Source organism: Selaginella moellendorffii, unplaced genomic scaffold (genome assembly GCF_000143415.4).
Source record: "Selaginella moellendorffii unplaced genomic scaffold, v1.0 SELMOscaffold_82, whole genome shotgun sequence".
NCBI classification, from domain to species: Eukaryota; Viridiplantae; Streptophyta; class Lycopodiopsida; order Selaginellales; family Selaginellaceae; genus Selaginella; species Selaginella moellendorffii.
In genome coordinates this window covers 420,006-487,446 of record NW_003314343.1, presented here as the reverse complement: position 1 = coordinate 487,446, position 67,441 = coordinate 420,006, and the positions used below count along the sequence as shown (strand labels likewise).

The following is a 67,441-nucleotide window of genomic DNA, read 5'->3' as shown; positions in this document are numbered from 1 at the left end:
GCACTGTTGAGGGTTTAGGGTTTAGGTGAGTGGAACGCCTGGGTGCCGCAAAGAGTTCATGGCGTTCCAGCTGCTCTCCAGCATCCAGGACACGATCACTTGCATCAACTGGAGCCCCAGCGGCAATTGGATCATCTACGGCTGCAAGGACTTAGTGAGGGTTTTCACAGGCAAGGCGAGCTCTCTGCGCACCGCAACATTGTCAATGGCGTCTTCTTCTTCACCGAGAGCACTAAGAGCGGGTCTGCACCTAGGATGGCATGCTATGTCACTGGGGGCTCAAAAGCTTGCCATCTCCTATGTAGGTTTAGGGTTTAGGGTTTAGGATGGTGGCAATGGTGCCGATGGTCATAGTGGTCGTGGTGACGATGGTGGCGACAGTCGTGGTGGTTGTGGCAGTGGTGGCAATCGTGTCTGTTCACCCAGCATGCTCTCCTCAGCCATGAACGGCTCCTCAACCATTGGACACATCTTCTCACCTATGGCCTCCTTAACAAGCCGGCGAACCTCTGCTAGGACCAACGGTAATAGTGGCAGCACTGTTGAGTGCGGCAGGGCCGGCGACGGAGGAGGCAGCGGTGGCGGTGGCTGCTGCTGCTGCATAGGTGGCATCAGGGGCGGCAACTGCTTCAACAATTCTTACAATCGCTATTCTACCATTGCCAATCGCTGCTCAGTGAGTGCCTAACGGTGGGATATGAAATCCTCACTCTGAAATAGAGGAGGAAACTGTAGCAGGAGGAGAATAAGAAGTTCCATGATCTCTCACCGCTTTGCTAAATCCACCCCAAGAGCACTAATTAATAGGACTTTAGGGTTTAGGTTTGGGGTTTAGGGTTTAGGGGTTGGGGAGAGTACCCATGAGGCTCACATAGGGCCACAGTGTTCCAAAGTGTTGTTCTAAAGTCCAAATGGCACCACATGGTGGCACTTCTTTTGTTCAAGGCTAAGGCCAAGGGAGGTGACCATCATCAAAGCGCTGTAAGGAACCAACTCGCCAAGGTCTCATAGGCTAAAGGATCCCCGAAAGCATGACCAAAATGACAAAGAGTTCATCAGATGGGACCGAGTCCAAGATGCAGTCCAAGACCGACTTTGAGACCGAGTTCGAGATGAAGTCCGGGATCGAGTCCGAGGCCGAATCGGAGACCGAGTTCAAGACCGAGTTTGAGACAGAGTTCGAGATCCAAATTGGGTCCGAGGCCGAGTCCGAAGTTGAGTTAGAGATCGGGTCCGAGATGGAGTCCGAGATCGAGTTCGAGACTGAGTCCGAAGTCGGGTTCGAGATCGAGTGCGAGACCGAGTCTGAAGTCGGGTCCGAGATCGAGTCCGAGATCGAGTCCGAGACCGAGTCCGAAATTAGGTCCGAGATCAAGTTCAAGACCGAGTCCGAAGTCGGGTCCGAGATCGAGTCTGAGATCGAGTCTGAGACCGAGTCCGAGTACTAATACGGGTCAAGGGGTGAAAGCCCAAAGCGTGCGTCTCTCGGGGGGGGCGGGGGGGGGCTGCAGGGGGTTCCAAAAGTATAGTAGGGATAGTGAGGTCCAGGAACCAGTCTCGAAGGAACTCTCCAGTGGTGCTTCCAAACTAACTTAAGGTTGAGACTGGGGCCGAGGGGCCTTGGGTGGGAGTGAGCATGGATGTGGGTGGTGCCGGAGGGGCCACCCCAGGAAGTGCTCAAGAGCAGCTCCCACTCCCGAAAGGGAAACCGACTGCGGTGCTCTCGATTCATGTGGAGTGGTGCCCCACTTGAGTACCATGCAACTCATTGGTCCTTGCCCTTCCTAGGGGCTTGGGCCTTCTTTTGGGATGGAAGTGGGGGGGTAGAGGTGGCCGTTAGGCCATGGTGTTCTGCCCCGGCATCCCGAAGCAAGTGTTGCACCCAAGACTTGGGATTTAAAGGGTCCCATGATCAAGTCTTGTGGTACCAAGGGGTGTTAGGAACCTAGAGGCTTGGTGTGCTTGGTTGTTTGTGCCTGTGGGGAGTGTAGCCGAACCTTAGGTCTAGTTTAACCTGGGGAGGGGGATTGGGAGAGAATTGGGTATCCATGTATGGATGGTTAACACTTTATTGCTCATGCATTGAGTAGTTGAAACCAAGTAGGACCAAGTAGGAGCTGGTACCATAGGCGGGAACTTTGGTGAGGGAACTTAGCAAAAGCCAAGGCAGTGTTGCACGGGTAGACAAGGTAAGCTGGGAAATTGGAAAGGAAAAATTTGTGGCTTACAAGCGCTCACAGCATGTTTTGCCATCTCAGGGATTGTGTGGTGAGCATGGTGGAAGCTTGCTTGTATCACAATCTTGGCTTGCTCTAGTTACCAGTGCTACGAGGCTGACATTCTATCTAACTCTCGGGATTGTTCTCGATGCTTGTGCTTAGGTTGAAGCTCTAGAGCGATCCACCAGAGCCTTGTGCAATGTGGCATGACCACCTTGAACTACGCTATTGGGAGCGTTGGCTTGGCCAATGTTTTGAGCATCCACAAGAGCTTACAGTCTCAACAAAGGCACAAGAGCCACGGTGATTAGATGAAGATTCACAAAACAGAAGATTGTAGCTGGATCAAGGCTAGGGCTGCTGATCAGTGGTCGTAGACGGAGCAACCTGCACTCTAAGTTAGACAATCTCAAACACACACACACACTTGATTACATACTTTCATCTTTCGGAGTATGATAGACATTCCTACTATACTGGACATAGTAGGACCAACAATGATGATACCAATCCACTAATCATGCTGGTGATGGTCCCCATCCCTTGTGGTGGTGGTGGTGGTGAGGATGGTGGCAATGATGCCGATGGTCATGGTGGTCGTGGTGATGACGGTGGCGATAGTCGTGGTGGTTGTGGCAGTGGTGGCAATCGTGTCTCCTCACCCAGCATGCTCTCCTCAGCCATGGATGGCTCCTCAACCATTGGACACATCTTCTCGCCCATGGCCTCCTTAACAAGCGGGTGAACCTCCTCCAAGACCAGCGGCAGCAATGGCGGCACCGTTGAGAGCGGCAAGGCTAGGGACGAAGGAGGCTGCGGCAGCAGCTGCTGCTACTTCTGCTTCTATTGTAAGGGTGGCATCAGTGGCGGCATCTTCTTCAATAGCTCTTGCAATTGCTCTTCTACCATTGTCAATCGCTGCTCAATTAGCGCATAACGGTGGGATATGAAATCCTCACTCTAAAATAGAGGAGGAAATAGTAGCAGGAGGAGAATAAGAAGATTCATGATCTCTCACCGCTTTGCTAGATCCATCCCAAAAGCCTTAATTAATAGGACTTTAGCTCGATTCCCCTTTGCAATGCTTCTGCCTCTGCTCCAGCTGGTGGAACGCCCGGGTGCTGCAAGGAGTTCATGGCATTCCAGCTGCTCTCCAGCATCTAGGACACGATCACTTGCCTCGACTGGAGCCCCGGCAGCAATTGGATCATCTGCGGCTGCAAGGACTTAGTGAGGGTTTTCACAGGCCAGGTGAGCTCTCTGCGCACTGCAACGTTGTCAATGGTGTCTTCTTCTTCACCGAGAGCACTAAGAGCGGGTCTGCACCTAGGATGGCATGCTACGTCACTAAAGCTTGCTCTCTCATGTAGGTTTAGGGTTTAGGGTTTAGGATGGTGGCAATGGTGCCAGTGGTCATGGTGGTCGTGGTGATGACGGTGGCGACAGTCGTGGTGGTTGTGGCAGTGGTGGCAATCGTGTCTCCTCACCCAGCATGCTCTCCTCAGCCATGGACGGCTCCTCAACCATTGGACACATGTTCTCACCCATGGCCCCCTTAACAAGCTAGCGAACCTCCGCCAAGACCAGCGGCAGCAATGGTGGCACTGTTGAGAGCGATTAATTAGCTCGATTCCCCTTTGCAATGCTTTCACCTCTGCTCCTGCTGGTGGAATGCTTGGGTGCCACAGGAGATCATGGCGTTCCAGCTGCTCTCCAGCATCTAGGACATGATCACTTGCCTCGACTGAAGCCCTGGCAGACATTCGATCATCAGCGGCTGCAAGGACTTGGTGAGGGTTTTCACAAGCCAAGCGAGCTCTCTAGGCACTACAACGTTGTCAATGGTTTAGGGTTTAGGGTTTAGGGTGTGCTGTGTCACTGGGGGCTCAAAAGCTTCCATCTCCCATGCAGGTTTAGGGTTTACAGTTTAGGGATTAGGGTTTAGGGTTCAGGGTTTGGGGTTTAGGGTTTAAGGTTTAGGGTTTGGGGAGAGTACCCATGAGGCTCACGTATGGCTACAGTGTTCTGAAGTGTTGTTCCAAAGTCCAAATGGCACCAAGGGGCAACACTTCTTTTGTTCAAGGCTTAGGCCAAGGGAGGTGACCATCATGAAGGCACTCACAACCGTGTTCCGCCATCTCAGGGATTGTGTGGTGAGCATGGTGGAAGCTTGCTCGCATCACAATCTTGGCTTGCTCTAGTTACAAGCGCTGCGAGGTTGACAGTCTATCTCACATTCTAAAAACCGGTTCTCGACACTTGCACTCAAGTCGAAGCTCTTGAGCGATCCACCAAAGCCTTGTGCAAAGTGGCATGACCACCCTGAACTACGCTGTTGGGAGCGTTGGCCTAACCAAGGTTTTGAGCATCCACAAGAGCCACAGTGATTAGATGAAGATTTAGAAAACAGAAGATTGCAGCTAGATCAAAGCTAGGGCTGCTGATCAGTGGTCGTCGTAGTAGCAATCTGCACTCTAAGTTAGACAATCTCACACACACACACACACATACACACACACTTGATTCCATACTTTCATCTTTCGGAGTATGATATACAATCCTACTGTGTTGGACACAGTAGGAACAATAATGATGATACCAATCCATTGATCATGTTGGTGATAGTCCCCATCCCTTGCAGTGGTGGTGGTGATAAGGATGGTGGCAATGGTGCCGATGGTCATAGTGGTCGTGGTGACGACGGTGGCGATGGTTGTGGTGGTTGTGGCAATGGTGGCAATTGTGGAAACCCTAAACCCTCGCCCATGGCCTCCTTAACAAGCCAGCGAACCTCCGCCAAGACTAGCAGCAGCAGTGGCGGCACCATTGAGAGCGGATGGGCCGGAGACGGAGGAGGCAGTAGCGGCGGTGGCTGCTGCTGCTGCAAGGTGTAAGCCACAAATTTTTCCTTTCCAATTTGCCAGCTTACCTCGTCTATCCGTCCAACACTACCTTGGCTTTTGCTAAGTTCCCTTGCCAAGGTTCTCGCCTATGGTACCAGCTCCTACTTGGTTTCAGCTACTCACTGCACGAGCAACGGAGTGTTAGCCATCCTTCCACGGATTCCCAAATCACTCCCAATCCCCCTCCCCGGGTTAGACTGGACTTAAGGTTCGGCTACACTCCCCGCAAGCACAAGCAGCCAAGCACACTAAGCTTCCAGGTTCCTAACATCCCTTGGTACCACAAGACTTGATCATGGGACCCTCTAAATCCCAAGTCTTGAGTGCAACACTTGCTTCGGGACGCCGGGGCGAAACACCGTGGCCTAACGGCCCGGTATGGGTACCTCTCACCCCCCACTTCCATCCCGAAGGAAGGCCCAAGCCCCTAGGAAGGGCGAGGACCAATGAGCCGCATGGTACTCAAGTGGGGCACCACTCCACTTGAGCCGGGAGCACCGCAATCGGTTTCCCTTTCGGGAGTGGGAGCTGCTCTTGAGCACTTCCTTGAATGGCCCCTCCGGCACCAGCCAAGTCCATGCTCACTCCCACCCAAGGCCCCTCGGTTCCAGTCCCAACCTCAAGTCGGTTTGGAAGCCCAACTGGAGAGTTCCCTTCAAAACTGGTTCCTGGACCTCACTATCCCTACTATACTTTTGGAACCCCCTGCAACCCCCCCCCCCCCTGGGAGACGCACGCTTTGGGCTTTCACCCCTTGACCCGTATTAGTATTTGGACTTAGTCTCTGGCTCGATCTCGGACCCGATTTCGGATCCGACTTCGGATTCGGGTTCGGACTCGATCACGGACTCGATCTCGGACCCGATCTCGGACCCGACCTCGGACTCGACCTCGGACTCGGTCTCGGACCCGATTTCGGATCTCGGACTCCGTCTCGAACTCGGTCTCGAACTCGGACTCGAACTCGGTCCCCGAGTCGGTCTCGGACTCGATTCCGGACTCTATCTCGAACTCGGTCCTAGAGTCGGTCTTGGACTCGATCTTCAACTTGGTCCCATCCGATGAACTCTTTGTCATTTTGGTCATGCTTTCGGGGTTCCTTTAGCCTACGACCCCTCGGCGAGTTGGTTCCTTACAACTCCACCACCCATAGAAGAAGTTCGATGCCCACATCGAACGTCTCATTTTATCCTACGACTTGTTGACCATGTCTCCGGGGGCATCCCCCCACTTAGCGGTGTGCCTAAGTTAGCCTCCCCGGCAAGGAGCCCATGACAACGGAATATAGGTGTCCCTATACTCCTCACCTCACCACGCCCTAGTATAGGGTCGGGACTTGAACCCAGCCTTGCTTTACTAGGGGGTTGGGACTCGAACCCAACCTCCGTAGAATACGTCTACGGATTCGACATCCCCGCAGGGAGTCGGGCGTAGCTCCCTACGCCTGGTCGACCTAGCTAACCCATGCTAATTAGCTCACCTTCGGCGCGCCTTCGGGTCCCAACATATGCCACTTGCTCAACTTTGCAAATTGATATTTTTAATTGAACTTTGCATAAGTACATAGAGTTCTGCCTTGCAGAAATTCCTCCACTAGATCTCGCGCGTTCGCTAGGTTCTCCTCCGGTTCCCATGTTGCTTCGCAGTGTGGAAATCCTTTCCACTTCACATGGAACTCTCTCACCTCGCGTCCTTGTTGCTTGCTCTTGCGCGCATTGAGGATGGCCTCGACTTCGTATTCCTCTTCCCCTTGGATAACCTCAGGTAAAGGTCTTACTTGGTCCTTGCGAAGCGGATCCTCAAAGTACGGCTTGAGTAAGTTCACATGGAACACTGGGTGCAGGTTCCCCATCTCTCGAGGAAGTCGGAGTCGGTAAGCCACTTTACCGATTCGTGCCTCAATCTCGTAAGGCCCCGCGAACCTGCTTAAGGAACTCAAGATCAATTCATTTACAGGAATATATGCATTTTTACCTTTGGGTCAACTTTCAGCTGATCCCACTTGGTAGCCTAAGGTTCTTGGTGTTCAACCACACCTTCTCCCCAGCTTGGAACTCTACATCCCGGTGCTTTAGGTTCGCGTACTTGGTTTGCCTTTGTTGAGCCCGTTCCAAGGAATCCCTCACTAGATTCCAAATGTTGAGTCTTTCCGCCGTGAATGCCTCCCCTGCGGGTAACTCTCCATGATACTCGGCCACGCCGAGTTCCACAGGACCTTCAATAGCTCGCCCATTGATGACTTCCCATGGACTCACCCCGATACTCGAATGTGGTGAGTTGTTATAACACATTTCCGCAAGTCCCAAATGACTTACCCAATCGGTCTGGTCTCGCGAGACATAGCATCGCAAATAATCCTCCAGCTGCCTATTCACCCTTTCCGTTTGTCCGTCTGTCAAGAAGTGTTAGGACCACCAAACTTGACTTAATACCCCATACCTGTCTGTGGGTGATAGGCTGTGCTGAATTTCAACTTGGTGCGATACTGTTCTAGGAGGGTCCTCCAGAACCTACTAGTGAAGATCTTATCTCGATCTGAGATAATCTCCTTTGGCCTTCCCCGCACTCGAACCACTTGTTCGAAGAACAGTTTCGCCACACCTTCCGCATCCACCTCCGTTGTGGTGGGTATGAAATGTGCCATCTTCGAAAATCGATCCACCACCACGAATATCGCATCGAACCCCTCGCTTGGGGGTAGTCCCGTGATGAAGTCCATCGTGAGACATTTCCACGGACGATCTGGAATTGGGATGCTTTGCAACAAGCCCCCACTAGCCTTAGACACGGCTTTGACCTGCTGACATGTTGGACATGTCTTTACATAGTCTTGGACGTCCTTAGCCATATCTGGCCAATGGTACTTCCTCTTGAGTAAGCCCATCGTCTTGGGCACTCCGCCGTGTCCCGCAAGAGGTCCGTCATGACACTCTTCTAAGGCTACCTTCCTTAGTCCACCTTCTGGAACATACACCCTCGTTTGCTTGTAATAAATGAGTCCATTGCGTTCCGCATAGCCCGTTTTCTCTTCCGTTGGCGGCTCACCTCTCTGGTGAGCTTCCCGTGCCTCCAGATTCCTCAACAACACTTCTTGTGATAGACCATCGTTCTCATATGCTGTCCGCACATCGTCCCAGAAGGTTGCTGTTGCGCTGGAGATCGCCAACCTCAAGCTCGCTTTTCGACTTAGCGCATCTGCCACGATGTTGCTCTTCCCAGGCTTATACAGAATCTCGCAATCAAACTCGGCCAAGGCATTGGCCCACCGACCTTGTTTCCCTCTCAGGTCGAGTTGTGACAAGAAGTGTTTCGTTGCCACATTGTCCATGTAAACCTTGAAGTGTCTCCCAAGGTAGTGTCGCCACTCCTTGAGCGCCTTGACCACCGCAAACAATTCCTTCTCGTGGGCAGGCCACTTCCGTTGAGCCTTGTCCAGCTTCTTCGAGAAGAACGCTACTGGATGGTTGTCTTGCTTCAAAACTGCGCCTAACGCAAAGTCCGAAGCATCCGTGTCTACCTCAAAGTCCTTACCAAAGTCCGGTAATGCCAACACCGGAGCCTTCCTCAACTTCCCTTTGAGGTGGACGAATGCCGCCTCGCATTCCGCTGTCCATACCATCTTCCCTTTTCCCGTTTGATCCGTTAAGGGCAGGGCTACTCTCGAATAGTGTCTGATAAACTTTCGATAGTAGTTGCATAGCCCCAAGAACGCCCTCAACTCATGTACATTCGATGGTCGCTCCCATTCCTGGATCGCTTGGACCTTCTCCGGGTCCACCTTGAGCCTGTCCTGGCCCACCACATGCCCGAGAAACTTTACCTCTTGCTGAGCAAAGTCACATTTGCTCTCTTTAGCATACAGTTTATGTTCCCTTAGTTTCTCAAACACCTTCGCCAAGTGTTCGGCATGCTCCTCTAGCGTCTCGCTATAGATCAGGATGTCGTCAATATAGACGACCACAAAGTGATCCAGATAGGGTACAAAGATGTGGTTCATCAACGCCGAAAACATTGCCGGCGCATTGCACAGCCCAAAGGGCATCACCAAAAACTCAAAGCTCCCATACCTCGTTCGACAGGTTGTCTTCTCGACATCTTCCTCGGCTACCCTGATCTGGTAGTATCCTAACCTTAGGTCAATCCTCGAGAAGTATTTTGCCTTTCCCAACCTATCGAACAGGTCCTCAATCCTTGGCAACGGGTACTTGTTCTTCTTGGTATACTTGTTGAGCAACCGGTAATCTATGCACATGCGCATAGATCCATCTTTCTTTTTCACAAATAATACCGGCGCCCCATACGGCGACTTGCTCAACCTAACATACCCTTTGCCCACCAACTCCTCTAGTTGGCACTTGAGCTCCTTGAGTTCTTTTTCGTTCGAATGATAGGGGGGACGAACCACCGCCTCAGCGCCCTCGACAAGCTCAATCTTATGTTCTATCGGTCGTGCGGGGGGCAACCCCGCCGGTAGCTCCTCCGGCATGGTATCCTGGAATTGGTCCAACACTCGCTGGATCACTAAAGGCACTTCTTCCGTTCTTGTCTTTTTGTCACTCTTCACCGAGAGTAAGCACAAAAAGGCTGCCTTAGTTCCTTTAGTGAGTTGTCCTCTCGTGGACACCAGGTTCAAGCATGACTCTTTGGCCTTGCTTTGCCCTACCTTTAGATCCTGGGCCTCCACCCTAGATCTTCTTCCTTGGGCATTCGCCAATACCACAAGGTTCCTACCTTGTCCATGCAGGGCTACCACGAACCGATTAAACCAATCCATTCTGAAGATCACGTCAAATCCCGCCATGTCCAAGACGGTGAAATCCATGTCCACTTTCCATGTCCCCACTTCGACTCTCGCTTGTCGAAGTACCTCATCGGTGCTTTGGCTACCCTGAACAAACTCTATAGTCCTTGGTTCGCCTAGCCGCTGCACCGTTAGTCTGGCTTGCCGGACTATGTCTGCAGCCACAAAATTATCCGAAGCACCCGTGTCAATAAGGATCTTAACAAAGCTACCTCCAAGCTTCCCTCGGAGGGCTAGTAGATGTCGCGAACGACTCTCTACCAAAGTTGCTCGTGTAATGAGTAACTTTGAGTTAGGGACTGGATCACATACCTCAGTTTGGACTTCACCCGACTTGATGGCCATATTGGCTCTGGCCTTCTTCGGGTAGGGACATTCCCTCGAGAAGTGTCCCGCTTCGCCGCAGTTGTAGCATACGTTGTTTCCCACGCTGCTATACGACTTGACCTTCTTATCCGTGGGTTTGTCCTTTTTCGCTTGACTCCCCCACGTACTCGCTCGCTGGCCACCGGATTTGCCTTTCCGGAACCCCGAGGACTCATTCTTAGAGAAACTCCTTTTGAATTTCCCCTTGCTATACGTTCCCCTTGGTTTGGCCCCTTTGCTAAATGTGGATCCCGACCCCGTCGTGTTCCCCTTTCGCAGGTTATCGTTGAAATGCACCTTGATGGCCGCATCCAACGCTTCCTTGTAGTTGGTCGGGTTCCACCTCATCACCTCACCGCGAGCCCAGGTTTGCAAACCTGATATGAAGGCATGGAACGCATCCATATCCCCCATGTCCGTGACAAGTATCCTCTTTGCCATGAACCCATTCACATATTCCTGGATGGTTCCTGTCTGTTTCAGCCTACTCAGTTCATCCCTCAGATGCAGAGTGGCATTCGGAGGAACATATGTTGCGCGGATCCTCGCCTTCATCATGTCCCAAGTGACCACCGGTCCTTCGTTGGCCTCCGTTGTTCTCCACCAAGACTTGGCATTATCTGCCAAGTATGGTTTTGCACATGGGACCTTCTCCGAGCTTGGTAACCGCAGCGCTCGGAAGTAGTCCTCCATATCGTAAAACCAATCCTCCACCACCTTATAGTCATTCACTCCCTTGAAGACCGGTGGGGGCTTTGGTTTGTACTTGGGAACTGCCTGAGGGACTGATTCCACTTCGGTCTGTTCGACCTTGTCTGGTTTTGCCTCAGTCCCGGCCGAAAGATCCGCACCTTCTGCGCTGCCAGCATCTGCAGTCTTTTTCTTTTTCTTCCGCCTCTCGTCACGCTTTAGCTTGCGTACGAGAGTTTCCAGCAGGGCATTGGTCTGTGCCAACTGTCCTTCTAGCACGTCCAATCGAGCCTTGGACGACCGAACCTCGCCACCGGACTCCTGTTTGGAGGTTTCCTCACTGGAGTCCTCCTCATGCAAGGATTCCTCATCCATAGCCTCTTGTTCGACCGGAGGCTCCAGCTCTGGCGGAGGTTCCGTCTCCGCCTGGGTTCGCTTACGCCCTGCCCTTGCCATCTCCCAGCAATCCGCCTCTATCCTTCGCTAGAACTGAGGTAAAGGCTCCGATACCAAATTGTAAGCCACAAATTTTTCCTTTCCAATTTGCCAGCTTACCTCGTCTATCCGTCCAACACTGCCTTGGCTTTTGCTAAGTTCCCTTGCCAAGGTTCTCGCCTATGGTACCAGCTCCTACTTGGTTTCAGCTACTCACTGCACGAGCAACGGAGTGTTAGCCATCCTTCCACGGATTCCCAAATCACTCCCAATCCCCCTCCCCGGGTTAGACTGGACTTAAGGTTCGGCTACACTCCCCGCAAGCACAAGCAGCCAAGCACACCAAGCTTCCAGGTTCCTAACATCCCTTGGTACCACAAGACTTGATCATGGGACCCTCTAAATCCCAAGTCTTGAGTGCAACACTTGCTTCGGGACGCCGGGGCGAAACACCATGGCCTAACGGCCCGGTATGGGTACCTCTCGCCCCCCACTTCCATCCCGAAGGAAGGCCCAAGCCCCTAAGAAGGGCGAGGACCAATGAGCCGCATGGTACTCAAGTGGGGCACCACTCCACATGAGCCGGGAGCACCGCAATCGGTTTCCCTTTCGGGAGTGGGAGCTGCTCTTGAGCACTTCCTTGAATGGCCCCTCCGGCACCAGCCAAGTCCATGCTCACTCCCACCCAAGGCCCCTCGGTTCCAGTCCCAACCTCAAGTCGGTTTGGAAGCCCAACTGGAGAGTTCCCTTCAAAACTGGTTCCTGGACCTCACTATCCCTACTATACTTTTGGAACCCCCTGCAGCCCCCCCCCCCCCCCTGGGAGACGCACGCTTTGGGCTTTCACCCCTTGACCCGTATTAGTATTTGGACTTAGTCTCTGGCTCGATCTCGGACCCGATTTCGGATCCGACTTCGGATTCGGGTTCGGACTCGATCTCGGACCTGATCTCGGACCCGACCTCAGACTCGACCTCGGACTCGGTCTCGGACCCGATTTCGGATCTCGGACTCCGTCTCGAACTCGGTCTCAAACTCGGACTCGAACTCGGTCCCCGAGTCGGTCTCGGACTCGATTCCGGACTCTATCTCGAACTCGGTCCTAGAGTCGGTCTTGGACTCGATCTTCGACTTGGTCCCATCCGATGAACTCTTTGTCATTTTGGTCATGCTTTCGGGGTTCCTTTAGCCTACGACCCCTCGGCGAGTTGGTTCCTTACACAGGGGTGGCATCAGCGGCGGCAACTGCTTCAACCTGTTGGCGCCACTGTTGAGAGCGGTAGGGCCGGGGACGGAGGAGGCGGTGGTGGCGACTGTTGCTGCTGCTGTTGTAGGGGTGGCATCAGTGGCGGCAACTACCTCAACAACTCTTGCAATCGCTGTTTTACCATTGCCAATTGCTGCTCAATGAGCACTTGACGGTGGGATATGAAATCCTCACTCTGAGGTGAGGGTTTTCATAGGCCAGGCGAGCTCTTTAGGCACCGCAATGTTGTTAATGGCATCTTCTTCTTCACCGAGAGCACTAAGAGTGGGTTTGCACCTAGGATGGTGTGCTGTGTCACTAGGGGCTCAAAAGCTTCCATCTCCCATGCAGGTTTAGGGTTTAGGGTTTAGGGTTTTGGTTTAAGGTTTAGGTTTTGGGGTTTAGGGTTTCGGGTTTGGGGAGAGTACCCATGAGGCTCACGTAGGGCCACAATGTTCTCGATGGTACTATGCGTGCATGGGATCTGATGCGCTATCAAACCGTCACCAGGCCCAGTTTGTGTCATTGGCTGCAGACCAAAGTGGAGAGATCATCTGTGCTGGAACACGCATTCCAGGTATCTTGTCTCTTTCTACTCGCTCTCCTTTTCTCAATTCATTTCAAGCTTTACTGCTCTTGCTAGATATACGTTTGGTCCATGAAAGCAGCGTGTCCTCAGTGGTCACGAGGGACCGGTTCATGGTTTGGCCTCTTCTCCTACAGACGTGCGTACTCCTACGCAACAATCCTTTCCACTTTCTAACACATCTTGACAGGAGTTCTTGGCTTCCTCGTCACAGGACAAAACCGTGCGCCTGTGGATGTGTTTGAAGGCAAGGGCAGGGTTGAAAATTTCACCCATACGCATGACGTGCTCATCGTGGTTTACTGCCCGGATGGAAAGCAACTGGGCTGCTCAACACTTGATGGTCAGATCCACTTCTGGGACCAGATTGACGGAGTGCTAATGGGCACAATAGAAGGCAGGCATGAGGTTGCAGAAGGGAGATTGATGAGCGATAGAAGAACGGCCGCTAACTCGAGCTCGGGCAAATGCGTTACACGACGGCAGCCTACTGCTTGCTGGAGGAACCAGCAAGTACATTTGCATGTACGATGCCACGGACCAGGTATCACGCACAAGCTCGCTTGGCTTTCATGCTTGCGAGATATCGTCTGTGCAGGCTTTGCTACGAAGGCTTCAGATATCTCACAACTATTCATTGGATGGTATAGGACCTGCTGCCGTCATTCTCTTCGAGTTTAGGAAGTCCAGAGACAGGAGTTCTGATTGATAACTCAGTGTCGATGATCAAGTTAGAGGCAAGTTGGCACAGGACGCTGCGGGGCCAATTATGTGCACCAAGTGCGTCAGGATATCTCCAACTGGCAGCAGCGGCAACAACGGAAAGCCTACTCAATGGACAACCTTGTTTTTGATCCCAGTGGATGTCGAACCAGAGGTACGATTGGTGTTTACGAGCACACTGGATGTGAAGCTTTTCGTTGCCTTTTGTGTAGGCAATCAATGATGCGCTGGAAAGCAAGCGTTATTCACGAGCACTGATGCTGGCACTCCGGTTGAACGAACTGCTGCTGATTCAGAAATGCGTGGAGGCCGTAGACATCTCTGTGATCAGTGCTGTTGTCTGCAACATTTCACTTTCGTACCTTGGAGATGCACTTGCACAGTACCTAGAGAAGACACCTCATTTGGAGTTCTTACTGGTAGGCATCCAGTTAGAAGGAAACATGTACTAAGTTGGCTTTGTTACAGGAGCTTTGCATTGGCAGAACAATCCAGTTGAGGAACAGGGAGCTCATGCCCACTCTCAAGTCCCTATCTTGCAGCAACAACTGCCTCCAAAAATGACTACCTTCTCCCATTACCTATGCTCGGCCCCAACTAAGAGCAAGAGCGTGGAACAATAGGAACCACTGCCTCACGCGCGTCCCGGTGAACTACACTCGCCAGTAGCACCTCTTGGAACCACACCTGTCTGGCTTGCAGCACCACTCTCCTGCGAGTTGACCTGTCCAGGGTCCGTGGGGATCACTTGCATGGCCGTCTGCGTCTCCACTGCCAACTGGTATCCCCCTGAGCCGAGCACGTCACATCCAAGCCCACCCCTCGAGCGTCTTGGTGACGCTCATCCAAGTGCCGCCACCCTTGGAGTTGTATACTCCGGCCACCGCGTCCGGGACCGTCGATGGAAGTCCGCCACCTTTGACGTGTTCAGCCAGTTGACATGCCGCTTTCCACGGTCTGATGGAGCAGCAAAGGTATCCTTTTTGGCCAAAAAGGATACAAAACGTCCTTTTTGGTAAAAAGGATTGAATCAAGATAAAATATTATTCTTGTAGGGCTTTTGGGAAGGGTTTGGGTGGATCAATAGTGATGATATCATTTACCACTGAGTGGCGCTCCTTGAGCAGCAATTGGCAGTGGTGGAGCAGCGAGTGGCAGTGGTGGAGGAGCGACTCCAAGAGCTATTGAAGCAATTGCCGCTACAGCTGCCACCGCCTCCTTTGCCTCCGCTGCTGTCAACGCCACCGCCGGTGGTCCAGGAGTTCATGGCGGAGTTGGTCTCACTGGTCTGGGAGTCTATGGGTGAGGAGATGTGTCCACAATCGTCGTCCATGGGTTCCATGGATGAGGAACCATCAATGGTTGAGGAGAGCATGCTGGGTGAGGAGACACGATTGCCACCACTGCCACCATCCTCACCACGACCACCACCACTGTCACCACCACTGCCACCATCCTCACCACCACCACCACCACAGAGGATGGGGACAGGGGCAAAGAATAGCACAGGGACTTGCACCAGCACTAGGACCACCACCAGCACCATCACCAATGTTATATTGATTCTTCTTTATGTTAGCATCAGCATCATAGCTGGATTAGGATTATCAAGTCTTCTTCCTGTCATCACCATCATCATAACTGGATTGGAATCATTGACTCTTAGCTGGATCATCACCAACATAGTAGGAACGTTTATGATATGCTCAATCGGCATAGTAGGAACATTTATGATATTAAAAAAGCTAAAAGTATGTAATTACCAGATTGCTTTTGCTTTTGCAGAAATCTTCTAATTTTTGTTCTAATCACCCTAGCTCTTCTGCATTTGTCGAGACTGTTGCTCAAAACTTTAAGAACAGGGACATGACGCTGCCGGGGCTCCCAACAGCGAACTTTGCATCAAGCTTTGGTGGATCACTCCAAAGCTTCAATCCAAGCACAAGCGTTGAGAACGATCCTGACAGTGAGATTCAAGCAAGAGGTCGAGAATGTCAGCCTTGCAGTGCTGGTTGCGATGCTCCACCCGCCTTGGCATCAAGCAAGCTTCCACCATGCTCACCAGCGTGTTTACCTCACAATCCCCTGGGATGGCTCCCAGGGTTTGGAACACACCGTGAGCACCTTGATGATGGTCACTTCCCTCAGCCTCAAAGAACCTGATGCCTGGCTTGGGCATATCTGGCCATGCCAGCAATGTTAGTTTGGAAGATATGCATGAATATGCTCTAACCCAAAAAATGAGCCCTTCTATTTTGCAGCTCAATCAATCAACCAAGGGATATTCAAAACTCTCTCACTGGTGCTGATGAATTTTTGGATAGCTATGACATTGGAATGAGGAGACTCCACATTTTGGTATATTGCCTGACAACGATAATGTGGAGAGGGAGAGAGTAAGCACTGGACAAAGCTACCTTTCGGCTGTCTTGTTGTGGTGTAGGGGAGATGTTGTGTTGAGGCATGGCTTCCCTTAAACACCATCCTTAGCACTGGGCTTAGCATGCCTCCACTCTCACACCAAACATTCTCTTTCAAAGGGAATGAGTGGAGGTTATTGTGGGGATTTGTTGCCATTCTACTTTTGCAGGAAAGAAAACGACAAATATAATGAACATAAACTGAACATTATCTTTGTTATTATATATTTAAGTTTAGATCAACACTGTTGGACTAAAGCAATAACAGACAATGTAAAACCTAGAGAAGATTTTCCTTGGTAGAAGGAATGAACTTGATTTTGTAGTAATGAGCTAGCAATCTGATCATAGATGTTAAATAGGGCTGATACCCAAACCCAAGAAAATCTGATTGGTAACAAAAGCTGTGATTAACATCCATTTAAAAAACTTTTGTACTTTAGTTTATACAGACACGCTTTAAGTTTATGCCAAAAAAAAAATGTAATCACAAAATTACAACACACTAGATGTAATCTTGAAACATGAGCATATATAATATTATCAAATGTAATTTTTGCTCTTGCTTGGAGTATGCCAAATCAAATGTGGGCTAGCTAGCTTATATCTTATTGGCATAGTTTGTGACTATCTCTCCCTTTCATTGATTTGCCTAACTAGACTTTTTGAATGGTGATTTTCTTCTTATATATCTTGATATCGTCTAATTTTGACATAATTATATTTTTCCATTTATAATATATTATGGCTAAGGAAATTTATTGTGGTAATATAAATATTAATAATGTATACAAATTATTTCTTAGAATGGATGACATTGTTGACTAAAACATCATCTTGAGTACTCAATTAGCATATGAATTACGCAAATCATGAGTAGCAAACAATATAAATCATCTGCAGCCGCAAGGACCTTGCAGTGAAGATTTTCACACTCACGCGCACCGCAATGTTGTCGATGGCGTCTTCTTCACCGAGAGCACTGAGGGTGGGATCTGCCCTTATAGTGTCTCCAAGGATGGCATGCTGTGTCACTGGGTGTTCTGCGGTCGATGGTGGTGGCAATCAGGAAGATGTAGCTGCACAAGGTATTTGCTTGGATCACTTGACTCCTCGGTTTCACACACTTACCAATCAGGAAGAATCCGATGGCCAGCAAACGGAGAAGAGAAAGCTACCAGTTCTATGTCCGGATAAAGGGCAGTGGGAGGTCGTGAAGAAGCACTTGTTCCACCAGCATGGAAGGCTCTCGTCGTGCGACTCAACATCATCATGGTCACTGAATCGCTGAAACTCTCTCACAAGCTTGGGAGCGTGATGTTTACAGAGCTATAGAGTTTATCTTGAATAATTCATATCTTCTCCGCTGCCACTGTGTGGCATTTGACTACACCGTACTCTCTCTCTCTCTCTCTCTCTCTCTCTCTCTCTCAGCTCGATTCCTCGGACAGCTCCTCCTCTAACTCCACTTCCTCTTCCTCCACTTCCTCCTCTTCTTCGTAATCTCCATGGTGCTGTCCATGGTGCTGTTGCCGCTGCTGCTGTTCTTGGCGGTGGAGTTCCTCGCCTTCCTCCTCTTCCTCCTCATCATAGCTCTCCTCTTCGCCCATTATCATGCTGTTGATTTCCTCCTGTTCTTGACGATCGTAGAAGTGTTGCGGTGCTTGCTGCCCCTCCTCTTCATCCTCCTCCTCCTCCTCCTGTTGCTGGTGGTGGTGGTGCTGCTGGTGATGGTGTTGCTGATCATCTTCATAAGAGTGCTCGTCCGATCCCTGCCTCTCCCAACCCTGGCCTTCCTCGTCGTCCTCGTCCGAGCTCTCATCCATCTCACCACCCCCACCCGATGCTCCCGCTTGCGCCTGTTGACGGTGCTCGACGTTTCGTCCAGGAAAACGGAACAGCAGACGGCCTCTTCCCGGCTGCTGCTGCTCCATCTGTTGCTGCTTCTCCACTTCCTGCTGTTGATTGTCTTCTTCCTCGTGCTGTTCTTCCAGGTAGCTCGAACGGTGGTGCTGCGGAGAACGCATTCGGACATGCCCGTTTTGTACCTCCAGCGGTGAGCCGCTGTCCGGGGAGCTCGTCCCTTGGGGACTTGCCGCAAACTCATTTGCGTTGGGAGCCGCCTCGTCCGCCTGCGTGCACAGAAGAATGAAACGCTGAGAGAAAAAGAATAGATACCAAGGACTTACAGTCCCGCGGTGGAAGCCATGGTCGCTGTTCTGGTAAGTCTCCTCCAGCTGCTGTCTTTGCTCCGTGCTGAAAGCTATGGCTGCATCAAACGCACTTAGCCGCAACGCCACTGCCGCTGTTGTCTGCGGGATCCAAGGCAAGTTTTTCCTCCTTGAGTTGCTCCCCAGTGCTGTTGTGCTCAAGGCCTTTTCTGCAGTCTCAAAAGACGAAGAGATCCAGTTCTCGTCCACACAGCTCTCCAGCTCGGTGAGGGCCTGCCACAACCCACAAAGTCAGCAACACAAGTAGCACTGCACTCCGGGGCTTACCTCAAGAAGCTCGCTCGACGACGATGCAGCCTTGACATTACTACACCAGATCCTCCGGGAGTCACTCGTCCATGAATCCTTGAACGCTTCCGCTGGAACAGCCACCTAAGGGCGATACAAGCATTAGAAACGCGCAAAGAACTAGAAAGCTTCCGCATACCTCCACAGACAACAAGAGTTGTTTGAGCAGCTGTAGCCGAGATGGAAGAAGTTGATATCCAATTCCCTGCTTTGCCTCGAGCTTGCTTTCGCACTCGCGAACGTGACTAGAGAACTTGGAGCTCTCAACCATGGCGTGACAATACGGGCAGTGGTTTTCATCCGGCCAGTACAAGCCATGGCACAGCTCGCAGGTGGCCAACATCTCCACGTCTCGTTTGTTTCCCAGGCTGAGAGCCTTGAGGTTCTTCCCTCCTCTTGCCAAGCACCGGTTCCAGAGCCATCTGTCCAGGTCCTTGAAGCGATCCATGGCGTGCTGGATCTCAAGTGTGGACCTTCCAAGTTCAACTGGAATGGCGCTTGGCACCTCTGGAGAGGCGTCCGACGGTCCGAAAACTCCACTAGACGGACTTCCCTCCGCCTTGCCTTTGGATGACTCCACGTACGCTCTCGACTGAGCAAGACTCTTCATAGCTTTCCTGACGGGGCCCCCTATGTGAGTTAAGATGTTATAGAGGCTCGCCTCCCTTGCTCCGCGTGTGTCTAGGCATGCCATGAGCGCATCTAAAGCCTGCATTCAATCACGAAACGTGAGCGAAGCGAAGATGAGAGACAGGCTTTCTTCGTACCTCTTCCGTGTCTATAACTTCCCAGTGTCCATCTTCGTTACACTCGAAATAGATTCTCGCACGACCAGGATCCTCACCACCGTTTGACGCTGCAAACTGCCAGTACCTGTTGTGTCTCCGATCTAAACCAAGAGGCATGGACCTGATCACGTAGAGCTTCTCGGCTCTCAACCTGATCTCGGCTTTTATCTGAACCCGTGACTTGTCCGCATGCGCTGCTGCCGAGGTCGAGGCCCCGTTGTCGCACTCCGCAGCGGAACCAGCGGGCCTCTCATCGTCCGGCACTTCGGACTTGGCAGCCGACTTGCTTGCCTCCTCCTTGATACGACGCTTGTCCACCTGAACTTCCTCCCACAGTTGTCTCTTAAGAGCCGAGGCCGATTCATATCGTTCCTAGAAACGTTGAAAAGGTTGACACACTAGAAAAAGAGAAGAAACAAAATGTAGGTACCTCAAGCACTGATCTGATGGTGTTGCCTTCGTTCAACACATCCACGAGAGCCACCAAAGCATTCAGCCGCTCCTCAATGCTCAAGTCCGCAAACTCTCCTTCCATGAGCCCCTGCACCCACGGCTCTCCCACTTGGCTCTCGTCAATTTCCATCTCGTCGTCATTGTCAACTTTCCTGAGAGCATCAGGCGGGGGCCGCAAGTGCCTCACTGCATCGTCCTTGGAATCTGCTAGTGCTGCTACTGCTGCTACTGCTGCTGGTGTTTCCGTCTCAAAGCTCTCCGCTGTTCCAGCTGCTGCTGTTGCTGTTGCCTCACCCGCACTATCTTGAGGCTTCCCCGTTTTTAACCGCAGAATAACTTTACCCCTCCGTGGAGTCTCGTAGCTCTCGGAGGCATGCCCGCTCTCGTCGTGCTCGCGAGCATCCTCGTGCTGTTGATGCTGCTCGGCCCGTTCCACTTCCGCGTCCATATGCTCGCTTTCATGCTCCGCTTCTTCAACCTCGTGCTCTTCGCCTTCGGACTCCTCCTCGGCATCCTCCACGTCCTCGTCTGCCTTCTCCGGGTCCAGCTGCCGAGTCTGATACAAATACGTCCTCTCCAGTGCAGCTTGCAGCACATCTTCCGCATCGTCCGGGTCCCTTCGAAACGGCGAACGGACGCAGTAAGTTGACGGCGCAACACGCTCAAACAGATACGTGTCTCTGGACAAGGCAGCTGAGATCGACGCCTCCGGTGTCTTGCTCGATGACAAGTCCCGAAGGCCTGATTTCTGCAACACGAGCCCCCTCTTAGACAGCTTAACGAGCAAAGTCTACATCTATTCGAGTTACCTGTATCCTGTCTGTTAGCTCCAGAATGGTAAGGCCCTTGCTGCCTTGAATGGACAGGACGTGGAACGCAGCGTACTTGACAGTTCCCGGAGTAAGCTTGGGAGTCTGGCCCTTGCGCACCTTTAGTCGAGTGCCATGCTTGCCACGCATGAGAGCTACAGCATTCACTGCAGCAGCCCCGGAGCGCAGCGTCGCGATCGCATTCGCGTTGTGGCCATCGTGTATCTGCACGACACGGCACGTAAGAGAAAAACACGAGAAGGAATAAAAAATACCTCGATACAATCCGGCTTTGCATCGGGTGACTGCGTTTTTTTCTTCCACCTCGGTCCATAACCGGCTGCCAGTGCGAACTGTCTAAGGATCTCTGGCCACGTTAGAGGGCTCATATGCTGGCCCCATTCCTGAATGTCAAAACCCCACGTATAAGCCTGCGAGAGCACACCATGCCTGGTCAAGAAACACGCAAGACAGAAGAAGGAAAAAACCGCTAGCTTACGGCTTCAACAATCTGCGGGTGACCACCAGCCGCAACAGCAATCGCGTGCTGACTTCCAGCGGTTCCACTCGCCGCTGCTTGCGCGGCATCTTCCACATCTCTGATCAAAGTCCTCAGCAGCGCAATGTAAGTTTCGTTGAGGAGCCTGGAATCCTGCACAAACGTGGAAAAGCACGAAGCTCTAGCAGGCCAAGGACGAGCAACGCTCAAAAACTTACAAAGTCATGAAGCCCCTGGACGAGTTCGTCGACTGTAAATGGCCACAGCCCAATGGCGTCCGAGAATGTGGTCAAGAATCCCCAGACCTGTTTGGCAACACGAGTTAAGTTGGCTGGAAGCTGGAAAAAAACTAGCGCTCACCATAAGAAGATTGGAAACGTTCTGCACAGAATCCCAAGGCGAGACTCCAAGAACCTTCTTCATCCGCACTGAAGCTGGCGGGTACTTCTTAAGCTCCACTGCGCGGAAAATAGAAAACTTTAAACACAAGAACAGCAAGATAGCTCCAAACCTTTGCTTGGGTCGAAAGCCGAGCCACCCTCCATATCACCGGAGACGAGTCCTTGAACAAACGCGCCCATCTGCATGAGTTCTAGCTGCTCGTCGTCCATCAGACCCGTGGAAAGCTTGGCAAGCTTCTTTGCGGTCGCTCGCTCGTAAGCGGCCTGGAGCTTCGCAGCCTCTTTTTGCCGCCGGACCTCCTCCTTCAAGCGCAACTTCTCCAGCTGAAACCACCACCAATGTCTCGTGATCAGCTAGTCCTAAACTTTGAAAGCCATACACCCTCACCCGTTGCTGCTCCTTTTGAGCCAGTCTCTCCAAGCGATCCTGTTCTTTCTTCTGCTCGCGTTGATGTCTCTCCTCCTCGCGTTGCCTCTCGCGGTTGATCTTCTCCAGCTCCCTCTGCCTCTCTCTGTTGATCTTCTCGATCTCTTTTCTCTCCTGCTCTTCCCTCTGCCAGCCAACCGTGTCACAGACTATAAAGAACAAAGTAAGTTAGCTTACCTTGCGGCGTGCCGCTTCCTGCTTCTCAGCTTCTCTCTTGAGCTTCTTCTCTTGGGCCTCGAGCTCCCGGGCGAGCTTTGCGTCGTCACTCTGGACCTATGCACACGTAAGCCTGGCCTCAAAGCTAAGATTTTTACCTTGCGTTTCTTGCTGCTTCCGGGTTGCGGCGGCTCGGGCATTTCAGGAATCACGACGTGAGACGGCTTGAGTAGCTGCTCCTCCACGCCGGCATCAGCGTCACCATGCGGCAGGAAATTCAAGGAGAGGTTCGGAACTCTGGCATCCGTGAGCGAGCTGCTACTCTGCTGCGCCTTTCCTTTGCCGTCCCTCTCCAGCTTGCAAGGCTGGAACTGAGCTCCGGTTGGATGCTCCGGAATGAACTGGTGCTCCCGGGGAATCGTCCTGCTGCTCGTCAGCGGGGATGTCCGCCGGCTGCTACCCAACTCTGGAGCTCCTGGAGCCTGAAAAACACGAAAACACGCCTGAGAACACGACCGAGAGAACAAACTCTTCCTCGATCTTACCTTGAGCTCGGCCGCATTGAGCGAGAACGTCGACGAGTCTGCCATGCAAGCACACAAATCATCTCAAGCACTGCGTTTTCGCGAAACCACAGACATATCCAGCCATGCTTACGTACCTATAGGAGTGTCGAAGGGTCCGGGAGGGAGCGGATCAAACTCCCTTCCCAGCACGGGTCCGTCCTCTCGGATCGGCTCCCCGAGCTGCTGCTCCACCAGAGTGATCACCTCCCGCTCGCGCTTGAGCTCCTCGGCGGCCATGGCTGCCGCGCTCCGCTTCTTACCGCCACCTTCCTTTTTCGTCGTCATCGTCGTCGCCTTGGCGACTTCCTCGCCACCCGCCGGCGCTGCCACTGCTGCTACTTTGGCATCCGGGAGATCGACCGCTGCTCCAAGCATGGACGCTGGGCTTGGATTTGGAGGAAGAGGCGGAGGAGGAGGCAGCAAGAGGAGCGCCGCGCCGCCAGCACCGGTGGCAGCTTCTTTGTCCTTCTTCCTCTTTTGCTTCTTTGACGAGGTCGCGGCGGGAGCTCCAGGAGGGGCGCCGCCCTCGTCGCCCTTCCTGTCCTTGAGCCGCCGGTGGCAGAACCACATCTGGAGCTGCCTGTCCGTGAGGCTCAATTTCGTGGAGAGCTCCGCGCGGACCACCTCGGAGGGGTACTTGTCCTCTAAACAGCACGAAGAACACGAAGAACACACACAAAAAAAAAAGAGAGAAAACCAATCAATCCACCACAGGAAGAAGCACGAATCGATCGAGAGCGAGGGGAGGGGAATCACTCACCGGCGTAGACCCTCTCGAGAATTTCGAGTTGCGAGGGCGTCTTCATCTTGCGCTTGGTGTTGAGACCCTTATCCTTGTCCTCTCCCTTGCGCGGCTTGTCGTCGCCCTCCATGCCCCAGCGCGCTCAAGAACACGGCCGCACCCCAGATCCGAGCAACCCAAGTCGCCTCCGGCGCGGATCTACGCGAGCAAGCGAGAGATCGAATGGAAGGGCAACGCTACACGGATGAATCGGGTACCAAACGGAGAGAAAAAGGGGGAAAGAACAAGAGATGGGATGGGAGAGGAGGAAACAAAGAGGAGAGAAAGGAAAAAAAAAAAAAAAACTGGTGGCCTTTTCTGGGGATGATGGATGGATGGGGAGGAGAAGCACCACCACCACCGGGGACCGAGACTGCTAATCTTAATCTCACAACACGGATTTGGGTGCGTGGTATAGTCTAGTTTGAGAGAGAAGAGAGTGAGAAGGAGAGAGAGAAGAGGGCTTGTTTGTGGGATTGGGGTGTGTGATCACTCTCACTCTCGCGCGCCCTCGCCTCGCCTCGCTCGCTCGCAAAGAGTTCTAATTCTTCTCTCTTAGAACTTCCTTCTCTCTCTCTCTCTGTCTCTCTCTCTTTCTTTCTTTTCCTTTTTCTCCTTGGCCGCGGCAGCAGCAGTAGCAGCGGCAGCGGCAGCAGGAGCAAGCGGGGCGGTGGCGGCGAGGATTGGGGTGGCGGGGACGATATCGGATCGGGGGAATCGGGTGGGGTGAAGAACAAGGGAGACGACTTCGTCTTGTTGTTGGTTCCTTCTATCTTCTTCCTCATGAGCATGGTGATGGGGTTGGGTTTGGACGACGACGACTACTACTACCACCACTACTACTCCACCACACACACACAAAATTAAGGAAAAAAAAATTCCTACTGGATGGACGACTGGCTCTTTCTCACTCACTCTCTCTCTCTTTCTCACTCTCTCCGGCACGCACGACTAGCCAACAAAACCCAATGGTGGCGGTGATGGGCGATTGTGGCTCTACGATGGCGCAAAATGGTGGCCGGGCTGGGCTGGGCTGGGCTGGGCTTGGCTGGATGGCTACACTACACTACACTACACGACCAAAAGGAGCGCTTTTCTTTTGCCTCGCGTTCTTCTTTCTCTTTGTTCGTTCTTTTTTTTTTTTTTTTTGTGCTTCTCTCTCTTTCTCTCTCGCTCTTGTGTGCTTGGTCTACGGAATTTGCGAGGTGGATGGATTGGACGGAGGAGATGGCGGTGGCGGCGGAGATCGGATGGTGCGCGGAGGGATGGTTCTGTTTGGTTTTAACTTGGATGGGGGCGTGGGAGGCAAAAACAAATCACGCGACGAAGAACACAAAGAGGGAGCGATGAATGGGACCATGACCGCATATGATGGGCATGGCATGGCATGGGCATCATGCCGGGCGTCAACCGCCGTTAGCGGAATATTCCCGGTGGGTCTAGTTCTTGAGAGACCCCACCCGCGTGTCCTTGTTCTTCACGGACCAGCAGTTGTCTAGCAAAGCAGTATCGCTCGATCTCGCAATCTGGCCAAGGATCGTCTCGTCTTCATCGGGCGAGTTTCATGGCATTGTCACGCAAACAATCGCGAGTGTGTGAAATCCACACAACAAACTTTAAAGAGTGCGTCTCTCTTTTTCGCAGTGGAAGCAGACCCCACCCACGGCAATGCTCTTGCTTGTCACAACACCTTTAGATCTCACTCAATCGACCACAAGCACAAGCAAAACTATAACTTTGATTCCAGGGCCGCGAGCGCGGATCTAGACTTCTCCAGCAAGCTCGTAATGGAGACTTGGAACGCATCCCGCCGAAAGGTGGTGAGGTTGGCGGCCGGGGCGGCGTAGAGGAGTCGGGGGATGATCCGAGTGACGATGGTACGTCGCATGCGCCGCCGCCGGGATGGCGAGATCGCCGCGAGCAGCCGGGCAATGTCCACGGTGCCCGACTTGACGTCCTCGGCGGGGACGTAGACCGAGTAGTCGGCCAGCCGAGCCGGCAAGTGCCACGGGTACTGGACGTAGGCCGTCTCTTGGCTGAAGAGCACGGGGATGCATCCCGCGATGAGCGAGTCGAAGACCGACCTCCGCGTCGCGCTGTCCCCGACTGGCTGGAGGCAGAAGTGCGAGGCGAGGAAGAGCTCCGTGGTGGACTCGGGCCGGAGGCAAACGTCCCCCGAGCACTCGAGGAAGCGGCAGAGTCGTGGCTGGCTGGTGCAGATGGCGATGAGCACCGCGCGGATGGAGTCGGTTGTCCGCGGCATGCCCGCGAAGCTGAAGAGCGCGTCGCGGCGGGACGACGCCACGGCATGCAGCCACTCCTCCACGTCCCTATCCGAGGCCGGGTGGAAGTACGTCGGGTGCGGCACTCCGACGTCGTTGGCGTTCCAGGGGTCGCGCTCCAGCAGCAGTCGAGTTACGTTCTCGAGCCCCGGTAGCATCAGCAGCGTGTTTCCCCACTCGGTGTCCGTCCGGCGAAAGTCCCAGGTGATCTTTCCCAGCACCAAAAAGTGATCGATCCCCCCGTTTCGCCTCCACGACTCGTGCTGCTCGAGCAGTCCCATGAGCTCCACCCCGAGCTCGTCTTTCTGCTCGTAGCTCACGTTGGCGTAGTGGTACCTGTGCATGCATCGTGTGTCGGTCTCTCGAGGAGCTAGAGAAGCGTTTTTACGTACCGGAACACGTCCAGGCCTCCGTAGTATGGGATGTAGAAGAGCTGCGCCTTGGCCGGATCATCCGTGAGGCAGGCGTACTCCTTGAGCCGAGCGTGAAACAAGACCTCGAGCATGTACTGGTTGGTCTTGTGCCACCTCCCGGCGGGCTTGAGCACCCCGGCCCTGTCCGTCGTCACCGCCTTGCCCATGCCAGAGTTTTCGAAGTAGTCGCACATCGAGTACCACGGGAGAATGCGGTCGCACAGAGCAACCAGGTCCGCGTTGAATCTCGCCGGAAGGTTGTAGCTGTAGATCCACTTCCCGCTGCACGACGACGATGGTTCTTCCACTGCATTGTCCTCGTTCCGAGAGTGCTCTCGCAACTCGTCCATGATCCGCAAAAGTCCCGGCCTGATAACTCTGCTGTCCTCTTGAGTCTCATCAGCTTCGTCTTCGTCTTCACCATAGTCGTCATCCTCGTCTTCCACATCCTCCTCCCCTGTTCCTAGCACCCTGTTCTCGATCATCTGTCGTCTTGCATTGCCCTTCTCACCTGAGAATCCCAGGGACTTGAGCTCCAAGGGTAGACTCGCCTCTTCATCACCACGTCTATGACCGTTGTTACCAGCAGCCTCAGCGTCCTCCATCTCCAAATCTGTCACAGTATCTCCATCCTCGGCTCCCTGCTGATGATCCGTGGTGGTGGACTTGGTCGACCTCCCAAATCCATCGCTTGGCAGCACTTGCTCCTTGAGCAGCAGATTGGAGGGAAAAGCCTCCGAGGACTTCAGCTCGGACAACACAATCCACCTCCTGGCGAGGGACGTGCATTTTTGAGCTGTGCAGTGGCGAGATTGAGAGAAAACTGTGAATGCTGCCAATCCAAACACAGTCCAAATGCAGAAAACGCAAATGAGCAGCATGGAAGGAACAATTATCAACCTTCTAAGCAACAGCAGCAGGAGCGCAGCATTCATCCGCTTGGCCATGACCCCGTCGGGCTTTGCGCCTTGAAAAACTCTGGTCACCATTTCAGACGATGTACCAGTACATTGCGGCAGAGGCTTCCTGCATGTAAGAAGACAGAGGTGGTGCTCGACTCAGTGTCCTGGAACAAGACAATAACTTAATCAACCAACCATTCCGTACGGCTTGAGCTCTCTCTTCCAGTCTTTCCTGCAAACGAGAATCAGCAAAATCAGGCGTAGGCATGGCAAGTCATGAACTTCCTGCAAGAGATTTTAATGGCTGCAGTGGGATGACTGGTATTTCCTGGAAAAGCTATAATGTCGTTGACACCGTCATTCCTTCCAAATCTTGTGGCGTGATCAGGGATCGCTTTGATCTCGATATCGACGTATGATCCGCTTTGTTGGATGCTTGTGTGGAGAGCATGTAAAACATGATGGTAAAACCATTAGGTCACATACTTCTATTGCTGACGACAAAAAGAGTCTCGTCCCTCCTCCAGAGCTTTTCTGTGTTTTATGAAATTTAAAGACATGCCAGAGAAGCCCGTCTGCTCGCTTGAACCAGCCAGGCAGCGTGCCACGCGTAGCAGATCGAAAGGGACACCGGGATTTATTGCTGAGAGTTTTCAAACTTTCAGTCTGTGAACAACAAGACTTTGGTGAGAGAAAAAGAATGGTAGAATACAAGGAACTTTAAATGCAATACCTCTCAGGAAGAAGCTGAAGGAGAAGGAAAAGAAGAAGAAGAAGGGATCCCATTGCTCTTGTTGCAAATCCATCCAGTATCAGGACAAACCAGCTAACTATGTCTCCAAGGGAATCAGACCACGCTTCAAGACCTTTGCCGAGAAATTGTATGGCAGACGTCTCTCAAAGAAGAGTGAATACGGAGCTGATGTTTCCAACGCAGCTACCACAAGAAAACATGCAATGCCTCCATGCTCACGAAACCTTTGAACTACCATGCGAAACCATAATGTGACAACGCAAGTATGTTACATAGATAGTGTACCTGCTTTCGAAAAAAAATGCACAAACATCGAAAATTTGCAATCACCTTGGCCAGACAAATAATAGAGCTGCTTCCCCTCTGCTAGAGGTAAAACGTGTTGCTTCACCCGACTTGGGTTTCTCTCTCGCTAATCCTTTCGAAGCATTATCCAGGCCCTCCAGGGCTGACACATGTTTGCACAAGCAGGAACAAGCCTTGTCAAGATCAACAGAAATTTCTTTTTCCAGCTAGACATAGAAAGAACAAGACAAAAAGAGCTTAAGACCATTCGTGGTTGATTAAGGGCCAACACATGAAGGTGAAAAAACTGACTCTTCAAGGAAAATGTGTGTAGTATTATTTATTAATCCAATTATGTTTATAATTTACATCTATCATAGAATAAATTAGAATAAACTAGAAAATGTTTAGGAAAGGTTATAAATTTTAAACATGTATATAAATTAACAGCTATTAGACAGTAGAATATTTTCAAATATCCAAGCATATTTTAAGTATATGCACTACCACCCTTTACTTAAGAAAAATAAAGTTTGATTTTAAATTTTAGTTAATAGAAGTTCTACTATAAAATTAAAATAAAATTTATATTATTATTTATATAATAATTTAGATTTATAATTTTAATTGACAAAAAAGTTTTTAAAATTTGATAATATATTTATATTTTAATATTTTGAAATACAGATATATAGGAATAGATATATTAATTGAGATTTAGGTTTATATACAAGAATGAATGGATTAGATTCAATCCCAAATGAATAATCTATATACTATAGTACTATAATTAGTGTATTACCTAATTAGAGTAATACATATTTACAAATCTTACACCATCTCCCTCTGGAAGATGAAAAGGTGATGATAATAAATCAGGTGAAACATTTGGAGTTTCTATTAAGCGATTATAAACTACCACAAAAATTTAAAACTCCTATAAAACCATTAACAAAGTTGTTGACAACCATGATTGAAACAAAATCCAAAACCAAAGTTTAATATTAATTGAATATAGAATTTTAATAAACTAGTTGTAACTCTATACACAACTACCAATGCTTAAACCAATGTCAAAGCTATAACTTTAAACCAAAACAAAAGACTTCAAAAACTATTGTAGTCTATGAAATACCATTGCAACAAATAATACATCCTACTTTTAAATCTACTTGCCAAAAATCCTTTGAGATAACCATTAAGTCAAATTTATAACCATAAGTAAGACTAGTCAATATCGTCAACATCCAAACCCGTGTTAACTCAGACTCACCACCTTTGTCTTTATCTAGCACCAGATATAGGAGGTTAGACTCATTCTATTTGTCTTTCATAACCTCTTTATCCCCCCCTTAAATGAAAAAAAAGTTTTGAAACATTAGCTCTATTTATTCTTACATTGCCATATGTGTTTAACCTCATTTCACTATCCCATTCGTTCAATTTCATTACATTGGGGTTGGATATTCTATTTAAACTCATTATATTTGTCCTCACTCTATAGTTCATGCCATTCATTCTCACTACATTATTGTATCTACTTATCCTCATTCCATTGTTAAGGTCAAACTCCCATTTGTTCCTCTAAAGAAAAAAAAGTTTAAGTATTAGGGCAAAGAAGAGAAAGTGAGAAAAATTGAGGAAAAATCATTATAAAAGAAGAAAAAATGGATAAAGAACTTTGAAAGAGGAATTTTCAATAGTTGTCAATGCAGAAATGGGGAAATAAAAAAAAAGGATATATACTCAAAGTTGGGAACTTCCTGTCATAAAATACTTTAACCACCATAATATAAGTAAAAGATTCATACTGTTCAACCTCCTTAACATATAATTTAACACTTGAGAAAGGAAAATCAATAAAAATGTTCACACTCTTAAGAAAATACATAAATTTCTCAGTAGAAATGGTAAAACAAAGGCTTTTAATAGCATTAACAAGTAAAGATACACACTCAATTTGAAATTCTGGCCAAAATGACTCAACATTTGGAATGTGGGAATGCTCAACATTAGAACTAATTAAAGGCTCTACCAATGAAGCAAAATTGAAATAATCAAACTTCATACATATACTTAACATCTAGATTAGTATGAGGAGGTCAGGAAGAATTCAACTCAATATTGGATTAAGAATGAGAATTATAAGTTATAAATGATTGACGTGTCAAAAGAAGAAAACACTATAGATGAAGAAACACTAGAAGCATGAGAAGATGGTTTAAGTTGAGAAATAAAAAAATGTTGGGAAAGAGTAGAAGGTAAAAAGAAATATTCAGATGGCAAATTGAAACATTAACATTTAATCTCCAATAGTAGCACAAGTGGTTTTCACCCTTTATTCTATGGTGATTTACCATAAAATAACCATGAAGAGGAATTTAAACCCTTTATGTGGCACATGTTATATGTTACATGCTATATACAATGTGTCCAAGGATAGTGGAGTGGAACTTGAGTTTCAAAGCCTTAGACCATTGAATAAAGGAATGGAGCCGAAGCCAAGGAACAAAGGAACTAAAGCATAGAGTGACTTTTGAGTGTACAACTTAAAGAGTGTAAAGATAAAAGAACGGAACAATTTAGAAAAGTCTTAAAGCATCTAACATCCCAATGCTAATACTAACACATAAAATAAAGTTAAATAGAGTTTAGTGCTATTTTAACATATCTATAGCCCCTAAAATCTAACTCTCATTTGCATATCTGACTTTGTTTTGCGTGAGTATGGTCCAAAATGACATCAAGGTTAACAAAGACTCAACCTTTCTCCATAAAAATTTGATTCATCTGCTCATGGTCTAAACCTAAGTTCCACACTATGTTAGCTAGTGGAGTACCTATATCTTTATGTTATTGGTCAGCTATGCTTGATCTACCCACTATCCCTACTATACACTATTATACATTTGGAAACCCCCCAGCCCCCTCACCTCCCCCTTTGCAACACATTCGCAACACCAACTCATCTCTAAAATAATCAAGCTCATCATCATAATTTGGAATGAGTTTGTATACATTATCTTCCTATAAACTAAATCCTTAAACATTCTCTAACAACTAGATTGCATTATCTATAGCTTGCTAATCGATATCACATCATGTTCCATATCAATGGGCACCAAGAATAAGACAACCTATATAATCATATCCCACGAAAGTTGGAAACAACAACATACAAAAGATGGGTGTAACACCAATATATAATCATAACAACACAAAAAAGTCAATCTAACAGAATAATGTCATTAGCCTCAAGTGATATATCCTTTCATTCATGAAAACGTGGCATGGTAGAAGAAGAAAATGCAATGAAGATTAAAAGAAAAGTAAAGCTAAATATAACAATAGTTAGAATTCTAGATTTTGCAAAAAGCTAATATAGATCTAAATCTAAAAGAGAATGAAGAAATAAGAATAAAAAACACAATCTCAAATACTAGAATAAAACATTGTTAAAAGGCTTTGCCCTTTCAGAACAAATTGCACTACCTTTTATTTAAGAATGGATGAATTAAATTTAGTCCCAAATAGATAATTTATATGCTGTAACGCATGTGATTGTGGGATGAGATTTAAATATACTGTCACCATAAATCCTTGGAACCTTGGAGGATAAATAGGGATAAAACATCCAGAAGAATGTATAAGGGAGAAGAGAATATGAAACCTCTCTTTTCTTAGACTAGGCAAGTTATGGCTATGGTAACAATGCAGAGTTTTATCAAAGTTCCATCTTGGTGGTCTTGGGAAAAGAAAAGTTACTATTAAGGGCTCTTTTATCAAGTAATTGCCCCTTTTCCAGTTGGCTTAAGCAAAGAGACATAAGGTGTGCTACATATGCTATAGTACCATAATTAGTATATTATTTAACTAGGGTTATATATATATATATATAGACACACACACACACACATACGCACACAAATCTTACACTATAAAATATTTGAAAATAATAATAATTAAACAATATATTGTGTTAAAAAATATTTGAGCCAGGCAAAATATGCAAAAGACTCATAATACTCAACCTTCTTGATAGAAAATAAAATAAAAAATAATATTTTATAAATTGGTATTATATAGTATAATATAAGAATTAATAATCTAGGAAAACAATTATTGGTTAAAAGTAGATATATAATAGGTTAATAATTTAGTTTTATAAAGTTTTTTCTTAATAGATAAAAATAAAAACTAGTAAAATGTATATAAAATAATTTATATATTAAAATTTATAATAAAGTATTACTTCTAGATTCATTTTTCTTCTTCCTTACGCATTTTTTGGCATATTGAATTACTTTTTTTAATCTTTACATTTTGCGGGAGGGAGGGATGTGTTACGAGCAATTTCTAGATCATATCTCTCATGCGGTTATATATTCTTATTATGACATAAACAAAAAACAATTATCCTTTATTACACATAAATAAGTTATTTATTTATTATTTAATAAAGAGCTTAAATAAATAATTAAATGAAAAATTCAAAAATATATTTATTTTGATATTTATTTCATCAAACTTTTATGACCAGCAGTTATTCCAAAACTATTGCTACAATTTTATTATGACTATTTTTCAATATAAGGAAAAAACTATTTTCTGGTAAAATTCAGTATTTGATAGCAAACATTTTTATATTTATAATAGTTTTAATAATATTAAGCTTATGATTTATAATACTGAAAGATAATTATATATAATTATATTCAATTAACAAAGTTATTAGTCAATCAATATAAATTTATTTTATTATAAAATTAATTATTTCTATTATATAACATAATTCTATATATAAAACAATTGCAAGCTTATAAAATTGGATATTTACTAGTTTTAGAAAATAAAAATGATTAAATAAAATAAACTTAAAAAATTTCTATATTTATGTGAGAATGACAAATTATTCTAAAACTTCACTATATATGAATTTCTTTTTTAAAAAAAAAAACTTTATATTTGATGAAATCAACCAAGTACTATTTAAAAGATTTTGTTAGTAACTACTTACTTAAAAAATAATAAAATGAAAATAATATATTTAATAAATAGATGAAGTGAAGCCCACTACTAGAAAAGAACTAGACATGATTTTTTGCTTTTGGGTTTGAGAACTATAATCCCTTGGGAGGCGATGACTTACCTCATGGAATCAAATGCGTGTGTCTCGTGGGAGAAACTAAGCTGTCTAGACATTAAGGAGAAGGAGAAGGTCTCACATATGCATCAGTCCCACACCAAAGGCCAAGTACTATTTCTAGCTGCTAACACTAGTGAAAGCTTTAGGTTACAAAATGCATGCCAACGTACCGTATTGTTCCACGTCCTGGACAAGGATCCATGCCATACGGGCTTCAACCCAGCTGTCGATCCTGTTAGAACTCTGATATCTGGAAGTGAAGCAAAGTAAAACCATCGTCTACGTACTTGAACCAGCCAGGCTGTGTAGCAGATTGAATGGGACACCACTACTTTTCAAGCTTTCATCTGTGAAACACAAGACTTTGTGAGAGAAAAGCACAGAAACAACCGAGAAACTTAAGTACCTTTCAGGAAGAAGAGATCGACGTATCGTTCTCTTGCAGTAAATCCAGTCCCACAAGAATATCAACTTCGGAATGGCAAGATTACCAAATTTTGTACCGAGAAATCCATTGGCACCTCTCAAAGTAAAACCAATACGGATCTGATGTTTCCAACACAGCTACCATTCAATGCCTCCATTTGGAGGAATGGCCGTCCTTCATGGGTGGCTCCACGAAACCTCTGAACTACCGTGCGAATAAGAAAAATGCTGTGTGTAGATCGTATACCTGCTTTCCATCAGATGACCACCTTGCACCATATCCATCTTGTACACGGATCTCAAATATATGTGTTGACTGAGGAAGATGGTGTATGTTCATCCAGGAAGCTTGATCAATAATTCGACACACCGCTTTCAACGCTATCTTGTTCTTTGCAGTTTCTAAGCACAAAAGAGAAAGAAGGTATTTCCGTACTGAAAACAAGCAAAGAATAGAGCAGACCTGTTCCACTGCAAGCACCCCACCAGCCAGCAGAACTTCGATTCACATGTTTGGCCAACGCACGGCCTCCTACAGTGAGCTTACTGGAGGGTACCTGGCACGAAGCGAACTGTTAGCCAAGGCAAATACAATTATACTTTTACACTTTCTGAATTTCTCGCAAGAAAAGATGCGAGAAGACGAGATCTCGGCGGTGGAAGGGCAGACACAAGTGTTCCTTTTGTTGCTCTTAGTCCAAGAAGTGACGCTACGCCTTCGACTTTGAGGCTCTGAGAGAAAGAGTTTGTTATTCGACCGAGACAAACTCAAGCAACTCTTACGCACTTGCAGCAGCGCAGTGACAGCGTTGCGAGGCTGGATAGGTTGGGAGACATGAAGTGCCAAAACACCGAGAGCTTCAGTTTCCCTGGAGTAGAAACCACGGTAGATGCCAATGCCTACATCAAGAAAATCTTGACAAGCAATCGACCGGTTTCATGAGCTACCTTCTTCCACGCTTTCAATACCAGGAAGGACGTTCTCAAGCCCTTCCGTTTCCAGCATGTTCTGAAAGCTTTCGTATGCCCGAACGTCCTGCAGAAGGGGATATAGACATATGAACACTATCATCGGCATTTACTGACCTTCGTTTCCATAACCAGAACCCCGTTAAAGAGGAGATAATCTCCAGGGCGGATTCTACACAGAAAAAAGGCAAAAGAAGAGAAAACTGTGTACTCAAGAGTATGTTACTGCCACACCTTGAATAGAAACCAGTTGCGCACCTCCCTTCTACTATCTTCGATCCATCTAGAGTGGTCAAAACAATGAAAGAAAACAAGGCATGAGAATGCGATACACTTAAAAAACACATCGCACCTCGCAGTTGAGACAGGAACCTGTCTTGGACGTGTAGTCGAAACCTTACGCCGTGAAAGGCCTTGAATGAACAAGCAGCAATCAGCTTAGCTGAGTTACGAGGAAAAGCACAGACCTCCGCCAGAGGAGCAAGGTGTTGCTTCACCCGAGCGTGAACCTCGCGTTTCCTGTCTCGTTGATCCTCGCCCTCTTCAAGCTCAGACGCATTATCCAAGACCGGGGTCTTGGAATCCTCGAGGGAGCGACACAAGTTCGCAGCCAGCTGCGTGTAGAGTGGATACGCAGGAACTCCTTCGATACAAGCCTTGTCAAGATCAACTGAAGCACAAATTTCGATTTTTCCCAGCTAGAGATAGAAAGAACGAAGGCAAACCTTGGCAGCAAGAGCGAACAAGCTCGAGCTCATCCGCCAAGCAATCTGGCTCCTGGTCGACGCAAGGATCAGCGGCAAGTAGCGCCTGAGCGAATGAAGGAGGAAGAAGCGATCCATCTCCATCTCCATCTCCATCTCCAGCCGCTTCGTCGAGAATGCCCTTGAGCCACAGCGCCACGAACGAGCGAAATGTGGCTTCTTCCATAACCAAAAAGCCCTAAAAGTATTTTAAAAAGCAATCTAAGTATAGAAAATAGCTTAATTGCCAAAACCCCGGAAGGATAATACCCTTTTAGGGCAAAAGGGCTGCGCTATGGCGGGAGGGCGGCGGCTCCAGTGCAAGGCCGAGAATCCCGAGTGTGCGCTGAGCAATGGCAGCAGCGTTCTGCTCCTCGGTGCTATGCCGCTCCTCCGCTGCGACGTTTGCTGCGCGGAGCCGGGATTTTGCCCCCAATGCAAGTGCATCCTGTGCAGCCGCGCCATCGCGGAGGGGCAGGACGAGTGGATCCAGTGCCTCCAGAGGGTGAGCGCCAGCGGCGGCTACTGCGGCCACTCCGTGCATCTCGAGTGCGCGATCCAGTGCCGATTGGCGGGAGTGGTGGTGGAGAGCGGGCTGGATGTGGAGTATCTGTGCCGGAGGTGTGACAGGACCACGGATTTGCTGTCCCGCGTCTCTCTTCTCGTCCAGGCGGTGGCGGCGGCTCCCAGCAAGCAGCTGGCCGAGGGGAATGCCAGGCTCGCGTCCAGGCTTGTCACCAACACTCGTCGTGCCGGGCTCAAGAGGCTCGAGACGCTCGTCAGCACCATTCTCGTCAAGGTACCACCATAGCTAAGTTTCTCTTCCTCGTTTGATGAGATGGGTGTGTTTCTACCTCTAGGCCGAGAATGGTGACGACATACAAGCCGTTTTGACGCGGATGTGTAACGATCCATGCAATGGAAACTCGAATCACGTCGGTAAGAGGAATCGACTCGTCCTTCTCGACGAGGATGTAACTCAACCCGCTTGGTTTTCCCCCTTGTAGATTCTGGAGCTCCAGGCGAGGCTAGCAACTCGGAGCGAGATCCAGAGCCCGAGCGTGCAGACAAGATGGATTTGGCTGTTCCGGCAGAAGAAGCTATGGAGGTTGATACTTCCTCGGCTCCTCCGGCTCCTCCACCCTTGGACGAAGATGGTGCCGTTTGTGCACTCTCCAAAGCTCTCGTCCTCACTCCTCAGCCTGGCGAGGTCGTCCCCCCGGCGAACTCCTTGATCCCGCAGTACCAGTTAGAAATTGATCGCGCGCTGGAAGGCCTCAAGCGCGCTCAAGAGCAAGAGTACGCGACCGCCAGGGAGAAGCTGACGAAACAGATGGACCGCATCCTGAAGCAGTACCAGCAACTGGAATCCGACAAGTCGCTGCTGCCGCCACCGTCCAACTCGTCCAAGCAATCGCTGGAGAGCTACGACGCCTTCATGGAGAGGGCGCTCCAGCAACTTTCCGGCCTGAAGAAGGACCGCGACGAGTTTGAGGCGATGCTACGCATCAGCCAGGGATTCGGACGTGTGCCCAAGGAGTTACTACGCAGCTCTTTCAACTGGCCCGACTAGGCGGCCACGTGGCGTCCACGGTGGCCGGGTGGTGCGTCGTCTTCCTTCACCAAAGCCCAGGCGCAAGGCACAGGGAAAGCGAGAGAACGCAAAGCAGGGCCAGGGAAGAGGCGGAACTACAACCCTTTTTCCATGCATTGTTCTAGCGTAGTAGCAGCCAAGGTTAGCGCAAGTGACGGTCGAGGAGGTGCTAGCCAGGGGACGGGGGAGGGGCGGAGGAGGAGGAGGAAGCGGAGGTGGTGGTGGTGGCGGAGGCTTTGTCGGACCCCTCTTAGCACCTGGGGCCGTTATAGTACCGGGGCCGCGGCCGGCCCCCAAGGGGGGCCGCTGGCGGGTGCTTGGTCGTGCCACCAACGCTACCACCACTGGCAAGGCCAAGGCAAAGACTTGCGACATGGATGGCGATGGAGATGCTTGTAACAGCAGTCACCGGAACCATAAGTCTGCAGCGCCGGTCGCTCCCTCCACTTCGTCCTCCTCTTCTGCTTCCTCGTCAACTCCCAAGCGCCAGCAATCAGGTACGGGGGATATCTAAGTCTCTGGAATGGTTTCTCATTTCTTTCTCTTCATCGCCAGATAATCCAGACGAGGATGAGTCGCGTACCGAGTACTCGTGTCCCTATTGCTACGAAGATTACGACGTTGCTGTCCTTTGTTCGCATTTAGAAGACGAGCACTGCTATGAGTCTAAGGTTGCAGTAAGTGCCTTTAGTTTCTGTGCGTTTGATATGTGCTGCTGTCTTGTGTTTCCTTAGATTTTTCTTTTCTTTCTCTTGTTTATTGCAAGCGATGTGCTAAGTTCATCTAGCTGCAGGTCTGTCCGATCTGTGGAACCAAAGTTTGGAAAGACATGGCCGGCCACATAATGCTAGACCACAGTCAGCTTTTCAAGATATCCTTTCAAACGTTTTGAAACACGAACAAAATCAGATAATTCTCCTTGACTACACATCCACATCCAGAGACGGCGGCGTTTTCGAAGATCAGGAGCACTAGCATCAAACGCAACTTTGGCTTTGCTCACCAAGGAGCTTAGAGCGATCCATCTGCAAGCGTTGTTAGGCCCTCCACCGCCCAGTAACACAGTGGATCCCTTCCTCACCACGCTCTCTGATAGCTCGCACGCAAGCCAATCTTCACACAAAGGGTATGGCATTGCCTCCTCGTTGTCTTGGTTCTAATCTTCCTCTCCAAACACAGGCTGGAGGTTGCAGCTTTATCCCCGGAAGAGCAGTGCGACAAACTGAAGGAAGCAAACTTGCGAGTCAAATTCATGCAAGAGCTTGTCATTTCCACACTTTTCAACTGAAAGTTTTTTCAGAAACCATCGACTTCGATGTCTTGTGATTCCGCGTCCGCGTGAAGTGGTCGAGTGCAAACTTGCTTGAGAACGTCGTTCAACCCGCGCTGGCACCTGCAAAGCACAGAATCTCAACAACAAAGAACGAAAGAAAAGAACCAAGGTTGGCGACGTTACCTCCATGGCATATGATCCAGGAACATCGAGGGAGACACCACGAGGTCCCGGAAATCATCTCGGTCTCTCAGGATCGCTCGGTGCTGTTTCTTCCTCCTCCGCGCAAACCAAGACGAAGACGAGCCGGGTGCCTCGTCTGGAACACGCACCAGATGAATGACCAAGCCTGGCATCACGAGCTCCACCGGCCATATCTCTTGCAAGTCCGACCCCGGCTTGAATCCTACAAGACCATTCTCGCCTTGGCCCGGGATCCCATTGCTAAGCAGCTCACCGCTCACTACACCTCGGAGAAACTCGCCACTAGAGCCGAGTTCGTCACCTCGGACATCTCGGGCATCTCGGGTCTTGGAGTTTTTATCTCGAGATCCTGCATCCAGGGAAGCAACCATCCCGTCAGAACCGTTCTCCTCAACCGTAACCTCCCCGGACACCACCTTGGTCGCCTCTAGCTTACCACCGTTACCATTAACACTACCATTGGCCGTGGAACCAACCGGCCTTCCCATTACCACGGTCGAGCTGCCATGAGCGCCCTTGGGCATGCCCATGACACAGTGACAAGCATGGTAGCAAAGAAAGGCTCCACCTTTGAGCTTGTGACCGCATTTGCCACGCTTGTACTGCGTTGCTCCACCGGGACTTGGATTGGAGTCTTCGTTGGTGGCTCCTCCATTGGAAGTTTTGCCATCGGCCCCTCCATTGGAAGCTTTGCCTCGCCTCCATGAGCCGAAGAGCCTTCTGGCCACTCTCGCTATCACTGCTGACTCGGAGGTGTCCGAGTCCGCTGCTAGAGCTCGAAGCGAGGCCGCGCGGAGCCTCATTAGCGAAGCCACGGACATCCTCGATGCAAACTCGTCGTTATACACGGTGGTGGACGGTCAGGGCAGAGGATGAAAGAAACTTACAAACGGTGAGCACGCTTCTGCGATAACAGCGTCGACACAGGGAAGAACGCCATATCCGTAAGTGTGTAAGTTTGGAAAACGGTGCCATAGCTGCTCGAGAAAGAGAAAGAGATTGAAAAACAAGAGAGGGAAAACTCAAGCATACGTACCATCATTCCTGCCATAACAGCAATCGATCCACCCAGCGAGTGTCCGGTAAATCTCAAAGAAAAGCCTTCACACTTCCCACCGGGACCGAGTATGGAAGTCAAAAAACCAGTTTTTTTCGATGATCGAGAGCTACCTGCTAAAGAAATGAAAAAACAAACTTAAACATGAGCAAAGAGCAAGCCTTTTTTTTTCTTTCCAAACCTGAAAGCTCGGGATTATCTTCAGGGCTGTCCAGCTCGAAGGCAAGCTCTCTGGCCGCCGCCACCACACCGGCATGGCCATAGTGAGGATTTGACGACGAGATTTCACGCTTTGCTGTGTCAGACAAATGACCAGACCTGCGTAGAATATCAAACTTGTAGGAAATGAGAGCGAGAGCACTACTTACATGAACAATCCTTGAAAATCAGTGTCGGCAAGGATGCATTCACGTCCCAGGCCATCTGTGAGAAGATCCTCCGGTGTTTCAGTCCCACGAACAGCGACAACAACCAACTTGAGTTCCTTCAACTCAATCACGAAGTAGACTGTCTCTCGGTTTCTCTGAAATAGTGAGTGACCAAGTCAGCTCGCGGGAAGCTTGTGATGGTACAAACATCGAACCTGGTGAATCCTTCCTTTCAAGAGCGCCTCGGCTGGGAGGCGAGCGGCACGAAGGAACGCAGTCGCATGGCCTCGCCACCAATTATCACCGTCGACACTCGGGCTCCTGCAAGCCAAAGCTTAGTTAGCTGTTTCTCGGAGATGAAAGAAAAAACTCGAGCTACCTTCTGCGGTTCCATAAGCTGAGGAGTCCTTGCCGGTACATCCAAGCACAGGGAAAGAGTAGCGGTGTGCGTCCAATGTCCAGCAATGGCCCCTGGGAAGATCAGCAAGAGAACTCTTTGAAGCTGAGAGCATTGTTTTGACAATCGCAAACCGTGTACGCAGCCACGGCATATGGATGGAGAAGAGCAGCTTCTGTGACCAGAGGACCGGGAGCCGGAGGGAGATCTTTCGGAACTGGAGGCTTGGACTTGCGAGTTCTCAGAAGAGCAACACCTGTAGAAACAAAGAAAGATAAACAAAAGCTTGCTTGCAAGTTCTATCCATGAATCTTTTACCAGCGAGAAACTCGAGATGGCTTGCACCGGCAGCACGGTATGCAACGAGATCGCCTAAAAGTGCTGCCACCGTATCAACCTCGTCTTCATCCATGGTTGTCCTGGAGATTCATTCACAAGTACTAGATGAGCACACAAGATAAAAGCGATTTTTCTTTAGCGACTCACAGGTATCTCGATCGCCCAAGGCAGCAAAGCAGCTCTCGAATGCCGCGATCGAAAATCTCGCGGTAGTGAGCGCGCCATGCCTCGTGTTGCATCTCGTAGAGCGACCTCCAAGAGAGCACGTCCGAGCCAACGCAACACTGTACCAAGACGAGCAGCCATGTAGCGATGGGAAGGATGACAAGCGTGTCTCGCAACAATGCCGCCGCATCAGGGCCTGTGCCACGAGAGAGATAACAAAGGAGAAGATCCAAAGAACACAGTGCTTGATTCTTACCAGGGAAGCAAAAGGATGAACGAGCGTTCCTCACAGCCAAGATGGTCAAGTAGCAAGCTCCTCCTGTTTGGAAGGAGGTGACCAAATCTGTGCTCGAGCAAGAGCACAAGGAAGAAAAAAGAGATGAGAATCCACATTGCTTGTTTCTTACCCGTCTCCCAATCCTGATCGCCGCGCTGGTGGCACCGCTCGTCCTCCTCCGAGAAGCTGGGACGTGCTCCTCGGCGATCATGGTAACCGCGGTGGCGGCCTGGCACAAGCCAGTGCCCACCACCCAAGCCACTCGCGCGCAAGCGCCGCTAGCAACCAGCGCCGCCGCCACTAGCAGCGATCGTGGGCAGCCGCTGGAGGAGGACGACACCACAGCCATTGCGGTGCCCAGCGCGGAGATGCCCAAGTGGAGCACCAGCGTGACCACCACCAGCGCCCGGAGCGATAGCAGGAAGCGGCAGCATCCCTTTGACGAGTGGAGGATTTGCTCATCGCCACCGCCGCCACCCTCGTCCTCCTCCTGGCGCTCCTCCTCGTGGTGGTGGCGGTGGGCATCGGCCATAGCGGCGGAGGGTGACGGGCAGCCCGAGAAATCAGCATCGCGGCTCTGTTTCACATTTCCTGGCGCGGTCCACGACCTGGATGCTTCCAATTGGCGATGTGGGTTGGAGGTTAATCGTCCTACACTTTTATCACGGTGGCCTTTATTGGATGTTTATTTCTTCTCGACTTGGTCGCTGGAACTTAAAGAAGATCTCCTCCAAGCTTTTATGGAAGATCTCTTTCTTTTTTCTTTCCACTCTCTCGCACAGGATCACACCTGGAAGTGGGAGCAGTGTTGTCGAGTCCTGCGACACAGTCGAAAGCGTTTGGTTGAGGCTGTTCCAGTAAGTGCCATGATCGGCGTTTGGTTGAGGCTGTTCCCCTTTGGAATGGATTCCTCAGTATGATCGTGCTGCTCGATTGAAGAGCTCTGGAAACAAAGCAAGCACAAGTTAGAGTAACAAAGAAACAACAGCAAGCTTACCTTTTCCTTGTGATGAATCGCTTCCGCCCGATCACACATAGCTACAAAAAAGCACAGTTGGAATGTTAGGATGTGGAAGATCATATTGACACGTACCTGATGAGAGATATCATAGATGAAACTTCCATCTTTTCCTGGTGTCCTGGATTTTTGAGGCTTGTACAAGGAAGTAGAATCTTCCACCTTGTGATTGTGTCAATCTCGGATGTTAAGCATAAACCAAAACGGCTTCCAGCTTAAGTTGCTTCTTGCCACCTCGAGAACAGGCCTCTTACGTTACTCCACAGATGGATCGGCCGGACGTTGCCCATAAAAGGAGCTTGCTCGCTCCAGAGAAGAGCAAACAATGCAGCCTTGCAAACCATTGTTGCTGCTGTTTGTGCTCATCAGATTGACTGTTGCTGCTGCTCATTCTCTGGACGTCCGATCCGTGCTCGAGGCCAGCGATGGAAGCACAAGCATCGGCTTCAGTGTCGTTCACAGGGATGCACCCAGGTCCAAGCTGAGAGACGAGAAGCTTGCACTAGAGCTTGATTCCGAGTCTTCTCCCACGCACCGTGATGCTGCCTTCAAAGATGTCATCCAGTACGTTCAAGCGCGGCAGGCTCGAGTAGCAAAACATCGTCGAAGTAAGCACCACCACCGCCACCACCACCATCACCACCATCGTAACCATGGAAAAAACGCTGTGACCGGGTTTCGAAAAACTTTCAAAGCTCGATGTCGAGCACAAGCAGAGGATTGTGCAGACGATAATTGGGATTGGCGAAGAAGACAACGAGCTGTTCTTGTCCAAGCTACGGGATAGGATTGACAGGTATCTCTCGCTCCTGCTTTTGCTTGACTTTTCAAACTAAGATCTCCTACTCTTGTCCAGGGTCGGCTTAAAAGATTGAAGTTCGTTTCAAACACCTTCATGTCGTTGCACGCGTTCACGTTGGAAGCAGGGCTTTGCCAACGCTATGGAACACAACACTCAACTGGATAGAGGTTTTAACTCATCTGCCTGTGTCCGATGTTTCTCAAATCTGCATGCTGCAGAGCATACTGGACATGGTGCGCCTTGTCCCCACCAGAAAAAGATCCCTTACCGTCCTAAACAACATTAGCGGGATAATAAAACCATCGAGGTCGGTTTCATGTCCATCTCTTTCCTTGCGTAAATCGGGAAGCTTTTCCAGGATAACACTGCTCCTTGGACCTCCCGGATCTGGAAGAACCACATTTCTTCTCGCTCTTTCTGGGAAGCTCAGGGATGACTTGAAGGTCAGAGTGAAATGGACCGTATTGCACTGCCTAAACTTTAGAATTTGCAGGTAACTGGAAGTGTTACCTACAATGGTCATGAATTACACGAGTTTGTGCCTCAACGAACTGCTTCATACACCAGTCAAAATGACGTACACCTGGGCGAACTGACAGTACGGGAGACATTTGACTTCTCATCGCGCTGCCAAGGTGTTGGCTCTTCATACGGTCGGTATGTTGTTGCTACTTGCCCTACAAACTCCAACTTCTCTTGCCTGCAACGCAGAAATGTTATCTGAACTGGCCAAGCGTGAGAGAGCAGCAGGAATCAAGCCAGATCCAGATATCGATGCGTTTATGAAAGTATGTGATGTTGTGCTCGTGATCCTGACCTGGATTTGTGCTGGTATTTGCAGGCCTCAGCCATTCAAGGCCAAAGAACAAGTATAGTTTCCAACTATGTTCTCAAGGTACTCTTGTTTTTTTGTTGAGAATGTTCTCAAATTGTATCAACTTATAGATTCTGGGCCTTAACATTTGCAGAGATTGTGGGGAATGACATGTTGAGAGGAATTTCCGGAGGTCAGAAAAAAAGAGTCACTAAAAGAGTCAACAGTCGAATAATAAACAACAAACCTAAACACGTTTGTGTTCAACATCTTTGGCAGGTACCTGATTGTCAACCGATGGCTGTTGCTTTAGTTTCTTCCGAGAATATGTTGATAACTGTAGTTTCATGTTAACAGAAGAGCTGGTGGACATAAAACAGTGAACAAAATACCTGAACAGGTACAGTTCTCCGGAGTTCGATCTGCTGTTATATGTTAAAAATAACAGTTGTGGACATAAAACAATAAATATAAAACCTGAACAGGTGGCTGATCGTCATCGATGGTCCCTGCTGGGCTGGCCTCAGGCGGCTCCTCATCTTTGTCGGTCTGCAGTTACATGTTAAAACTAGATCTTGTGAACATAAAACGGTAAACAACAAACCTGAACTGGCAGCTGACGGTCATCGGTTCCTTGCTCAACAGTCGCTGCCCCTTCAGCTTCGGTCTGTTAAATGTTAAAAGTAAGACAAGCACATATAAAACTGTAAACGGAAAACCTCAACAGGCGGCTGGTCTGCTTCATCTTCCTTGGTCTGCAGTTACATGTTAAAAGTAAACATTGTAAACATAAAAAGGTAAATAGAGAACCTGACGGTTGAGAAGCTCCTGGGCCTGATGGCAGTCGCCCGACATTGGATTCTCGAACCCAGCAGCGGCCAGGAGCTGGCCAGGAGTCATCAGAGGGGGTGCAGGGGAGTCGTAGATGGCAGCTCATACTTCTCCGGTGATGCCAGCTGGTACTTCTCTCTGAAAATTTATTTATAAAAGAAGAAAAGAGAAAAGAAAAACCTACCTTCTTCCGCTGTAACTTCTTTCACTCAATTTCGCTTTCAGCCTTTTTTGGAAACCGATGTTAGCTTCAAAAGAAGAAAAAACCAAAATAGAGAGCTTACCTGCTTCTCTCTCCTAGCCCTCTGCTCAAGCTTGCAAGTCTCACTCACCCTCCAGTACTTGTCTATAAGTTTCTCGTACTCATAAAGGTTGCACGAAACAAGCAAATCTCTCTGAATCCTTGGTTTGTCATTATAGATCCCAGTGAGCTCTGACCTCCCCGTGCTAATCAGAACCTTCTTTGTCTTTGCTTGTTCTTTCTTGAGAAACTTCTCCGCATGCATATATTTTTTGTTCTTCGATGGTTGGTGGGATCGATGTTTCCTCCCTGCTCCTCGCTTAAACAATGTCACTTGCAACACAAACAACAAAATGTTAAACGTCCACACAGTAACTATAAAACTGATTTCATACCTCTTCTCAAGAGGAAACTAAACTTGAAGGTCCACAACAGAGAAGAGGTATGAAATCAGTTTTATGGTTACTGTGTGGATGTTTAACGTTGTGCTGTTTGTGTTGCAGACATTGTTTAAGCGAGGAGCAGGGAGGAAACATCGATCCCACCAACCATCAAAGAACAAAAAATATATGCATGTGGAGAAGTTTCTCGAGAAAGACAAAGACAAAGAAGGTTCCGATTAGCGTGATGAGGTCAGAGCTCACCAGGATCTATAACAACAAACCAAGGATTCAGAAAGATTTGCTTGTTTCACACAACCTTTATGAGTATGAGAAACTTATAGACAAGTACTAGAGGGTGAGTGAGACCCGCAAGCGTGAGCAGAGGGCTAGGAGAGAGAAGCAAGCTCTCTGTAAGGAACCAACTCGCCGAGGTGTCGAAGGCTAAAGGATCCCCGAAAGCATGACCAAAATGATAAAGAGTTTATCGAATGGGATCAAGTCCAAGATCGAGTCCAAGACCGACTCTAAAACCGAGTTCGAGATAGAGTCCGGAATCGAGTCCGAGACCGACTCGGAGATCGAGTTCGAGACCGAGTTCGAGACGGAGTCCAAGATCCGAAATCGGGTCCAAGACCGAGTCCGAGGTCAAGTCTGAGATTGGGTCCGAGATCGAGTCCGAGATCGGGTCCGAAATCGAGTCCAAGATCGAGTCCGAGATCGAGCCAGAGACTAAGTCCGAGTACTAATACAGGTCAAGGGGTGAAAGCCCAAAGCGTGTGTCTCCCAGGGGGGGGGGGCTGCAGGGGGTTCCAAAAGTATAGTAGGGATAGTGAGGTCCAGGAACCAGTCTTGAAGGAACTCTCCAGTGGTGCTTCCAAACTGACTTGAGGTTGAGATTGGGGCCGAGGGGCCTTGGGGGGGAGTGAGCATGGGCTTGAGTGGTGCCGGAGGGGCCACCCAGGGAAGTGTTCAAGAGCAGCTCCCACTCCCGAAAGGGAAACCGACTGCGGTGCTCCCGACTCATGTGGAGTGGTGCCCCACAAATAAGTTCACTTGAGTTCTCAAGCCCGAGCGGCGTGTCCGTTATCATACAAGTCCGAGCTTTGTTCCATGCTCTTGCTCTTAGTTGGGGCCGAGCACAGGTAATGGAGAAGGTAGTCGTTTTAGGAGGCAGTTGTTGCTGCAAGATAGGGACTTGAGAGCGGGCATGAGCTCCCTGCTCTTCAACTAGATTGTTCTGCCAATGGAAAGCTCCTGTAACAAAGCCAACTTAGTACATGTTTCCTTCTAACTTGATACATACCAGTAAGAACTCCAAATGAGGTGTCTTCTCCAGGCACTGTGCAAGTTCATCTCCAAGGTACGAAAGTGAAACGTTGCAGACAACACCACTGATCGCAACGGCCTCCACACATTTCTGAATCAGCAGTGGCTCATTCAACCGGAGTGCCAGCTTCAATGCTCATGAATAACGCTTGCTTTCCAGTGCATCATTGATTGCCTACACAGAAGGCAACAACAAGCTTCACATCTAGTGAGCCCATAAAGACCAATCGTACCCCTGGTGTGACATCTATATCGAGATCAGTGGGATCAAAAACAAGGTCCAATGAAGTGCTCGAGGAACAAGCATGAAGCAAGCAATGAATGAGTCTCTAGAAAAGGGAGACAAAAGGACCAGCATGACACGTGGAAGTGTTTGAGATGGAGTCGAGATGGAGTCCGAAATGGACCTGAGACGGAGTCCGAGATGGAATCCGAGATGGACCCAAGATGGACACAAGATGGAGTCTGAGATGGACCCAAGATGGACCTGAGATGGAGTCCGAGATGGACCCGAGATGGAATCGTGTCTCCTCACCCAGCATGCTCTCCTCAGCCATGGACAACTCCTCAACCATTGGACACATCTTCTCGCCCATGGCCTCCTTAACAAGCCGGCGAACCTCCACCAGGACCAGCGGCAGTAGTGGCGGCACCATTGAGAGCGGCAAGGCCGGGGACGGAGGAGGAGGCGGCAGCTGCTGCGGCTGCTGCTGCTGCTGTTGCAAGGGTGGCATCAGTGGTAGCAACTGCTTCAATAGCTCTTGCAATCGCTGTTCTACCATTGCCAATCGCTGCTCAGTGAGCGCTTGACGATGGGATATGAAATCCTCACTCTGAAATAGAGGAGGAAACAGTAGAAGGAGGAGAATAAAAAGATTCATGATCTCTCACTGCTTTGCTAGATCCACCCCAAGAGCCCTAATTAATAAGACCTTAGCTCGATTCCCCTTTGCAATGCTTTCGCCTCTACTCTTGCTGGTGGAATGCCTGGGTGCCGCAAGGAGTTCATGGCGTTTCAGTTGCTCTCCAGCATCCAGGACACGATCACTTGCCTCGATTGGAGCCTCGGCGGCAATTGGATCATCTACAGCTGCAAGGACTTGGTGAGGGTTTTCATAGGCCAGGCGAGCTCTCTGCACACCGCAACGTTGTCAATGGCGTCTTCTTCTTCACCGAGAGCACTGAGAGTGGGTCTGCACCTAGGATGGCATGCTGTGTCACTGGGGGCTCAAAAGCTTCCATCTCCCGTGCAGGTTTAGAGTTTAGGGTTTAGGGTTTGGGGAGAGTACCCAGGATAGAGGCCTACCATGGTGGTGACGGGTAACGGGGAATTAGGGTTCGATTCCGGAGAGAGACATGAGGCTCGCGTAGGGCCACGATGTTCCAAAGTGTTGTTCCAAAGTCCAAATGGCATCAGAGGGCGACACTTCTTTTGTTCAAGGCTGAGGCCAAAGGAGGTGACCATCATTAAGGCGCTCACAGCGTGTTCTGCCATCTCAAGGATTGTGTGGTGACCATGGTGGAAGCTTGCTCGCATCACAATCTTGGCTTGCTCTAGTTACCAGCGCTGCGAGGCTGACGTTCTATCTCACTCTCGGGATCGTTCTTGATGCTTGCGCTCAGGTCGAAGCTTTCGAGCGATCCACCAGAGCCTTGTGCAAAGTGGCATGACCAGCCTGATCTACGCTATTGGGAGCGTTGACCTGGCCAAAGTTTTGAGCATCCACAAGAGCTTACAGTCTCAACAAAGGCACAAGAGCCACAGTGATTAAATGAAGATTAAAAAAACAAAAGATTCTAGCTAGATCAAGGCTAGGGTGCCTGATCAATGGTTGTAGTAGTAGCAATCTACACTCTAAGTTACACAATCTCACACACACACACACACACTTGATTACATACTTTCATCTTTTGGAGTATAATAGACATTCCTAGTGTGCTAGACACAGTAGGAACAACAATGATGATACCAATCCACTGATCATACTGGTGATGGTCCCCATCCCTTGCGGTGGTGGTGGTGGTGGTGAGGACGGTCGCAATGGTGCCGATTGTCATGGTGGTCGTGGTGACGACGGTGGCGACGGTCGTGGTGGTTGTGGCAGTGGTGGCAATCGTGTGTCCTCACCCAGCATGCTCTCCTCAGCCATGGACGGCTCCTCAACCATTGGACACATCTTCTCGCCCATGGCCTCCTTAACAAGCCGGCAAACCTCCGCTAGGACCACCGGCAGCAGTGGCGGCACCGTTGAGAGTGGTAGGGCCGGGGACGGAGGAGGCGGCGGCGGTAGTTGTTGTTGTTGCTGCTGTAGGGGTGGCATCAGCGGCGGCAACTGCTTCAACAACTCTTGCAATCGTTGTTCTACCATTGCCAATTGCTGCTCAGTGAGCGCTTGACGGTGGGATATGAAATCCTCACTCTGAAATAGAGGAGGAAATAGTAAACCCTAAACCCTAAACCCTAAGCCCTAAACCAAGAGCATTGAGAGCGGGTCTACACCTAGGATGGCGTGCTGTGTCACTGTGGGCTGAAAAGCTTCCACCTCCCATACAGGTTTAGGGTTTAGTGTTTAGGGCTTGGGGAGAGTACCCATGAGGCTCGCGTAGAGCCACAGTGTTCTGAGGATGGTGGCAATGGTGCTGATGGTCATGGTGGTCATGGTGACAACGGTGGTGATGGTCGTGGTGGTTGTGGCAATGGTGGCAATTGTGTCTCCTCACCCAACATGCTCTCGTCAGCCATGGATGGCTCCTCAACCATTAGACACATCTTCTCGCCCATGGCATCCTTAACAAGCTGGCGAACCTCCGTGAGGACCAACAGCAGCAGTGGCGCCATCGTTGAGAGCGGCAAGGCCGGGGACAGAGGAGGCGGTGGCGGCAGCTGCTGCTGCTGCTACTGCAGGGGTGGCATCAGCGGCGGCAATTGCTTCAACAGCTCTTGCAATCGCTGCTCACTTAGTGCCTGACGGTGGGATATGAAATCCTCACTCTGAAATAGAGGAGGAAACAGTAGTAGGAGAACAAAAAGATTCATGATCTCTCACTGCTTTTCTAGATCTACCCCAAACGCCCTAATTAATAAGAACTTAGCTCGACTCCCCTTTGCAATGCTTTTGCCTCTGCTCCTGCTGCTGGAATGCCGAGGTGCCGCAAGGGGTTCATGGCATTCTAGCTGCTCTCCAATATCCAGGACATGATCACTTGCCTCGACTGGAGCCCTGGCGGCAATTGGATCATCTGTGGGTACAAGGACTTGGTGAGGGTTTTCACAGGCCAGGCGAGCTCTCTGCACACCGCAACATTGTCAATGGCATCTTCTTCTTCACCGAGAGCACTAAGAGCGGGTCTGCACCTATGATGGCGTGCTGTGTCACTGGGGGCTCAAAAGCTTCCATCTCCCATGTGGGTTTAGGGTTTAGGGTTTAGGGTTTGGTGTTTAGGGTTTAGACCCATGAGACTCGCGTAGGGCCACAGTGTTCCGAAGTGTTGTTCCAAAGTCCAAATGGCATCAAGGGGCGGCACTTCTTTTGTTCAAGGCAAAGTGGCATGACCAGCCGGAACTACGCTGTTGGGAGCGTTGGCCTGGCCAAAGTTTTGAGCATCTATAAGAGCTTACAGTTTCAACAAAGGCACAAAAGCCACGGTGATTAAATGAAGATTAACAAAACAGAAGATTGTAGCTGGATCAAGGCTAGGGTGGCTGATCAATGGTTGTAGTAGTAGCAATCTGCACTTTAAGTTACACAATCTCACACACACACACACACACCTGATTACATACTTTCATTTTTCGGAGTATGATAGACAATCCTATTGTGTTGGACACAGTAGGAACAACAATGATGATACCAATCCACTGATCATACTGGTGATGGTCCCCATCCCTTGCGGTGGTGGTGGTGGTGAGGACGGTCGCAATGGTGCCGATTGTCATGGTGGTCGTGGTAACAACGGTGGCGATGGTCGTGGTGGTTGAGGCAGTGGTGGCAATCGTGTGTCCTCACCTAGCATGCTCTCCTTAGCCATGGATGGCTCCTCAACCATTGGACACATCTTCTCACCCATGGCCTCCTTAACAAGCCAGCAAACGTCCGCCAGGACCAGCAGCAGCAGTGGGGGCACCGTTGAGAGCGGTAGGGCCGGGGACGGAGGAGGATGCGGTGGTGGCTGCTGGAGGGGTGGCATCAGCGACGGCAACTGCTTCAACAGCACTTGCAATTGCTGTTCTACCATTGCCAATTGCTACTCAGTGAGCGCCTGACGGTGGGATATAAAATCCTCACTCTGAAATAGAGGAGGAAACAGTAGGGTTTAGGGTTTAGGGTTTAGGTTGGCAATGGTGCCGATGGTTATGGTGGTTGTGTTGATGATGGTGGCAACGGTCGTGGTGGTTGTGGCAGTGGTGGCAATCGTGTGTCCTCACCCAGCATACTCTCCTCAACTATGGAGGGCTCCTCAACCATTGGACACATCTTCTCGCCCATGGCCTCCTTAACAAGCCTACGAACCTCCACTTGGACCACCGGCAGCAGTGGCGGCACTGTTGAGAGCAGCAGGGCCGGGGACAGAGGAGGCAGTGGCAGCTGCTGCTGTTACTGTAGGGGTGGCATCAACGGTGGCAACTGCTTCAACAGCTATTGCAATTGCTGTTCTACCATTGCCAATCGCTGCTGAATGAGCACCTGACAGTGGGATATGAAATCCTCACTCTGAAATAGAGGAGGAAAGAGTAGGGTTTAGGGTTTAGGGTGGCAATGGTGCTGATGGTCATGGTGGTCGTGGTGATGACGGTGGCGACCATCATGGTGGCTGTGGCAGTGGTGGCAATCGTGTGTCCTCACCCAGCATGCTCTCCTCAACCATGGACGGCTCTTCAACCATTGGACACATCTTCTCGCCCATGGCCTCCTTAACAAGCCGGCGAACCTCCGCCAGGACCAGCGGCAGCAATGGCGGCACTGTTGAGAGCAACAGGGCCTGCGGCGGCGGCAGTAGCTACTGCTGCTGCTGTAGGGGAGGCATCAGTGGCAGCAACTGCTTCAATAGCCCTTGCAATTGCTGTTCTACCATTGCCAATCGCTGCTCAGTGAGCGCCTGATGGTGGGATATGAAATTCTCACTCTAAAATAGAGGAGGAAACAGTAGGGTTTATGGTTTAGGGTTTAGGGTGGCAATGGTGCTGATGGTCATGGTGGTCGTGGTGACGACGGTGGCGATGGTCATGGTGGTTGTGGCAGTGGTGGCAATCGTGTGTCCTCACCCAGAATGCTCTCCTCAACCATGGACGGCTCCTCAACCATTGGACACATCTTCTCGCCCATGGCCTCCTTAACAAGCCAACAAACCTCCGCTAGGACTAGCGGTAGCAGTGGCGGCACCGTTGAGATCGGCAGGGCCGGCGGCAGCGGCAGCAGCTGTTGCTGCTGCTGCAGGCGAGGCATCAGCGGCAGCAACTGCTTCAACAGCTCTTGCAATCGTTGTTCTACCATTGCCAATCGTTGCTCAGTGAGCGCTTGATGGTGGGATATGAGATTCTCACTATGAAATAGAGGAGGAAATAGTAGGGTTTAGGGTGGCAATGGTGCTGATGGTCATGGTGGTCATGGTGACGACGGTGGCGACCGTCATGGTGGCTGTGGTAGTGGTGGCAATCGTGTGTCCTCACGCAGCATGCTCTCCTCAGCCTTAGACGGCTCCTCAACCATTGGACACATCTTCTTGCCCATGGCCTCCTTAACAAGCTAGCGAACCTCCGCCAGGACCAGCGGCAGCAGTGGCGGCACCGTTGAGAGTGGCAGGGCTGGGGACAGAAGAGGCGGCGGCGGCAGCTGCTGCTACTGTTGCTGCAGGGGTGGCATTAGCGGCGGCAATTGCTTCAACAGCTCTTGCAATCGCTGCTCACTTAGTGCCTGACGGTGGGATATGAAAGTGTCACTCCCATGGGAGCTTCCATCTCCCATGCAGGTTTAGGGTTTAGGGTTTAAGGTTTGGTTTCTAGGGTTTAGGGCTTGGGGAGACTACCCATGAGGCTTGCGTAGACCAACAGTGTTCCGAGGATGGTGGCAATGGTGCTAATGGTCTTGGTGGTCTTGGTGATGACGGTGGCGATGGTGGTGGTGGTTGTGGTAGTGGTGGCAATCGTGTCTCCTCACCCAACATGCTCTCCTCAGCCATGGACAGCTCCTCAACCATTAGACACATCTTCTCGCCCATGGCCTCCTCAACAAGCTGGCAAACCTTCGCCAGAACCAGCAGCAGCAGTGGCGGCACCGTTGAGAGCAGCAGGGCTGGGGACGGAGGAGGCGGTGGCGGCGGCTGCTGCTGCTACTGCTGTAGGGGTGGCATCACCGGCGGCAACTGCCTCAACAACTCTTGCAATTGCTATTCTACCATTGCCAATCGCTGCTCAGTGAGCACCTGAGGGTGGGATATGAAATCCTCACTCTGAAATAGAGGAGGAAATTGTAGCAATAGGAGAATAAAAAGATTCATGATCTCTCACCGCTTTGCTAGATCCACCCAAGCGCCCTAATTAATAAAAACTTAGCTAGACTCCCCTTTACAATGCTTTTGCCTCTGCTCCAGCTGGTGGAATGCCCGGGTGCTGCAAGGAGTTCATGGTGTTCCAGCTGCTCTCCAGTATCCAAGACATGATCACTTGCCTCAACTCGAGCCCCGGCGGCAATTGGATCATCTGCAGCTGCAAGGACTTGGTGAGGGTTTTCATAGGCCAAGCGAGCTCTCTGTGCACCACAACATTATCAATGGCATCTTCTTCTTCACCGAAAGCACTGAGAGCGGGTCTACACCTAGGATGGCGTGCTGTGTCATTGGGGGCTCAAAAGCTTCCATCTCCCATGCAAGTTTAGGGTTTAGGGTTTAGGGTTTGGTGTTTAGGGATTAGGGCTTGGGGAGAGTACCCATGAGGCTTGCATAGAGCCATAGTGTTCCAAGGATGGTGGCAATGGTGTTGATGGTCTGGTCGCGAACCCAGGTTTGCAAACCTGATATGAAGGCATGGAACGCATCTATATCCCCCATGTCCGTGACAAGTATCCTCTTTGCCATGAACCCATTCACATATTCCTGGATGGTTCCAGTCTGCTTCAGCCTACTCAGCTCATCTCTCAGATGTAGAGTGGGATTCGGAGGAACATATGTTGCGCGGATCCTCACCTTCATTATGTCCCAAGTGGCCACCGATCCTTCATTGGCCTTCGTCATTCTCCACCAAGACTTGGCATTATCTGCCAAGTATGGTTTTGCACATGGGACCTTCTTCGAGCTCGGTAATTGCAACGCTCGGAAGTAGTCCTCCATATCGTAAAACCAATCCTCCACCACCTTATAGTCATTCACTCCCTTGAAGACCGGTGGGGGCTTTGGTTTGTACTTGGGAATTGCCTGAGGGACTGATTATACTTTGGTCTGTTTGGCCTTGTTTGCTTCTGCCTCAGTCCCTGCCGAAGGGTCCGCACCTTCTGTGCTGCTAGCATCTGCAGTCTTTCTCTTTTTCTTCCGCTTCTCATCACGCTTTAACTTGCGTATAAGAGTCTCCAGCAGGGCATTGGTCTGTGCCAACTGTCCTTCTAGCATGTCCAATCGAGCCTTGGACGACCGAACCTCACCACCAGACTCCTGTTTGGAAGTTTCCTCACTAGAGTCCTCCTTATGCAAGGATTCCTCATCCATAGCCTCTCATTCAACCGAAGGCTCCAGCTCTGGAGGAGGTTCCGTCTTCACCTTGGTTCGCTTCTGCCCTGCCTTTGCCATCTCCCAACAATCTGCCTCTATCCTTCGCTAGAACTGAGGAAAAGGCTCCGATACCAAACTGTAAGCCACAAATTTTTCCTTTCCAATTTGCTAGCTTACCTCGTCTATCCGTCCAACACTGCCTTGGCTTTTGCTAAGTTCCCTTACCAAGGTTCCCGTCTATGGTACCAGCTCCTACTTGGTCCTACTTGGTTTCAGCTACTCACTGCACAAGCAACGGAGTGTTAGCCATCCATCCACGGATTCCCAAATCTCTCCCAATCCCCCTCCCCGGGTTAGACTGGACTTAAGGTTCGACTACACTCCCCACAAGCACAAGCAACCAAGCACACCAAGCTTCTAGGTTCCTAACATCCCTTGGTACCACAAGATTTGATCATGGGACCCTCTAAATCCCAAGTCTCGGGTGCAACGCATGCTTCGGGATGCTGGGGCGAAACACCGTGGCCTAACGGCCTGGTATGGGTACCTCAACCCCCCCACTTCCATCCCAAAGGGAAGGTCCAAGCCCCTAGAAAGGGCGAGGACCAATGAGCCGCATGGTACTCAAGTGGGGCACCACTCCATATGAGCCAGGAGCACCGCAGTTAGTTTCCCTTTCGGGAGTGGGAGCTGCTCTTGAGCACTTCCTTGGATGGCCCCTTCGGCACCAACCAAGTCCATGCTCACTCCCACCCAAGGCCCCTCAGTCCCAATCCCAACCTCAAGTCAGTTTGGAAGCCCCACTAGAGAGTTCCTTCAAAATTGGTTCCTGGACCTCACTATCCCTACTATACTTTTGGAACCCCTTGTAGCCCCCCCCCCCCCCCGCGCCCCCGAGAGACGCATGCTTTGGGCTTTCACCCCTTGACCCGTATTAGTACTCAGACTTAGTCTCTGGCTCGATCTCGGACTCGATCTCGGATCCAACTTCGGATTCAGTCTCGGACTCGATCTCAGACCCAACCTCGGACTCGACCTCGGACTCGGTCTCGAACCTGATTTCGGATCTCAGACTCCGTCTCGAACTCGGTCTTAGAGTCGGTTTTGGACTCGATCTTAGACTTGGTCCCATCCGATGAACTCTTTATCATTTTGGTCATGCTTTTGGGGCTCGTTTAGCCTACGACACCTCAGCGAGTTGGTTCCTTACACGCCACTGATGCCACCCTTGCAGCAACAGCAGCAGCAGCCGTTGCCACTGCCTCCTCCGTCCCCGGCCCTGCCGCTCTCAACGGTGCCGCCACTGCTGCCGCTAGTCCTGGTAGAGGTTTGCCGGCATGTTAAGGAGGCCATGGGCGAGAAGATATGTCCAATGGTTGAGGAGCCATCCATGGTTGAGGAGAGCATGCTGGGTGAAGAGACACGATTGCCACCACTGCCACAACCACCACAACCGTCCCCACCGTCATCACCATGACCACCATGACCATCGGCACCATTGCCACCATCCTCACCACCACCACCACCACCGCAAGGGATGGGGACCATCACCAGTATGATCAATGGATTGGTATCATCATTGTTATTCCTACTGTGTCCAACACACTATGAATGTCTATCATACTCCAAAAGATGAAAGTATGTAATCAGGTGTGTGTGTCTGTATGTGAGATTGTGTAACTTAGAGTGCAGATTACTGCTACTATAACCATTGATCAGGCACCCTAGCCTTGATCCAGCTACACTCTTCTATTTTGTTAATCTTCATCTAATCACCGTGGCTCTTGTGCCTTTGTTTAGACTATAAGCTCTTGTGGATGCTCAAAACTTTTGCCAGGCCAACGCTCCCAATAGCGTAGTTCAGGGTGGTCATGCCACTTTGCACAAGGCTCTGGTGGATCGCTCCAGAGCTTTGACCTAAGCGCAAGCGTCGAGAATGATCCCGAGAAAGAGATAGAATGTCAGCCTCGCAGCACTGGTAACTAGAGCAAGCCAAGATTGTGATGCGAGCAAGCTTCCACCATGCTCACCACACAATCCTTGAGATGGTAGAACACGCTGTGATCGCCATGATGATGGTCACCTCCCTTGGCCTCAGCCTTGAACAAAAGAAGTGCCGCCCCCTGATGCCATGTGGACTTTGGAACAACACTTTGGAACACTGTGGCCCTACGCGAGCCTCATGGGTACTCTCCCCAAACCCTAAACCCTAAATCTCAAACCCTAAACCCTAAACTCTAAACCCTAAACCTACACGAGAGATGGAAGCTTTTGAGCCCCCAGTGACACAGCACGCCATCCTAGGTGCAGACCCACTCTCAGTGCTCTTGGTGAAGAAGAAGACGCCATTGACAACATTGCGGTGCACAGAGAGCTCGTCTGGCCTGTGAAAACCCTCACCAAGTCCTTGCAGCCGTAGATGATCCAATTGCTGCCGGGGCTCTAGTTGAGGCAAGTTTGGATGAGACTCAATTTGGATGAGACTCCACTAGGTAGCATAACCTTCAGGCAGCAAGCCCAGTTTTTGCATTAGTCCCTATATGACACTAGGGAATGTACATACACGTTTCATCCAATCGAGGCAAGTGATCATGTCCTGGATGCTAGAGAGCAGCTGGAACGCCATGAACTCCTTGCAGCACTCAGGCATTCCACCAGTAGGAGCAGAGGCGAAAGCATTGCAAAGGGGAATCGAGCTAAAGTCTTATTAATTAGGGCTCTTGGGGTGGATCTAGCAAAGCGGTGAGAAATCATGAATCTTTTTATTCTCCTCCTACTACTGTTTCCTCCTCTATTTCAGAGTGAGGATTTCATATCCCACCGTCAAGCGCTCACTGAGTAATGATTGGTAATGGTAGAACAGCGATTGCAATAGCTGTTGAAGCAGTTGCCGCCGCTGATGCCACCCCTACAGCAGCAGCTGCCGCAGCCGCCTCCTCCATCCCCGGCCCTGCCGCTCTCAACAGTGCCACCACTGCTGCCGCTGGTCCTGGCGAAGGTTCGCCAGCTTGTTAAGGAGGCCATGGGCGAGAAGATGTGTCCAATGGTTGAGGAGCCGTCCATGGTTGAGGAGAGCATGCTGGGTGAAGAGACACGATTGCCACCACTACCACAACCACCACGACCGTCGCCACCATCGTCACTACAACCACCATGACCATCGGCACCAGTGCCACCATCCTCACCATCACCACCACCGCAAGGGATGGGGACCATCACCAATATGATCAGTGAATTAGTAACATTATTGTTGTTCCTACTGTGTCTAGCACAATAGGAACATCTATCATACTCCGAAAGATGAAAGTATGTAGTCAGGTGTGTGTGTGTGTGTGTGTGTGTGAGATTGTGTAACTTAGAGTGTAGATTGTTGCTACTACAACCATTGATCAAGCATCCTAGCCTTGATCCAGCTGCAATCTTCTGTTTTGTTAATCTTTATCTAATCACCGTGGCTTTTGTGCCTTTGTTGAGACTACCTTGCACCTCATTGGTCCTCACCCTTCCTAGGGGCTTGGGCCTTCCCTTCGGGATGGAAGTGAGGGGGGTAGAGGTACCCATACCGGGCCGTTAGGCCATGGTGTTTCGCCCCGACGTCCTGAAGCAAATGCTGCACCCAAGGCTTGGGATTTAGAGGGTCCCATGATCAAGTCTTGTTGTATCAAGGGGTGTTAGGAACCTAGAGGCTTGGTGTGCTTGGCTGCTTGTGCCTGCGGGGAGTGTAGCCGAACCTTAAGTCCAGTCTAACCCAGGGAGGGGGATTGGGAGAGATTTGGGAATCCGTAGATGGATGGGTAACACTCCGTTGCTCATGCAGTGAGTAGCTGAAACCAAGTAGGACCAAGTAGGAGCTGGTACAATAGGCGAGAACCTTGGCAAGGGAACTTAGCACAAGCCAAGGCAGTGTTGGTCGGATAGACGAGGTAAGCTGGCAAATTGGAATGGAAAAATTTGTGGCTTACACTCTTTATTTTGGTTTTTTTTCTTTTGAAGCTGATATTAGTTTCCAAAACAAGCTGAAAGCTAAATTGAGTGAAAGAAGTTACAGCGGAAGAAGGTAAGTTTTTCTTTTCTCTTTTCTTCTTTTATAAAAAATTTTTCAGAGAGAAGTATCAGCTGTCATCATCGGAGAAGTATCAGTTGTTGTCACCATCGACGACTCCTTGTAAGCAACTAAATTTTCCATTCTACTCTAGTCACTTAACCACACCTCCAACCACTTGGAGGAGTCTCACTCACAACCTCCGTAAGTCCCATTTTGGACTTAGGGATTTGTTAGCCCCAAGAATGACATCCATGCCACTCAACCATTGCACTTGGTCCAAGTGCTCCACGTGTCCGATCCCATGACTGATACCCCAAGGTACCACTGACATATCAGCTTGTTACGCTAAGGCCATGCCCATTCACTTTAGTCACACCGGTAGTCTGACACCACATACATCACAGTCCCGTCTCTCAAAGACTGAGCCATCCATCCATGAGTGATCATCCTAGATCCATTCCTTAGCATCCTTAGGATGCCCACAAACATGGGGAATAGCCTTCCCCAATATCCCTTTTTTAGTCCCCACTAAGTCCCTTTTTGCTCATAGCTATGTTCGCTAACACTGCCACTAGATTGAGGCCCACAGGCCTGACCATTAAGTCCTACGGTCCTTTGGGACTTCCTTACCACCCAACTGTATCCTTGGTCACTACACCAAAGGACTACTCCTCTTCCTTTTCACAATCTAGGCTTTTGGGACAACATTTGGGAACACTGTGGCCTACGCGAGCCTCATGGGTACTCTCCCCGCCTTCCACCTTTGGGTGCTCTAGCCATGGGCTCAGAGCGAGGTTCTATTGAGCCACGCCAGGTGTCCAAGTAGGTAGTGCCACCCACACTTGGACTAGGAGCATTGACTATTCGATCTCCTGGGGGAATTAGAGTGGGCTCTTGAACACTTCACCAAGCTACCCCACTTATCGGTTCGTATTCACTCTAGTCTTGGATTTCTTAGTGGTCAGCTCATCACCCAACACTGGGTATGGCTTTGCTGGGCCAAACTAGCTCCATTGGGCTCCAACCCCCACACCCCACACTCTCCCTACTATACTTTTGGAACCCCCCACAGCCCCCCCCCCCCCTCCCCTTTGGGGGACGATTGCTTTGGGCTTTCACCCAACTGCCTGTATTAGTATTCGGACTCGGACTCAGATTTGAACTTGGACTTGGTCCCAGTCTCGGACTCGGACTCGGTCTCAGTCTCGGTCCTAGTTCCATCTCGGACTCCATCTCGGGTTCATCTCAGACTCTATCTCGGACTACATCTCAGACTCCATCTCAGGTCCATCTCGGACTTCATCTCGGGTCCATCTTGGGTCCATCTCGAACTCCATCTCGGACTCCATCTCGGACTCCATCTCAGACTCCATCTCGGGTCCATCTCGGACACTTCCACATGTTATATTCTGGTCCTCTTGTGTCCCTTTTCTAGAGACTTACTCGTTGCTCACTTCATGTTTGTTCCTCAAGCCCTTTATTGAGAGTTCCACTCCCACTCTTGACATTTCAAGTCAGAGCTTTTGGTCCAAACGTGTTACGCTCGTTTGGCTTTTGCTTCAGCCACTATCACGTGGCACCCTTCCGGCTCCCCTTTTGGGGCCTAGGGATTTTGTGTCTCAGAACTCCACCACTTATAGACAAAGTTTGATGTCCTTATTGAACGATAAAGTATTTCATAAAGTAATACTAACATGTATTACCCTTTCCATTCTTGGCAACTCACCAATATTTGTCAATGGTTTGATACTGAAGGTTCACCATGCCTTGCCCATCCTCTAAAGAGCATAATCTCTCCAACTTAGAGACTTATTCGACCACTTGTGGTGGTTCTCTCTGTTTATTGGTTTAGTCCTTGTTAAACCTGTTAGAGATACTGTCTTTATCTCAATCCATTACTCCTTCTCAAGTAGTCTTAATTTCTATCGATATAACCTTTGCACTTTGGAACTTTTATTTTTGATTTCTTGAAGTCAATTTCTTAGATGTCTCTGACACCTTGCATTACACATATTGTGCAACTCCACTTCCCTATCCTAAGAAGTTCTCTACTTGAGGGCACTATCATCCTCTTTTCTATTTCGTGCCACCTTGGGCACTAAGTTCCAATTATCATAATTTATGCTAAGGCTGTCCATGGCCTTATTATTTGGCTACCTTATCGCTCCCTACCTTAGAGCTTCCATTTTTGCCAAATCGGAGCAATTGAAATTCATCCTTGGGAACACATTGCCTTTCTCACAATTCGTTAGCACTCAACACATTAGTGTTCTTGGCCTAACTTTACCTTTTTGGATTCTTTCCCATGATTCCTATGGCTCTTTTCTTAGCCACTAGTTTTTTTGTTCCTATCCTTGATTGTTGCACTTACCAATATTTGATCGCTACCTCCATTCTCAAGGTATCCTTTCGGTTCCATAGCAAAAACTTTATTTTGCTAAGTTCAGAGGGTGTTCACCCCTAGTAAGTCTCTTTAGCATTTTTTGCTGTAGGCTCTATCCCTAGCCCAACTTTGTGACCCTCCCATGGGTTTCTTATAAAGATTACTTTCTTCGGACTCACTATGCCATCGCACTGCCACAGATCATTTCCCTTAGGTGTTCTTACTTGGTCACTTTGACCAAGCCACACCATCATTAATAGTTCAAATCAACACTTTGAACTAAGAACCTTATCCCTTAACCTCAGATTTCTAAATACTTATTTACCTAGGGGAACCTTCAAGGAACTCTGTTCCTTAACTTGCTAAAGCCTCTCCTTTCGCAAACTTTTCAATTGCCATATGGTCTAACATGGAATTTCCCATGTTTTATACTCTCTATGGCATCCCGATCGTTAGCAACAACATGCTTGAGCACTTGATTCTCCACTCCCAATTGGCATAACCACCATTAGTTATGCAATTCAATTCTTATGGTTTGGTTCTATCCCTTTACTACTTGTTTTTGGCCTCACACTTTTCCTTCAGTTATTTTCCTCCAAACTAGGAGGATTTCTTTGCACTTTCTATTATGCCGTAGCAAGTATTCTTAAGGATGAACCTACCCGATAGCATAGGGAGTGATTCCTCAATCCGGGTATGCTCAACTTATAATCCCATACATCGGGATTAATGTTGCTACTTATGGGCTTTTATATGCCTATCGCTAGCCTTGCCACAATTCCATTTTGGCTTTGTCCAATTCGAGTAGACAGTCTTCTCTTGTCTCCGCAACCTTGGACGTTTGGATAACACCTTCTATCCATCATTTGTTAAGGACTTAGTCCCTTATGCCTTATTTATTGCCCTCACGACACTAAACACCACCTCCTGGTGTTCTAGAGTGTTTGGGTGTCTCAATGATGCCCTCCTTGACAATAAGCATTTCCTTTTATGACACTGACTCATTATATTGCAACATAAGCAATTTAAACCCTGTAAGGGTATATTTAACTTCTTTATGCCATTAAGAAGTCTTAGGTAGTTACCTTCTACTCGTTTAACCAATTATCTTGCACCTTTTGCTTAGTTGCCCTATAGTTGTCAAGTCCTACAACTCATTGTTTAGTGCTTTCACACCTCCATCATTATCTGGGTCACCACATTCTAACTGCATGCCTTCTAGCTTAGGCAATGCCATTCCCATTTCCATTAGGATTCCTCTGGGAACGGGTTCTCATAAACCCACCAACTTGACCTCAAGGCAACATGCCTTGGCAGATTTGATGTCTCCACACCCTCGGCTCTACAAGTTTACCTTTACGACACTCCCCATTTGTGTTGGGGTCTTTGCCAAGACCAAAGCAGTCGCTTCTCATGCCAACTATCAGTTAGCACTGCACCATAATGTTCACACACAACTTTATGTCAAAGTTGCTTTCTTTTTGGGGAACACTTTTCTCACGACTTTAGTATGGCACATTCTGCCATTGATGAGATACCCTCTATTCTCATACTGGGATCCTATGATCCCCACCATCCTTTATGGGGTACAACACACCTCAGTCCAAATGCTTCCATCACTCCTTTAGGATTATTTTTTGACTCTATTTGAGTCATCCAGCTTTTTGGACTTTGTCATTCGACAACCCGTAAGGTCCTACCTTTGAAGTGTCAGCTCACTAAAATACAACTTCTTGTATTCAGATCCTACTCACAAGGATTATCTTTGCAAGTGTTACTTTGACACTTAATTTGTTCTCTTGGGGCAACCTTTTGCCCCTCAGGACCACTTGTCCATATGATGAGAATACCAACTCATCCTCTGAGTACACCCTCAACTCCTTGGGTTGTTCTAACATTTATTAGAGGTAGCCCCGGCTACCATTTCAAGGACTTATGTGGTATTTGACCTCCCACGGTCATCAATTCCGATCTCAAATTTATAAGCACCAGCCTCAACTATATGAGGGTAATCTTGTGACTCCTTTATTGTTTTGGAGTCTGCATCTTTCCCGTGATCCCAACTATAGTTGTTTACCACAACTACATTAGCCCGTTTATTGTGTCAAATGCTCATCTGGATCACATCCTCAGCTCTCTGAGGAAACCTTATACTGTTGCCAATATCCCAAAGTCGTTCCATTATTGACCCTTTTCTATCCACCACCCCACCTACAAGTTCACACATGAACTGTAGTGGAGAGTCATGTCTTCCTGACCTGCTACTCCTCAAGGATAGGCCCACCCCTAGGACCTTCCAATGCTAACACCAGCAGTGATATACTTGAGCACCAATAAAAGTTGGACTAAGGAACAACTCTAATACCAAGTTATAAGCACCTAAATTTTCCATTTTACTTTAGTCACTTAACCATAACTCCAACCACTTGGAGAAGTTTCACTCACAACCTCTGTAAGTCCCATTTTAGACATAGGGATTTGCTAGCCCCAAAAATGACATCCATACCACTTAACCATTACACTTGGTCTAAGTGCTTCACATGTCTGATCCTATGACTGACACCCCAAGGTACCTCTGACATATCAGCCTATTATGCTAAGGCCATGCCCATTCACCTTGGTCACACCGATGGTCTAACACCACCTACATCACAGTTCCGTCTCTCAAAGATTGGGCCATCTGTCCATGAGTGCTCATCCCTAATCCACTCCTTAGCATCCTTAGGATTCTCACAAACATGGGGAATAACCTTCCCCAATATCCTTTTTCCGGTCCCCACTAAGTCCCTTTTTACTCATGGCCGTGTTCGCTAACACTGCCACTGAATTGAGGCCCACAGGCCCGACCATTAAGTCCCACAGTCCTTTGAGACTTCCTCACCACCCAACTGTATCCTTGGTCACTACACCAGAAGACTACTCCTCTTCATTTCCACAGTCTGGGCCTTTGGGACAACATTTGGGAATACCATGGCCTACACGAGCCTCATGGGTACTCTCCCTGCCTTCCAGCTTTGGGTGCTCTAGCCATGAGCTTAGAGCGAGGTTCCGTTGAGTCATGACAGATGTCCAAGTAGGTAGTGCCACCCACACTTAGACTAGGAGCATTGACCATTCGATCTCCCGGGGGAATTAGAGCCGGCTCTTGAACATTTCACCAAGCTACCCCATTTGTCGGTCCGTATTCATTCTAGTCTTGGACTTTCTAGTAGTCAACTCATCACCCAACACTGGGTATGGCCTTCCTGGGCCAAACTGGCCTTTCCTAGCCAAACTAGCTCCACTAGGCTTCAACCCCCACACTCTCCCTACTATACTTTTGGAACCCCCCACAGCCCCCTGTAAGAGACTAAATTTTCCATTCTTACTTTAGTCACTTAACCACACCTCTGACCACTTGGAGGAGTCTCATTCACAACCTCCATAAGTCCAATCCAGGACTTGGGACTTGCTAGCCCCGAGAATGGCATCCATGCCACTTAACATTTGCACTGGGTCCAAGTGCACCACGTGTCCGATCCCATGACCGACACTCAAAGGTACCACCGACATAGCAGCCCGTTACGCTAAGGCCATGCCCAATCACCTTTGCCACACTGGTAGTCCAATACCATTTGCATCACTGTCTTGGCTCTCCAAGACTAGGCAAACCATCCGTGAGTGGTCATCTCAGATCCACTCCTTAGCATCCTTAGGATGCCCACCGACAAGGGGAATAGCCTTCCCCAATATCCCTCTGTCAGTTCCCACTAAGTCCCTTTCTGCCCCTGGCCGTGTTTGCCAACACTGCCACTGGATCGAGACCCACAGGCCCGACCACTAAGTCCCACGGTCCTCTGGGACTTCCTCACCACACGACTGTGTCCTTGGTCACTACCCCAGAGGACTGCTCCTCTTCCTTTCCACAGTCTGGGCCTTTGGGACAACATTTCGAAACACCGTGGCCTTACGCAAGCCACCTGGGTACTCTCCTCGCCTTCCGCCTTTAGGTGCTCTAGCCATGGGCTTAGAGCGAGGTTCCATTGAGCCACGACAGGTATCCAAGTAGGTAGTGCCACCCACACTTGGACTGGGAGCATCGGCCAGTCGATCTCCCGGGGGAACTAGAGCCGGCTCTTGAACACTTCACCAAGCTACCCCGCTTGTCGGTCTGTGTTCACTCTAGTCTTGGACTTCCCAGTGGGCAGCTCATCACCCAACACTGGGTCCGGCCTTCCTGGGCCAAACTGGCCTTTCCTGGCCAAACTGGCTCCACTGCAGTCCTCCCCCTACTATACTTTTGGAGCTCACCAAACCCCCCAGGGTCTGGGAGACGAACGCTTTGGGCTTTCACCCTCTCAGGCTCCGGACTCGGACTCGGACTCGGACTCGGACTCGGACTCGGATTCGGACTCGGACTCGGGCTCGGGCTCGGTCTCGGCCTCGGCCTCGGTCTCGGTCTCGGTCCCGATCTCGGTCTCGGTCTCAGTCTCGGTCCCGGTCTCGGTCTCGACTTCGGACTCCATCTCGGACTCCATCTCGGACTCCATCTCGGACTCCATCTCGGGTCCATCTCGGGTCCATCTCGGGTCCATCTCGGACTCCATCTCGGACTCCATTTCGGGTCCATCTCGGGTCCACCTCGGACTCCATCTCGGGTCCATCTCGGACTCCATCTCGGGTTCCATCTCGGGTCCATCTCGGACTCCATCTCGGACTCCATTTCGGGTCCATCTCGGGTCCACCTTGGACTCCATCTCGGACTCCATCTCGGACTCCATCTCGGACTCCATCTCGGGTCCATCTCGGACTCCACTTCGGACTCCAACTCGGGTCCATCTCGGACTCCACTTCGGACTCCAACTCGGGTCCATCTCGGACTCCACTTCGGACTCCAACTCGAGTCCATCTCGGACACTCCCACGTGTCATGTGTTTGTCCTTTTGGGTCCCTTTTTTAGAGCCTCGCCTTTTGCTCGCTTCGTGCTCGTTCCTCGAGCACTTCGTTGGGAGTTCCACTCCCGCTCTTGACTTTTCAAGTCGGAGCTTTTGGTCCAAACGTGTTACGCTCGTTTGGCTCTCGCTTCGGCCACTACCATGTGGCGCCCTTCCGGCTCCACTTTGGGGCCTAGGGATTTTGTGTCTCACAACTCCACCACCCATAGACGAAGTTCGATGTCCTCATCGAACGGTAAACCATTTTGTAAAGTAACACTCGCGTGTGTTACCATTTCCATCCTTGGCACCTAGCCAATATTTGTCAATGGTTTGACATTGAAGGCTCACCATGCCTTCTCCATATTCGTCAATGGTTTAACATTGAAGGCTCACCATGCCTTTTGCATAGGCCTCTATGGTTTGACACCAAAGGCTCATCATGCCTTGCCTATCCTCTAAGGAGGGTAGTCTCTCCAACTTAGAGATTGGTTGGACCACATGTAGTGGTTCTCTCCTTTTATTTGTTTAGTCCTCGCTAAACCTCTTAGAGGCCCTTCTCTAAGTCAATCCCACTACTCTTTCTCGAGTAGTCTCGATTTCCATCGATATAACCTTTGCACTTTGGAACTTTGAATTTTGACTTCTTGGAGTCAATTTCCTAGGTGTCTCCGACACCTTGCCTTGCACCTTTTTGTGCAACTCCACTTCCCATCCTAGGAAGTTCTCTACTCGAGGGCACCATCATCCTCTCTTCTATTTCGTGCCAAAGTTCCAGTTATCATACTTTGTGCTAGGGCTGTTCATGGCCCTATCATTTGGCTACCTTACTGCTCCCTCCCTTGGAGCTTCCACTTTCGCCAAATCGGAGCATTTCGGAATCCCTCCTTGGAAACACACTTCCTTTCTCGCAACTTGTTAGCGTCCAACACATTAGTGTTCCTCGCCTAACTTTGTCACTTGGATTCCTTCCAAGGGATTCCACGGCCCTATCTTGGCCACTCATCTTTTGCTCCTATCCATTGATTGTTGCACCAAGCAACATCGAATCTCTACCTCCCTCCTTGAGGTATTCTTGTGATTCCTTAGCAAAGGCTCTGCTTTGCCAAGACTAGGGTGTTCGCCCCTAGTAAGTCTCTTTAGCATCTTCTGCTGTGGGCTCTATCCACGGCCCAACTTTGTGACCCTCCCATGGGTCTCTTTAGAGACTACTTTCCTTGGACACACTATGCCATCGCAATGACATAGCTCGTTTCCCTAGGGTGCTTTTCCCACTTGGTCACCTTGACCAAGCCACACCATCATCAATAGTTCAAATCAACACTTTGAACTAGGAACCTTATTCCTTAACCCAAACAAGGACCTTGTCCTTATTTAGCCACAAGATCACCTAGTGATCTCACCTCGGCACCTTAACAGGTTTGCCAATAGGTACTAGGTCTTCCAGACCTTTAATTTGTTAACTACGACCCCGGGGGCATCCCCCACACTTGGCGGTGCGCCCAAGCCAGCCCTTCCAGCTAAGGGTCCATAGCAACTGAGATTAGGTGTCCCCATCTCACTCACCACGTCCTTGGTGCCACTCGCACCAAAGCGTTCAAGTTA

At 49.6% G+C, this 67,441-nt stretch overlaps 8 protein-coding genes across 9 annotated transcripts; 3 read left to right on the top strand and 5 right to left on the bottom strand.

The window, feature by feature from the left end:
* Nucleotides 1–17,673: 17,673 nt before the first annotated feature.
* On the bottom strand, nt 17,674–24,346 carry LOC9629765 (homeobox-DDT domain protein RLT1). 2 transcript variants are annotated; one of them, XM_024661375.1, is made up of 18 exons: nt 23,768–24,346; nt 23,103–23,651; nt 22,987–23,024; nt 22,600–22,923; nt 22,463–22,558; nt 22,247–22,411; nt 21,969–22,182; nt 21,818–21,915; nt 21,676–21,762; nt 21,458–21,610; nt 21,234–21,389; nt 20,959–21,183; nt 20,127–20,897; nt 19,676–20,068; nt 19,048–19,617; nt 18,888–18,992; nt 18,579–18,833; nt 17,674–18,521 (listed from the first exon to the last, which is right to left on the bottom strand). In XM_024661375.1, the coding sequence occupies exons 1-18, from the start codon at nt 23,877–23,879 to the stop codon at nt 17,820–17,822; spliced, it is 5,013 nt and encodes a 1,670-aa protein (XP_024517143.1). In that variant the 5' UTR covers nt 23,880–24,346; the 3' UTR covers nt 17,674–17,819. The 2 variants fall into 2 exon arrangements, with proteins under 2 accessions (XP_024517143.1, XP_024517144.1); XM_024661376.1 differs by having other exon boundaries at nt 22,463–22,552.
* Nucleotides 24,347–25,358: 1,012 nt separating this feature from the next.
* LOC9629764 (probable xyloglucan galactosyltransferase GT20) lies at nt 25,359–27,504 on the bottom strand. Its single transcript, XM_002987470.2, has 2 exons — nt 26,463–27,504; nt 25,359–26,406 (listed from the first exon to the last, which is right to left on the bottom strand). The coding sequence occupies exons 1-2, from the start codon at nt 27,470–27,472 to the stop codon at nt 25,518–25,520; spliced, it is 1,899 nt and encodes a 632-aa protein (XP_002987516.2). The 5' UTR covers nt 27,473–27,504; the 3' UTR covers nt 25,359–25,517.
* A 5,945-nt stretch (nt 27,505–33,449) lies between these two features.
* LOC9630235 lies at nt 33,450–35,895 on the bottom strand. The gene is made up of 13 exons (XM_024661399.1): nt 35,691–35,895; nt 35,433–35,635; nt 35,318–35,378; nt 35,200–35,248; nt 35,083–35,137; nt 34,945–35,032; nt 34,784–34,896; nt 34,603–34,728; nt 34,460–34,553; nt 34,244–34,398; nt 33,977–34,201; nt 33,858–33,917; nt 33,450–33,813 (listed from the first exon to the last, which is right to left on the bottom strand). The coding sequence occupies exons 1-11, from the start codon at nt 35,893–35,895 to the stop codon at nt 34,142–34,144; spliced, it is 1,209 nt and encodes a 402-aa protein (XP_024517167.1). The 3' UTR covers nt 33,450–33,813; nt 33,858–33,917; nt 33,977–34,141.
* Nucleotides 35,896–35,985: 90 nt separating this feature from the next.
* Nucleotides 35,986–37,475, top strand: LOC112341412. Its single transcript, XM_024661444.1, has 3 exons — nt 35,986–36,507; nt 36,569–36,647; nt 36,716–37,475. The coding sequence occupies exons 1-3, from the start codon at nt 36,004–36,006 to the stop codon at nt 37,279–37,281; spliced, it is 1,149 nt and encodes a 382-aa protein (XP_024517212.1). The 5' UTR covers nt 35,986–36,003; the 3' UTR covers nt 37,282–37,475.
* A 41-nt stretch (nt 37,476–37,516) lies between these two features.
* Nucleotides 37,517–38,608, top strand: LOC9629763 (protein DEHYDRATION-INDUCED 19 homolog 4). The gene is made up of 5 exons (XM_024661446.1): nt 37,517–37,799; nt 37,858–37,979; nt 38,096–38,173; nt 38,238–38,428; nt 38,482–38,608. The coding sequence occupies exons 1-5, from the start codon at nt 37,676–37,678 to the stop codon at nt 38,588–38,590; spliced, it is 624 nt and encodes a 207-aa protein (XP_024517214.1). The 5' UTR covers nt 37,517–37,675; the 3' UTR covers nt 38,591–38,608.
* LOC9630234 lies at nt 38,552–39,647 on the bottom strand. The gene is made up of 2 exons (XM_024661445.1): nt 38,759–39,647; nt 38,552–38,695 (listed from the first exon to the last, which is right to left on the bottom strand). The coding sequence occupies exons 1-2, from the start codon at nt 39,598–39,600 to the stop codon at nt 38,599–38,601; spliced, it is 939 nt and encodes a 312-aa protein (XP_024517213.1). The 5' UTR covers nt 39,601–39,647; the 3' UTR covers nt 38,552–38,598.
* Nucleotides 39,619–41,593, bottom strand: LOC112340414. Its single transcript, XM_024661398.1, has 10 exons — nt 41,362–41,593; nt 41,088–41,301; nt 40,920–41,020; nt 40,736–40,857; nt 40,584–40,675; nt 40,420–40,525; nt 40,205–40,359; nt 40,018–40,154; nt 39,816–39,952; nt 39,619–39,756 (listed from the first exon to the last, which is right to left on the bottom strand). Exons 1-10 carry the CDS (start codon nt 41,591–41,593, stop codon nt 39,640–39,642), a joined length of 1,413 nt encoding a protein of 470 aa, XP_024517166.1. The 3' UTR covers nt 39,619–39,639.
* A 1,518-nt stretch (nt 41,594–43,111) lies between these two features.
* On the top strand, nt 43,112–44,370 carry LOC9629762 (pleiotropic drug resistance protein 1). Its single transcript, XM_024661397.1, has 8 exons — nt 43,112–43,196; nt 43,257–43,369; nt 43,421–43,509; nt 43,561–43,645; nt 43,696–43,855; nt 43,914–43,990; nt 44,044–44,097; nt 44,296–44,370. The coding sequence occupies exons 3-8, from the start codon at nt 43,433–43,435 to the stop codon at nt 44,368–44,370; spliced, it is 528 nt and encodes a 175-aa protein (XP_024517165.1). The 5' UTR covers nt 43,112–43,196; nt 43,257–43,369; nt 43,421–43,432.
* The last annotated feature ends 23,071 nt before the right edge of the window (nt 44,371–67,441 follow it).

Coding starts and splice junctions, on each gene's coding strand:
- LOC112340414 (XM_024661398.1), bottom strand. CDS start 41,593: ATGATCGCCGAGGAGCACGTCCCAGCTTCTCGGAGGAGGACGAGCGGT. Junction 41,302..41,361: donor TTCATCCTTTTGCTTCCCTG/GTAAGAATCAAG, acceptor CTCGTGGCACAG/GCCCTGATGCGGCGGCATTG. Junction 40,360..40,419: donor TGAAAGGAAGGATTCACCAG/GTTCGATGTTTG, acceptor TCACTATTTCAG/AGAAACCGAGAGACAGTCTA.
- LOC9629763 (XM_024661446.1), top strand. CDS start 37,676: ATGGATGGCGATGGAGATGCTTGTAACAGCAGTCACCGGAACCATAAG. Junction 37,800..37,857: donor TCCCAAGCGCCAGCAATCAG/GTACGGGGGATA, acceptor CTTCATCGCCAG/ATAATCCAGACGAGGATGAG. Junction 38,174..38,237: donor ACCACAGTCAGCTTTTCAAG/ATATCCTTTCAA, acceptor CTACACATCCAC/ATCCAGAGACGGCGGCGTTT.
- LOC9629762 (XM_024661397.1), top strand. CDS start 43,433: ATGGTGCGCCTTGTCCCCACCAGAAAAAGATCCCTTACCGTCCTAAAC. Junction 43,991..44,043: donor ATATCGATGCGTTTATGAAA/GTATGTGATGTT, acceptor TGGTATTTGCAG/GCCTCAGCCATTCAAGGCCA. Junction 44,098..44,295: donor TTTCCAACTATGTTCTCAAG/GTACTCTTGTTT, acceptor CATCTTTGGCAG/GTACCTGATTGTCAACCGAT.
- LOC112341412 (XM_024661444.1), top strand. CDS start 36,004: ATGGCGGGAGGGCGGCGGCTCCAGTGCAAGGCCGAGAATCCCGAGTGT. Junction 36,508..36,568: donor TCAGCACCATTCTCGTCAAG/GTACCACCATAG, acceptor TTCTACCTCTAG/GCCGAGAATGGTGACGACAT. Junction 36,648..36,715: donor TGGAAACTCGAATCACGTCG/GTAAGAGGAATC, acceptor TCCCCCTTGTAG/ATTCTGGAGCTCCAGGCGAG.
- LOC9630235 (XM_024661399.1), bottom strand. CDS start 35,895: ATGGAAGAAGCCACATTTCGCTCGTTCGTGGCGCTGTGGCTCAAGGGC. Junction 35,138..35,199: donor GCAACTGGTTTCTATTCAAG/GTGTGGCAGTAA, acceptor TTTTCTGTGTAG/AATCCGCCCTGGAGATTATC. Junction 34,897..34,944: donor TATTGAAAGCGTGGAAGAAG/GTAGCTCATGAA, acceptor TTCTTGATGTAG/GCATTGGCATCTACCGTGGT.
- LOC9629764 (XM_002987470.2), bottom strand. CDS start 27,472: ATGGTGACCAGAGTTTTTCAAGGCGCAAAGCCCGACGGGGTCATGGCC. Junction 26,407..26,462: donor GGAGGCCTGGACGTGTTCCG/GTACGTAAAAAC, acceptor ATGCATGCACAG/GTACCACTACGCCAACGTGA.
- LOC9630234 (XM_024661445.1), bottom strand. CDS start 39,600: ATGTCCGTGGCTTCGCTAATGAGGCTCCGCGCGGCCTCGCTTCGAGCT. Junction 38,696..38,758: donor CTGGATCATATGCCATGGAG/GTAACGTCGCCA, acceptor TGTGCTTTGCAG/GTGCCAGCGCGGGTTGAACG.
- LOC9629765 (XM_024661375.1), bottom strand. CDS start 23,879: ATGGAGGGCGACGACAAGCCGCGCAAGGGAGAGGACAAGGATAAGGGT. Junction 20,898..20,958: donor AGCTAACAGACAGGATACAG/GTAACTCGAATA, acceptor CTCGTGTTGCAG/AAATCAGGCCTTCGGGACTT. Junction 19,618..19,675: donor AAGTTATAGACACGGAAGAG/GTACGAAGAAAG, acceptor GATTGAATGCAG/GCTTTAGATGCGCTCATGGC.